The following is a 71,939-nucleotide window of genomic DNA, read 5'->3' on the forward strand; positions in this document are numbered from 1 at the left end:
TAAGAGAGGACCAAAGAAATCACAAGAGGAAAATAGGTCAATGTAAGAATTTTAAAGATAGCAATTTTGAAAATCAGAAGTTTATGAGAACCATCTCACTTGTCCTCAGTGAGATGAGAAAACCAGTAAGTCAATATTAATTGGCATTGCCATTTTCTCCAAGACGATTGAGATTGTCCTAATTTTTGATATAAAACTAGTAGTAGGAGATAATTTTTTCTAATGACTTTTCCCAGTGAAGTAGTTAAAAAGATGAAAAGAAACCCTGGGTACAGTCCAGATCAGTGATGACAGTTCCTGCAGCTGGGGAGGTGAAGGATGGTAAATAGGACTTTCACATCTATGTTTTCTCCCTTCCTTCCTTATAGTGAGCACACATTAATTTTTTTTTTTTTTTTTGGAGACGGAGCCTTGCTCTGTCGCCAGGCTGGAGTGTAATAGCGCAATCTCAGCTCATGCAACCTCCAACACCCTGGTTCAAGTGATTCTCCTGCCTCAGCCTCCCGAGTAGCTGGGACTACAGGCGTGCACTACCACGCCCAGCTAATTTTTGTATTTTTAGTAGAGACGGGATTTGACCACATTGGCCAGGATGGTCTTGATCTCCTGACCTCGTGATCTGCCCGCCTCGGCCTCCCAAAGTGCTGGCATTACAGGCGTGAGTCACTGTGGCCGGCCACATTAATTTTACAATGTTAAAAAAATAAAAATTAGGCCGGGCATGGTGGTTCACACCTGTAATCCCAGCACTCTGGGAGGCCGAGGCGGGCGGATCACCTGAGGTCAGGAGTTCGAGACCAGCCTGGCCAATATGGTGAAACCCCATCTCTACTAAAAATACAAAAAATTAGCCAGGCACGGTGGTGGGCACCTATAATCCCAGCTACTCGGGAGGCTAAGGCAGGAGAATTGCTTGAACCAGGGAGGCAAGATCGTGCCATTGCATTCCAGCCTGGGCAACAAGAGCAAAACTCTGCCTCAAAATAAATAAATAAATAAATATTAAAAATTAAAAACTAGAAAAGGAAAAAAATTTAATTATTCCCGTATAGAGATACTTGCATTTTTATCTTCTCTTCTTAATTTAGTTGATTTTCTTTTTTTTCTAAGGGTTGGGGTTTTATTACGTTGCCTCGTCTGGACTCCAACTCCTGGGCTCCAGGGATCCTCCCTCAGCCTACCAAGTAGTAAGGACTATGGGTATATGTCACTGAGCCCGGATCATCTAACACTGTATTATGAAAGATGTCAAACATAATGAAAATTTGAAAGCTATTTACAATGAACACAGGTCAATGAAACACCTATATCTTTTGAATTTTTTACCTTTAATTGCTATGTGTGGAATTGATGGTGCCTTCTAGGTGTGCAGTATGCTGATGAAATAAATGAATTTAAGGTGAGGATCTAATTTTATTTTTTAAATTGATAAATCTGATGGTTATGCCAAATTATCTTAAACAGCCACTGATTGATTTCAGTAGTTTGCTCAAATACGAAAGGGTCTAATTATACTATGAATCTGTGATTCAGTTGATTGGCAAGCTTTAATGAAATAATGAGTATATTTGTTTACTTATTTTAGAGACAGCGTCTCGCTCTGTCACCCAGGCTGGAGTGCAGTAGCATGTTCTCGGCTCACTGCAACCTCTGCCTCCTGGGTTTAAGCAATTCTCATGCCTCAGCCTCCCAAGTAGCTGGGATTACAGGCATGTGCCACCAAGCCCTGCTAATTTTTGTACTTTCATAGAGATGGGGTTTCACTATGTTGGCCAGGCTGGTCTTGAATCCCTGACCTCAAGTGATCCACCCCACTCGGCCTCCCAAAGTGCTGGGATTACAAGCATGAGCCACTGTGCCCAGCCTGAAATAATAAGTACGCTGATAATTTGCAAACAAATTTCAAAACTTGTTCTACAGTCTCTAGAGTACTCTCTGGGCTTCTAGAGCAAACTGGATTTTTGGAAACATCCCAAAGCCACATTCAGATCCATGTCTGAAAATACTAAATGATCTAGTTGTCAAAAACCAAAATGGTGGCTGGGCATAGTAGCTCAAGTCTGTAATTCCAGCACTTTGAGAGGCTGAGGTGGGAGAATCGCTTGAGACCAGGAGTTGAAGATCAGCTTGGACAACATAGTAGACCTCATCTCTATTTAAAACAAACAAACAAACACTCAAAATGGTTAGAAGTTAATGAGGATTACTTTCACGGGTATTCCAAAAATATATACACTGGCATCATTGAGAGTCTGCAAGTATTCCTAGTGTCATCCCACAAGAACGCACCTTCTGTCCTAGTCACTGCTCATATGCCATTTTGTTTCACAGGAATAGTATATAAAAATTTAATATATTAGAAAATTGACATCAGAAATCAGAAACAGAAGGGAGATTTACTAAATACACAGTGATGGGGCTGCTGACCATCTAAAATAACTTAAATCCTTAATTTTCATTGGTGTATCTCAAATTTCAAGCATGCCATCTCTTTTCACAGGGAGAAAAAAGCCCATAACACTTGAAGGTTAACTTAATATATACTTATTTTAATATTTTTTATATTTTTATCAACATAAAATAGGTAAATATAGTTCACATACAATAATAAATGCTAAAACATTTACAAATTAAAATAAACACAAAACCAATAAAATGGAAATTAACCATCATTAACATAACAAATAATGCTGTTTTGCTCAAATAAAAATGTTTTGCTCAAACGAAGTAGATCACAAGTATTTGGTTTAATAGCAAAAAGCTGTAGTTTCAGATCCCATTCTGTAAACTGAGTAGTTTTACTTTAATAATAATGTTGAGAATGCTTGTTCACATAAGTATCTTATTCAAACTGGTATTGATCAATTCAAGCCTTTCTTTCCTCTTTCAAGGTAATTAGAACATAATATTTTTCTTTCTTTTGAGACTGACTCTCGCTCTGTTGCTCAGGCTGGAGTGCAGTGGTGCAATCTCAGCTCACTGCAACCTCTGCCTCCTGGGTTCAAGCGATTCTCCTGCCTCAGCCTCCTGAGTAGCTGGGACTACAGGTGTGTGCCACCACACCTGGCTAATTTTTGTATTTTTAGTAAAGACGAGGTTTTGCCACGTTGGCCAGGCTGGTCTTGAACTTCTGACCTCAATTGATCTACCCGCCTGAGCCTCCCAAAGTTCTTGGATTATAGGCGTGAGCCATTGCGCCCGGCCAAGAACAGAATATTAACCAAACCCATCAAATGGCAGTCATTAAATGCCAATTTTTAAATAGTGTAAATTGATAGATTTTGAAGATTAACAATTACCTATTGTTAATCTTCATTGCCTAATGAAGTCATTGCCAAATGACGATTGAATCTAATTAGTTTTAGATTTAGAATGGAAACATTCTTTGCTATTTATTTGCTATCATACTTATTGCTAAGGAACTGCTGCAAGTTACTCTGTAGAGGAGACTTACAACACAATAGTACTGACTATTGCAGGACAGATGTTTTCTGAGTAATGTAAGATTCTGATCATCATGCCAAAAAACAAATCAGGTATATTATGTGTACAACAACAGCACACCATCATTTTTCTCATTTTCATATAATCTGCGTTCTGTAGCATCAATAGCTTTATTTTTTTTCAGATCAGATTTTAATTTTGAGTACTTAACACTATTGTTGATGTGCATTTCACTTTCTTCATGTTTACTAAGAATATGTGATAAATGTTGCCAATCTTTGCACCCATTTTCATTTTTCAGTTGATTTTTTCCTTCCCCAAAGAGTTTGCAATATAGACAAAACACAGAATCTTTTGAGGTTGAATAAAGTAACCAGGATCTAGTGGTTTTTTCACCATTTGGAAGAATCCGTGTATAATAAGTTTCTGAAAACTTCCTCCCTGTATTATCTTTTGGAAAGTTAAAATTTCTTACTTGAGGCGGAACATTTTCAACAAGAGTGTCCCGTTGTTTAATATTCAAAATTCGGGGCCACGTACCTGGATCTGCGGAAAGCACAACTGGTACAATGGAGTCTTCAAAATTTTTCTCTTCCAGTTGCTCTTGAAATGTATCAGCTATGGTTGACGTGGAAGGAGGAGGTAAATTCACACTCTCTTGGATCAGTAATGTATCCGTGCCACATTCTACTGAAAGCTGTAGCTGTGAAGTCTTTTCCTTTTTTTCTGGGATTCCCTCTATTTTTTTCATAAGTGTATTTGACGATCCATATAATTGTTTCTCATTTTCTTCTCTAAAAGCATTCCTTTTTCTATTTTCTGATGCTGTTAATTTTTTTGATTTTGTTTCCATCATCTGAGGACAAAGAGGATTATAATTTTATTTTAGGTTAAACTTTTAAAAATTAATGTATATTCAAATGCTCAATAAGCACATGCTCATCATTAGGCATCAAAGAAATGCCAATCAAAAAGAAGACGACGGTCGGGTGTGGTGGTTCATGCCTGTAATCCCAGCACTTTGGGAGGCCAAGGTGGATGGATCATTTGAGGTCAGGAGTTCGAGAACAAGTCTGGCCAACATGGTGAAACCCTGTCTCTACTAAAAATACAAAAATTAGCCGGGCCATAGTGGCATGCGCCTGTAATCCCAGCTCCTCTGGAGGCTGAGGCAGGAGAATCGCTTGAACCCAGGAGGCGGAGGTTGAGCTGAGCTGAGATCGCGCCACTGCACTCCAGTCTGGGCGAAAGAGTGAGACCCTGTCCCAAAAGAAGAAGAAGAAGAAAAAAAAAAAAAAAGGGACAAGTCCCAAAAGAAGAAGAAGAAAAAAAAAAAAGGTGACAACATACCACTTCATATCCAAGAGGATGACTATAATAGAGAATGAGGCTGGGTGTGGTGACACATGCCTATAATCCCAGCACTTTGGGAGGCCAAGGCGGGTGGATCAGTTGAGGTCAGGGGTTTGAAACCAGCGTGGCAAATATGGCAAAACCCCGTCTCTGCTAAAAAATACAAAATTTAGCTGGGTGTGGTGGGGCAGGTACTGGTAATCCCAGCTACTCTGGAGATTGAGACACAAGAGACCTCACTTGAACCCTGGAGTCGGAGGTGGCAGTGAGCTGAGATCATGCCACTGTACTCCAGCCTGGGCAACAGAGCAAGACTCCATGCTTAAAAAAAAAAAAAAAAAAAAAAAAAAAGAGAACAAAAGTCTTGGCAAAGATGAGGAGAAACTGGAACCTCTCTAAGATCCTGGTGGGAAATGTAAAGTGGTGTAGCCACTTTTGAAAACTGTCTGGCTCAAAAAAACAAAAAACAAGAAACAAAAAAATAAATTAGATGGGTGTGGTGGCAGGCGCCTGTAATTCAAACTACTCGGGAGGCTGAGGCAGGAGAATTGCTTGAACCTGGGAGGCGCCAGCTGAGATCATGCTACTGCACACCAGCCCAGGCAACAGTGCGAGACTCCATCTCAAAAAACAAAAAACAAAAAAATGAAAACTGGAAGTTTGTCAAAATTTAAACAGTTACCCTATGACCCAGCAATTCCACTCCAAGGTATATACCCAAAAGAAATAAAAATATATGGACACACAGGCCAGGCATGGTGGCTCACGCCTGTAATCTCAGCACTTTGGGAGGACGAGGTGGGGGGATCACGAGGTCAGGAGTTCGAGACCGGCCTAACCAAGATGGTGAAAACCTGATTCTACTAAAAATACAAAAATTAGCTGGGCATGGTGGCGGGCACCTGTAATCCCAGCTACTCGGGAGGCTGAGGCAGAACACTGCTTGAACACGGGAGACAGAGGTTGCAGTGAGCCAAGATCTCGCCACTGCACTCCAGCCTGGGCGACAGGAGTGAGACTCCGTCTCGTTAAAAAAACAAAACAAAACTGTGTCCACACAAAAACTTAGACCCAAATGTTCATGGTAATATTACTCATAATAGCCAAAAAGTAGAAACAACTCAAAATGTCCCATCACAGATGAAAGGATAAAAATACAGTATTATCCATGCAATGGATAAAAACAAATGAAATACTGATGTATGCTACAACATGGGAAAAAATTGAAAATAATATGACACATGAATAAACTAGTTGCGAAGTACTTGTGTGATTCTATTTATGTGAAATGTTACAGAAGAGGCAAATTTATAGGCAGAAGACAGACTAACAGTTGCCTAGAACTTTGGAGGAGTTGGAGTTGAAAGGGGAACTGTTAATAGATAGGGGGTTTATTTTGGGGATGATGAAAATGTTCTAAGAATGGTGAATTTTAGGGTATGTTAATTACATCTCAATAAAGTGGTTATAAAAATTAATGTGAAAGTCACTAAAATTTAACAGCAATTAACTTTAATGGTGAAATTTCCATAAATAATTCCTTCAATACATGGGCCCAAACACACACAAATATGAAGAGAGAGCTCTAATTCAGGTATACATAATACTTTGTTCATCAATTATTAATGACAAGTGATTACTTTTTAAATAGGTCATAAATACTTAGGGATTTAAAGTGAGAACTAAGCATACTATTTTAATCCACTAATACAAGGAACGTTTTTAAAATTTGATTTTAATTGAAACAATGTGCTTAAAAAGCAGCTCCTTGCTCAAAAACAGACCATTTAGATGTTGCTAGATTAACACTGTAAATTCAAAGTAGTATGTATGTTTATTAACATTGTTAGATGAGGTCACCATATCTGTCAGAAATTTAATTTTTATTTTGTTTTTGAACATTTTACTACCATTTACTGAAATATGTTGTAATAAAGACACATTACCTATTTTGGTGTCAATAAAATTATAATAAAAAAACTAAAAAGATTTAACATAATAGGTATAAAATGTGGGCTAGGCACGGTGGCTCACGCCTGTAATCCTAGCACTTTGGGAGGCTGAGGTGGGCGGATCACGAGGTCAGGAGATCGAGACCATGGTGAAACCCCGTCTCTACTAAAAATACAGAAAGTTAGCCAGGCGTAGTGGCGGGCGCCTGTAGTCCCAGCTACTCGGGAGGCTGAGGCAGGAGAATGGCATGAACCTGGGAGGCGGAGATTGCAGTGAGCCGAGATTGCGCCACTGCACTCCAGCCTGGGCAACAGAGCGAGACTCCGTCTCAAAAAAAAAAAAAAATAAAGATGTATAAAATGTGAATGGCATCCTATTAGCTATACACAACACAACTTGAGTACCATATGCAATACAGTGAAAGAAAATAAAAATGGACTTGTTCTGTTTCATTCTGAAAGTAATGTGGCAGCTTTAAAGTAAAAAATGCAGAGGTGTGGGCCAGGTGCGGTGGCTCACGCCTGTAATCCCAGGACTTTGAGAGGCCAAGGCGGGTGGATCACCTGAGGTCAGGAGTTCAAGACCAGCCTGGCCAACATGGTGAAACCCTGTTTCTACTAAAAATACAAAAATTAGCCAGGCGTGGTGGCACGCACCTGTAATCCCAGCTACTCAGGAGGCTGAGGCAGGAGAATCGCTTGAACCTGGGAGGTGGAGGTTGCAGTGAGCTGAGATCGTGCCATTGCACTCCAGCCTGGGAGACAGAGTGAGACTCTGTCTCCAATCAATCAATCAATGCAGAGATGTGATATGATCCAATAAATAAATGCAGAGATGTGACATGATCAAATTTGTACTTTGGAAAGATTGCTCTAATTGTATTATGAATTCCCAACCTTATGTAAGGAAGGAAGAGGCACAGAGATCAGTCAAGAAACTATAGTAGTAATTCTGGCAAAAGATGATGTTAGCTATGTCTAGGATTATAGCAGTAGAGATAGGAGTTGAGAAGTGCTCAGGAAGTAGAATTTGGATTAGTTGGTAATTGATTGGCTCTAGGGGCTAAGGAAGAAAGAAGAGTAAACAATGACCCTAAATTTCTGAATGGGCATTTGGGTGGATGGTGGCTTCATTTACTGATATGGGAAACAAAGGAAACCAGGTTTGGAGGTTCAGTTTTCAACACAATGAGTTTGAGTTTCAATGATGGATGGCATATAAGGCGGTGGTCCCCTAAGAGTATAATGCAGCTGAAAAATTCCTATCACCTAGCTGAGTGTGGTGGCACATGCCTGCAGTCCCAGCTACTCAGGAGGCTAAGGTGGGAGGATCACTTGAGCTGGAAGTTGCAGTGAGCAGAGCTCAAGCCACTGCACAGCAGCCTGGGTGACAGAGGGAGAGACCCTGTCTCAAACAAACAAAACAAAACAAAACAAAAAACCAGATACATTTAGTATAAAACACCAACTAGTCATGCCAGGTTAATTAAAACAAATAGGAGTCCCCTACCACCTCTACCCATTTCCCCTTTACCAGAAGCTAACCACTTACAACCTTTTAAAATAAAAATAAAACAATTTTTTAAATATATACCATTAAAAAATATATATATATTTTGAGATAGTCTCGCTCTGTCATTCAGGCTGGAGTGCAGTGATGAAATCATGGTTCACTCACTCGCAGCCGTGACCTCCCAGGCTCAAGTGATCCTCCGAGCTCAGCCTCCCAAGTAGCTGGGGCCACAGGGGCATGCCACGCCAGCTAATTTTTAAGTTTTTTTTGTAGAGACAGGGGTCTCACCATGTTGCTGAGGTTGGTCTTGAACTCCTGGGCTCAAGCAATCCTCTTGCCTCAGCTTCCCAAAGTGCTGGGATTACAGACATAAGCCATTATGCCTGGCAAACAATTTTTTTGAGACAAGGCCTTGCCTTGTTGCCCAGGAGGAGTACAGTGGCTATTCACAGGTATGATCCTAGTGCACTGTAGCCTCAAACGCCTGGGCTCAAGTGACCCTCTCGCCTCAGTCTTTCTAGTAGCTAGTATTGTAGGTGCACACCACCATGCCCAGCACTTACATAACTTTTCTAGCTGATTCTTCGGTTATTTCTAAATCTCAAAGTTACTTGTTTGTATCACTATTTACTGACTTTTTTTTCCTCCCAGCTTTAGGTATCATCAATTGACTTCTCAATGAGGAAGATGAAAATTTTGCTTTCCTTCCTCTTACCATGCTCACCATACACACTCAACACCCATCCACTTATCTTTAGTTGCAGGATTTCTTGGACAAGATGATTATTTGTTGTGAGGAACTGTACTGTGCACTGCAGATGTTTAGCAGCACCTCTGGACTCTATCCACTAGAGTGTGGATAGAGTGACCTCTATCCTCAGGTGTGAGTCACAAATGTTTCTAGACATTGCCAAATGTCCCCATGGGGACAAAAATCATCCCTGATTGAGAAGCACTGGCTTAGATCAAGATTCTGTCTTTACATTTTATGACGTGTATGTTATTCAGCAATAAGCTACTAGGTGCAAGATTTCAGTTTTTTTCTTATGTGTTGGCCTTTTCAGAAGGCTGTCACTTATCACTTGAAAATACTCATGTGTTTGGGGTGGAGTGGGGAAGCACATTTATAAAATGTAAAACATTCTGATTATACAGAAATATCATGCCTATATTTGGCAACTATTAATTAATTTATTATTTTTTGAGACAGGGTCTTACTCCGTTGCTCAGGTTGAAGTGCAGTGACGTGATCTCGGCTCACTGCAACCTCTGCCTCCTGGGCTCAAGTGATCCTCCCACCTCAGCTTTCCAAGTACCTGGGACTACTGGTATGAACCACCATGCCTGGCTAACATATAATTTTTGAGACAGTCTCACACTGTCACCCAGGCTGGAGTGCAGTGGCGCCATCTTGGCTCACTGCAACCTCCGCCTCCCAGGTTCAAGCGATTCTCCTGCCTCAGCCGCCCAAGCAGCTGGGACTACAGGTATGTGTCACCACACCTGGCTAATTTTTTGTAGAGACAGGGGCTCACCATGTTGCCCAGGCTGGTCTCAAACTCCTGAGCTCAAGCGATCCACTCGCCTCAGCCTCCACAGGCATGAGACACCTCGCCCGGCCTTTGCCAACTGTTTATGAGTTACTTTTTCTTTTTTTTTTTTTTTTGAGACAGAGTCTTGCACTGTCCCCCAGGCTGGAGTGCAGTGGCGTGATCTCGGCTCACTGCAAGCTCTGCCTCCTGAGTTCTCGCCATTCTCCTGTCTCAGCCTCCAGGGTAGTTGGGACTACAGGTGCCTGCCACCACGCCCGGCTAATTTTTTGTATTTTTAGTAGAGACGGGGTTTCACCATGTTAGCCAGGATGGTCTTGATCTCCTGACCCGCCTTGGCCTTCCAAAGTGCTGGGATTACAGGCGTGAGCCACCACGCCCAGCCTATTTTTTTTTTTTTTTGAGACAGGGTCTTGCTCTGTCACCCAGGCTGGAGTGCAATGTCATAATCACAGCTCACTGCAGTCTTGACCTCCCAAGCTCAGGCCATCCTTTCACCTCAGGCTCCCAAACAGCTGGGACTACAGCCATGTGTCACCATGCCTGCTAATTTTTAATTTTTTGTAGAGATGGGGTCTCACTATGTTGCCCAGGCTGCTCTCCAACTCCTGGGCTCAAGCAATCCGCTTGCCTCTGCCTCCCAAAGTACTGGGGTTACAGGTGTGAGCCACTGTGCCCCACTGAGTTACTCTGTATTACTGAAATACACATGGTAGAATGAGCACTTTATTCTAGGGATCAGAATAGCAAGCAAGTTATTTAAGAAAATCTAGGCCAGGCATGGTAGCTCACACCTGTATTCCCAACACTTTGGGAGCCGAGGCAGGCAGATTACCTGAAGTCAGGAGTTCAAGACCAGTCTGGCCAACATGGTGAAACCCCGTCCATCTCTACCAAAAATACAAAAATTAGCAGGGCATGGTGATGCGCACCTGTAATCCCAGCTACTTGGGAGGCTGAGGCAGGAGAATCGCTTGAAGCGGGAGGTGGAGGTTGTAGTGAACTGAGATCGTCCAGCCTGGGTGACAGAGCAAGACTCTGTCTCAAAAAAAAAAACAAAAAAAAACCATATGTATAGGTGTATGTCTGCCTAGTTTGACTATGCATATTTCTTCTTTTGTTTTTGAGATGGAGTCTTGCTCTGTCACCCAGGCTGGAGTACAGTGGCGTGATCTCGGCTCACTGCAACCTCCGCCTCCCAGGTTCAAGCGATTCTCTTGCCTCAGCCTCCTGAGTAGCTGGGATTACAGGTGTTCACCACCACGGCCTGGCTAACTTTTTGTATTTTTTTGTAGAAACGGAGTTTCACCATGTTGGCCAGGCTGGTCTCGAACTTCTGACCTCAGGTGATCTGCCTCCCTTGGCCTCCTAAAGTGCTGGGATTACAGGCGTGAGGCACCCTGCCTGGCTTATTTCTTCATTTTTACCTCCTCTTTTGGTGCCTATTTAGTAGTAAAAAATTTATAATCTATGTGTAATTCTTACGCTTTTTGGAGGATAAGCATTATGGTATTTCTCTGAAGCTTATGAGCTCACAACCTTTAACTTAGCAAGAACTCAGACACAGGTAAATCATCCTTTTTTTGTTGTTGTTGTTGAGACAGAGTCTTGCTCTGTTGCCCAGGCTGGAGTGCAGTGGCATGATCTCGGCCCACTGCAACCTCCACCTCCCAGGTTCAAGTGATTCTCTTTCCTCAGCCTCCCGAGTAGGTGGGATTACAGGCACACAACACCATGCCTGGCTAATTTTTGCCTTTTTAGTAGAGACAGGGTTTCACTATGTTGGCCAGGCTGGTCTCGAACTCCTGAACTCAAGTGATCCGCCCGCCTTGGCCTCCCAATGTGCATGGATTACAGACATGAGCCACCACACTCAGCCTAAATCATCCATTTAAGAAATAAAAAAGGCTTGGAAAATATTAAGACTTAATATAGTTTTTATTTCCAAATTAGAAGGTCAGTAGGTTACTTTTGTCATGTAACTGTCTTTGAAAAGACAATTTAACAATATTAAGTCTTTTTAAATTTTGTTTTGTTAGAGATAGTCTCATTCTGTTGCCCAGGGCGGAGTGTAATGGTGCAATCATAGCTCACTCACCTCAGTCTCCTGAGGAGCTAGAACTACGAGTGTACAACCACCATATCTGGCTAATTAAAAAAATTGTTTTGTAGAGATGGGGTCTTACTATGTTGCCCACGTTGGTCTCCAACTCCTGGACTAGTGCCATCCTCCCATCTTGGCCTCCCAAAGTGCTAGGATTACAGGCATGTACCACCGTGCCTGGACCTTTCTATTTGTTAATGTTCATTGTGTTCTTCTATAAACCAAAAGCTTTCTTAAATATTAGGTGCAATATATGTAAAGAAAAAATAATTTAACATAAATAAGGTTTTCTTGCAAAAATACACAGAAAAGTCAACTATGGGTATCCACTGTTTCTCCTGTTCGATAAAAGCCTAGCAATTCAGGGTTACTTTCCCTTGAAGCTAACCAATTAAATTCTCATCCAGTGAAATGGGGGTTAAGAATATTTCCAGTTTTACATTATGATCTATCTTAATTTTTGTGTATGCAATGAAAAGGGGTCAAGGCTCATTTATTTCCACACAAACAAAAAATTATTTCAGCATAATTTGTTAAAAAATCTTGTTTTTCTCATCAGAATAATTTGGTACCTTCTTGAAAAATCTACTATGTGGTTCTATTTCTGGACTATCTTCTATTTCACTGATCTCTGTTAGCCCATTTGTTTATACACCAAACCATACTGCCTTGATTACTGCAGCATTTTAATGTCTTAAAATCAGGAAGTTGATAATTCTTTAACCCACATCTAACACCATATACAAAATTAATTCAAAATGAATCACAGGCCTAAAAAATAAAAGCTAAAACTGAAAAGATTCTAGAAGGAAATGTAGGAAAATATCTTTGTAATTTTGGTGGGCAAAGATTCCTTAAATACACAAAAACTATTAATCACAAGAGAAGCAAATAATAAATAGGACTTATAAAAATTAAAATCTTGTACTTTTCAAAAGTAACATTAGGAAAACAAAACAAAACATTAAGAAAATGAAAAGACAAATCAGTCTGAAAGAAAATCTTCCGGCCAGGAACAATGGCTCATGCCTATAATCCCAGTACTTTGGGAAGCTGAGGTGGGAGTACTGCTTGAACCCAGGAGTTCGAGACCAGCCTGGGCAACATATTGAGACCCATCTGTATTTCCTTTTTCTTTTTTTTGAGACAGAGCATTGCTCTTGTTGCCCAGGCTGGAGCGCAATGGCGCAATCTCCGCTCACTGTAACCTCCACCTCCCAGGTTCAAGCGATTCTCCTGCTTCAGCCTCCGGAGTAGCTGGGATTACAGGTGCCAGCCACCATGCCCGGCTTATTTTTTTGTATTTAGTAGAGACGGGGTTTCGCCACGTTGGTCAGGCTGGTCTCCAACTCCTGACCTTAGGTGATCCATCCGCCTTGGCCTCCCAAAGTGCTGGGATTACAGGCGTGAGCCACCACGTCCAGCCTATTTTTTCTTTTTTAAAAAAAAAGAAGAAAAAAAATTTTTTTCCAAATACATTTATTTTATAAAATACATGTATCCAGAATAATACCAAGGACTCCTACAACTCAGTAACAAAAAGAATTCAATAAAAAATGGGCTGAAGACCTGATAGACAAAACAGACACTACCACATTTTAATTTTTTTTTTTTTTTGTAGAGACAGGGTCTGGCTATGTTGACCAGGCTGGTCTTGAACTCCTGGCCTCAGCTGATTCTCCCACCTGGGCCTCCCAAAGTGCAGGGATTACAGGCATGAAGCACCTCACCTGGCTCCAAATTTTGGTCAGAATGTAGAGCGACTAGAATTATCAAGTGCTTAGTGGGAGTGCTAAATGGTACAGAACAAAAATTAGTCTTTTAAATTCATCCAGGAGTAACCTTTTTCTTTTGAGACAGAGTCTTGCTCTGTCACCCAGGCTGGAATGCAGTGGCATGATCTCGGGTTTGCAACCTCTGCCTACCAGGTTCAAGTGATTCCTGGTAGCTGGGATTACAGCTTCCCAAGTAGCTGGGATTACAGGCACACACCAACTCGCCTGGCTAATTTTTGTATTTTTAGTAGACAGGGGGTTTTGTCATGTTGCCCAGGCTGGTTTCAAAATCCTGGCCCCAAGTGATCTGCCTGCCTTGGCCAAAGTGCTGGGATTACAAGTGTGAGCCACTGTGCCTGATCATTTTCTTTCTTTTTTTTTTCTGAGACAGGCTTTTGCTCTGTTGCCTAGTTGGAGTGCAGTGGTACAATCATAGTTCACTGTAGCCTCAATCTCCCAGGTTCAAGCAATACTTACGCCTCAGCTTCCAAAGTAGCTGAGACTACAGGCACATGCCATCATGCCTGCGGCTAATTCTAAAAAATTTTTAGTAGAGATTACGTCTCACTATGCTGCCCAGGATGGTCTCAAGCTCCTGAGCTCAAGCAATCCTCCCACCTCAGCCTCCCAAAATGATGGAATTACACAAGTGAGTCACTGCACCCAGCCCAAAGTAAACTTTTAAAACAAGCTTACGACAATCTTAGACTTGAATATTTGAGATGGGACAAACCAATGACAGAATGGCAAAATGGAATTAAATGAGATTCTAAGATAAATCCGGTTCATGTAAGCTGTAAGGGTGAAGCTACTATATATTTGATCATTTAAAGCTCATGAAAAAGAATTACCTGTTTATATTCGTTAATACAACTTTGGCAGCAAAATCTCTTCTGCTGACCTCCAATCACCAGGATGTTGTTTCCAGTACTCTTACTAGGCATGTACTCTCCACAGTGCTCACAGCAGTTCATTATTAGACCATTGGCCAATCTGTACTTATTAAAGCAATGGTTACTGCACAGTTTATGTGTTACATTATTTACGCTGACTTCATGGCGAATCTAAAAGAAAAACCAGAATTCATTAACTAAGATATATGAACCAGATTAGCATAGCAAGCAATGAGATAACTAGTTTCTGCAACAGAAGCAAAGAATCCCTAGTCATATCTCAGAGGAAGATATACCCAGGGAAAAGATTTTTTTTTTTTTGTCTGAGATAGTCTCACTCTGTCACTCAGGCTGGAGTGCAGTGGCACAATCTCGGCTCACTGCAACCTCTGCCTCCCATGTTCAAGCGATTCTCCTGCCTCAGCCTCCCAAGTAGCTGGGATTACAGGCGCCCGCCACCACGCCCAGCTAATTTTTGTATTTTTAGTAGAGATGGGGTTTCACCATGTTGGCCAGGCTGGTATCGAACTCCTGACCTCAAGTGATCTGCCCGCCTTGGCCTCCCAACATGCTGGGATTACAGGCATGAGCCACCATGCCTAGCTGGGAAAAGATTTTTAAAAAGCATATTTTATTTTTTCCTTTATTTGTAAGATCACTTTGATTTCACAAAAGAGGACAAGATTCATAGGAAAGCAATAAAATCAATAATAACTTCCCTAAAGACATTTAATAACAACAGATAATGAACTTTTATTTTTTTTTTTTTTGAGACAAGTTTTTGCTATGTTGCCCTGGGCTCGAATTCCTGGTCTCAAGCAAGCCCTCTACTCATGCCTCCTGAGTAGCCCAGATTACAGGCTTGCAGCACCACACCTGACTTTGGTTTAGAAGATTTTGACATGACCCGCTTAAAAGAAATGGGTCAACAATCCTTTTTTTTTTCTTTTGATAGTGTCTCTTGCTTTATCACCCTGGCAGGAAAGCGGTGGTACAATCATAGCTCACTCCACCTCAAACTCCTGGACTCCAGTGATTGTCCTGTCTCAGCCCCCTAAGCAGTTGGGATTATATGTGTGAGTCACTCATCAACAAGGATCAACAATTTTTAGATGTTATTGTAAGTAAAGTTCACTGCCCTAGAACATTTGTGGAGGGAGCTAAGGGAATCAATATTATCTGTATTCAGGATCGTGTCTGTATAACCAGAAGCAGGGTAGTTCTCACTGTGGTAACTGAGATAAAATCATGTCCTTGATATGCATGACTCAGGGGTAACCAACACCAAATTTAGTTACCAAAGACTTTTATAAAGTGAGGACTGCCTGCATGCATGTTTCTTCTCTTCTAGGAAATGGGAAGACTGCAATATCACTGAATGTTAAGCAAACAGCATACATTCACTCCACTTGTTCCATGTGTTCTTGTACCGGGATCTGCTGCTTTCTAATTTTAACTTTTAGATTCAGGGAATACATGTGCAGGTTTGTTAGATGGGTATGTTTTTTTTTTCTTTCTTTTTTTTGAGAGAGTCTTGCTCTATCACCCAGGCTGGAGTACAGTGGCGCGATCTCAGCTCACTGCAGCCTCCGCCTCCCTGGTTCAAGCGATTCCCCTGCCTCAGCCTCCCAAGTAGCTTGCGTCACCACACCCAGCTAATTTTTGTATTTTTAGTAGAGATTGGGTTTCGCCCTGTTGGCCAGGTTGGTCTCGAACTCCTGACTTCAAGATATCCACCTGCCTCGGCCTCCCAAAGTGCTGGGATTACAGATGTGAGCCACCACGTCCGGCCCCAAGGGGTAGTTTTCCAGCCCTTGACCCCCAACTCTTGAGACTACATTTTTATTTAATGTCATCAGTAAGAACAAAATCCACCATAAAACAATTGCCTTGTTTATGAGCACAACAATTCCATAGAAACAGATGTGTACTTTCCATGCTATGCAAATGGAATTTTATTTATAAAATATCCCATAAGATAGTTCTAACATATCCTTATTCTTCCTTTCAGCTTCATGTTATACATCCAGAACATGTGCATTATGTAGATGAAAGAGTACATAATAGCACTTAAAACTTAAAATTATCACTGTTAGCCTAAACAACAACTTAGGTATAAAAATCCAGACCTCTGCTAATTTACTACAAATTGTACATCTTGACTTATTAAAAACTCCTTTTTTAAGATTCCAGTTGTTTTCACAGGGAGACAAACAAGATGTACTATAAAATTCTTGGAAGGATTTGCTTGATTCTACTGGAAGAATGACATTAGCCTTCTTTGTAGATGCATCTCTGAAACAGAAGGGATAGACACATAATTTAAGAACACTGAATTTTAATACAAGTCAAATATATTAATAATAATTGCCATTTTTCATTTTCTTATGATTTAATACTAGAAATCAAGTATAACTTTTAGATGCAGCAAATCCACTTTTGGCTTTATTGCCAAGAGTTCTTAAATGATATAGAAAGAGAAACGTCAGAGATAAAAATCTTTCGTAGCACAAAAACCTTGCCACAAGTTTTTAAGATTTTTAGATGCATTCAAAAATGCTGGTAATAGGCTGGGCACAGTAGCTCACACCTGTAATTCCAGCACTTTGGGAGGCTGAAGTGGGCAGATCACTTGAGGTCAGGAGTTCGAGACCAGCCTGGCCAAAATGATGAACCCCTGTCTCTACTAAAAATACAAAAAATTAGCTGGGCGTGGTGGCACGCACCTGTAATCCCAGCTACTCGGGAGGCTGAGGCAGGAGAATCGCTTGAACCTGGGAGGTGGAAGTTGCAGTGAGTGGAAATCGTGCCACTGCACTCCACCCTGGGCAACAGAGTGAGACTCCGTCTCAAAAACAAACCAACAAACCAAAATGCTGGTAATAAATTCATAGAACTAAGGTGTTAAGATGGGGGAGCAGGGGAGGCAAATGTAGTAGCAGGGAGAGGGGCAATTGATTTCCAAACCTATGTTCCATTTTCCTGCCGAGAGTAAATACAGCACATACGAGTCCACAGCTTGGATATATTCTAGGAGCTCAAGCTCAATAAACTTGAAGACACTCCTGCAACAATTCTACCCATAAATCTATCCAGCTCTGCAGTTATATTGAGTACTTATTTATACCATTAGTATTCAACTATGTGGAGAAATGTTGAAAGGTACTGCTTACTTTTTACATATTATGCTTCGTGTGTTTTGAGTACGTTTATGAGAGAAGGAAGAGAGGCAGGTGGTAGAGCAAAAGAGGTGAGCTGATCCTTTTCGTTGATAAGCTGTCTGTCCCTTCTGTAAAGGCTTTTTGCAATTTGCACAAGTGATTTTAGCTGGTTTAGTAAGTTGTTGTTGGGCTGTAGGCTGGAAATTCTGCTTACGAAGTAAGGCCACTGGTGATAAAGAATCCACCCCTGGCTGTTTCTGATTACTGGGAAATGAAGCTGACTGGGAGATCCAAGAATCTTAAAAATGAAACAAGAAAAAAATCATGGAACAAATCAAAATGTACATCAGAAAAATAACTTGCATTTTCATTTAAGAGTTTAAGAGACAAGTGGGGCAGGCGTATAAACATGTGGTTAAGGCCAAACACTCTTGATGCACAATCCCAGGGGGACTATCCACTTTGTATCTCAAGTGAATGATACTCCACTGTGCCAACAATAATAATAAAGTAAATGTTGGCGTCTGGAATTGTGTAATGTGGTAGCCATCGGCTCTTAAGTCAGACTCCAGGTTCAAAGATCTCCTCAGTGTAATATTACACAAATATACTAATTGATGATACCTAACTCATCAGAGTGCTATGAAGAACACATGACATAAAAGTAATGCCTGGCACACAGGCACACTCAAAAAATATTAGCCACTTTTTTTTTTTTTTGAGACAGAATCTCGCTCTTTCTCCCAGACTGGAGTGCAATGGCACAATCTCGGTTCACTGCTACCTCTGCCCCCCAGGTTCAAGCGATTTTCCTGCCTCAGCCTCCCGAGTAGCTGGGATTACCCAGCTAAATTTTTTTTTCTATTTTTAGTAGAGAGGGTGTTTCACTATGTTGGTCAGGCTGGTCACGGACTCCTGGCCTCAAGTAATCCACCTGCCTCAGCCTCCCAAAGTGCTGGCATTACAGGCGTGAGCCACCACTCCCAGCCTAATCACATCTTTCTGTCTACTCATACCACTAAACAATCAATCCATCTCTATGTATTTCAAGTAAATTGTAGATATTAGTACACTTACTTTCAAAATACTTTAGATGCAGTAGTTTAATATAAATCTATTATTATTTCCCAGCCTTCTAAAATATTACTTATCAGGCATTAATATAGATTGTGGATACTCAGGAAAGACTCAGCTTTCCTAACCTTACATAGCAGCTGCAGTATCATAAATTACTGTTAGCTTCAAAAGGTACAGTATTACTTATAGGTGAGATCCTTCTCAAACTTTATTGTGCATATTAAATCACTTGGGAATCTTGTTTAAACGGAGATTCTAAATTAGTAGGTCTGAGAAGAAATCTGATACTCTGCATTTCTAACCAACTCTCAGATGATGGTGAAGCTTTGAGAAACAAGGTTCTATAATAAAGAATTATTTTGTAATCTATCTTCAAAAACAGCTTTTGGACAGGTGAGGTGGCTCATGCCTATAATCCCAGCACTTTGGGAGGCTAAGGTGGGAGGATCACTTGAGGCCAGAGGTTTAAGACTCAGCCGAGGCAGGGTGCAATGGCTCATGCCTGTAATTCCAGCACTTTGGGACGCTGGAAGCCAGTGAGTTTGAAACCAGCCTAGGTAACAAGGCAAAACCCCATCTCTACAAAAAAATAAAATTAGCTGGGTGTGGTGGCGATCGCTTGCAGTCCCAGCTTCTCACTCTGTTGCCCAGTCTGAAGTGCAGTGGCATGATCACAGCTTACTGCAGCCTTGAACTCCTGGGCTCAAGCGATCCTCCCATCTCAGCTTCTTGAGTAGCTGGGACAACAGGCACATGCCATTATACCTGGCTAATTTTTTTATTTTTTGTAGAGGCAAGGTCTCACTATGTTGCCCAGGCTGATCTTGAACTCCTGGACTCAAGCGATCTTCCTGTCTCGCTCTCCCAAAGTGCTAAAATTATAGGCATGAACCACCACACCTGGCCACTTTTTTTTTTAATTTTTTGAGACGGAGTCTCGCTCTGTCGCCCAGGCTGGAGTGCAGTGGTGCGATCTCGGCTCACTGCAAGCTCCACCTCCTGGGTTCACGCCATTCTCCTGCCTCAAGCCTCCCGAGTAGCTGGGACTACAAGCACCCGCCACCATGCCCGGCTAATTTTTTGTATTTTTAGTAGAGACAGGGTTTCACCGTATTAGCCAGGATGGTCTTGATCTCCTGACCTCATGATCCACCCGCCTTGGCCCCCCAAAGTGCTGGGATTACAGACCTGAGCCACCGCGCCCGGCCCACCTGGCCACTTTTTACTTTTTTTTTTTTTTTTTGAGACAGAGTCTTGCACTGCCGCCCAGGCTGGAGTGTAGTGGCACGCTCACTGCAACCTCCGCTTCCCAGGTTCAAGGGATTCTCCTTGCCTCAGCCTCCCAAGTAGCTGGGATTACAGGAGCACGCCACCACACCTGGCTAATTTTTGTATTTTTAGTAGAGATGGGGTTTCACCATGTTGGTCAGGCTGGTCTTGAACTCCTGACCTCGTGATCTGCCCGCCTCAGCCTCCAAAGTGCTGGGATTACAGGCGTGAGCCACTCGGCCTGGCCTATTTTTATATGAAAAATTACAACAATCTGTGAGGCTCTGGATGATGTTAGTATTTTAATTCATAGGTTGGAAGGGGGTTTTTATCAGTACTCCTCTTTGCAGGTCCTCAGTGTCTACTGAAAACTCCATTTAGCTTCTCTGCAGCCTTTTCTGGAATTGAACACATAGGGAAAAACAGCCCCAATTCTTCTCTCAGATCTTGGAACCTTAGTTTTTCCATTTGTTATCTGTAGCTCTTGATGTCTGATACTTTATATATTTTGTCATTTTTTCCCTAATTATTCTCAGCAAGAGGGATAGGACTTACCTAGGTATCAGAAATGAAACTCCCTAGAGTCAGTATCATGGTCAGAAATGTTTATAATGCAACAAAAATACAAAAGATGTAAGAGCAAATTCTAAATTTAGATATTTTCTCTCATGAGCTTTTTTTTTTTTTTGTACTGTTTATACAAAAGTATGTGGGAACTGGAGAACTTTCACTGAAACACAGTGTACCCTAAAAGTTAAAGAAAGAATTAAATGGTCCTTTCTAACAAATATAATCCTTTTTTTTTTTTTCTTTTTTGAGACAGAGTCTTGCTCTCCTGCCCAGGCTGGAGTGCAGGGGCGTGATCTCAGCTCACTGCAAGCTCTGCCTCCTGGGTTCGCGCCATTCTCCTGCGTCAGCCTCCTGAGTAGCTGGGACTACAGGCGCCTGCCACCACACCCGGCTAATTTTTGTATTTTTAGTAGAGATGGGGTTTCACCATGTTAGCCAGGATGGTCTCGATCTCCTGACCTCGTGATCTGCTCACCTCGGCCTTCCAAAATGCTGGGATTACAGGCATGAGCCACCGCGCCTGGCCAATCCTATTTTCATAAAACGGAATGCAGTTTTACGTGTACTTTATGAAGAGCCAGTTGTATTGGTTTTCCTTTTGGTGCTGCCAGCTTCCACCAACCCACCTACCCCATGGGCTGGCCAGACCCTTTCCCGCAGGGGGCTGTCAAGAGCCAGTTTTATATGATGAAATTTAAACCCATAAGACCTAAATTTAAATGCAATTCAACTCCAGAAATCCTTGCCCGTTTTTTTTCTCTTGTACTACAAAACCTTCAATTTATCTACATGGGAAATACACAGCAACTAAAGTAACACATTCTGGAGGAACTTTGACTTCAAACAACAACATAATAATATAATCAATGTCATCTTATTCTTAAAGCTTCCTGGTAAAACCTAATTTGTTGTACTAATGCTGACAGCAAGTAAAAAGAAAATTTATGGTTAATACTAAAAATGGACTTCTTTTATCTATGCTATTTCAAGTTAAAGAGTAAAAATAGCAACGACTACAAAAAGACTATCCTTTTGACAGATGACTTAAGCTTTTTTTTTTTTTTTTTTAAATTAAAAAAAAAAAGGTTTTTTGGCCGGGCGCAGTGGCTCACACCTGTAATCCCAACACTTTGGGAGGCCGAGGCAGGCAGATCACCTGAGGTCAGGAGTTCGAGGCCAGCCTGGCCAACATGGCGAAACCCCATCTCTACTAAAAGTACAAAAATTAGCTGGGCATGGTGGCAGGCGCCTGTAATCCCAGCTACTCGGGAGGCTGAGGCAGCAGAATCGCTTGAATCTGGGAGGCAGAGGTTGCAGTGAGCCAACATCGTGCCACTGCACTCCGGCCTGGGAGACAAGAGCCAAACTCCATCCCAAAAAAAAAAAAAAAAAAGTTTTTTTACATGGACATGGAGTTTCGCTATGTTGCCCAGTCTGGTCTCAAATTTCTGGGATCAGGCAATCCTCCTGCATCGGCCTCCCAAAGTGCTGCAATTACAGGCGTGAGCCACTGCATCCAGCAGATTTAACAGTTTTTTTTTTCTTTTTTGAGATAGAGTCTCACTCCGTCACCCAGGCTGGAGTGCGATCTTGGCTCACTGCAACCTCCACCTCCCAGGTTGAAGTGATTCTCGTGCCTCAGTCTCCCAAGTAGCTGGGATTACAGGCATGCGCCACCATGCCCAGCTAATTTTTGTATTTTTAGCAGACGGGGTAGAGGTAGAGCAGAGGTAGAGGTTGCAGTGAGCTGAGATTGCGCCACTGCACTCCAGCAAAAAAAAAAAAAAAAAAAAAAAGAATATATAGCAAGGCTTCTAGTTTCCATGAAAGAGCTTTTATTTACATAAGATGGAATTCATGCTTATATAAACATGAATGACATCTAAAACAAGCAATAAATATCTAAAATGTAAGAAAGTATTATAAAACAAATAAAGAGTGAAAGAAATAAACAGGCATGGTGTGGTGGCTCATGCCTATAATCCCAGCACTTGGGAGGCCAAAGCAGGTGGATGGCTTGAGCTCACAAGTTCGAGACCAGTCTGGGCAACATGGAGAAACCCTGTCTCTACAAAAAATACAAAAGTTAGCTGGGCATAGTGGCACACGCCTGTAATCCCAGCTACTAGGGAGGCTGAGGTGGGAGAATGGCTTGAACCTGGGAGGCGGAGGTTGCAGTGAGCTGAGATTTTGCGCTATTGTACTCCATCCTCGGTGACAGAGTGAGACTGTCTCAAAAAAAAAAAAAAAAGGGGGCCAGGTGCGGTGGCTCATGCCTGTAATCCCAGCACTTTGGGAGGCCGAGGCAGGTGGATTACAAGGTCAGGGATCGAGACCATCCTGGCTATAACATGGTGAAACTCTGTCTCTTCCAAAAAATACTTAAAAAATTAGCTGGATGTGGTGGCAGGCGCCTGTAGTCCCAGCTACTCGGGAGGCTGAGGCAGGAGAATGGCATGAACCCGGGAGGCAGAGCTTTCAGTGAGCCGAGATCGCCCCACTGCACTCCAGCCTGGGCGACAGAGTGAGAATCCATCTCAAAAAAAAAAAAAAAAAAAATTAGCTAGGTGTGGTGGTATGCATACCTGTAATCCTAGCTACTTGGGAGGCTGAGGTGGGTGGATGGCTTGAGCTCGGGAGGTGGAGGTTGCAGTGAGCAGAGAATGTGCCACTGCACTCCAGCCTGAGCGAAAGAGCCAGACCTTGTTTCAAAAAATAAATAAATAAAAGTAGACTCAAAAGGATGATTTTCAATGGACATTATTTCAAAGTCTTTGACACCTTCATTGCTTTTAACACAACCTAGAGATTGCAAGAGTTCTATGTTGTCTCAGGTTTAACTATTAATAAGACATGTACATAGTAATAAATGGGTGACAGATGTGAATTTGAGAAAATTCATTAAAAATTTCAAATATATTTGTCAATGGTCAATGACATGCAAATTATGATGATACCACCTTTCAGTTTAGCAAGCTTTAAATAATAACACCTACTGTTAAGGAGTGTTTACAGTACAGAAAAAGAACTCTTTTTTTTTTTTTGAGATGGAGTTTCGCTCTTGTTGCCAGGCTGGAGTGCAGTGGCGCAATATCGGCTCACTGCAATCTCTGCCTCCGGGGTTCAAGCGACTCTCCTGCTTCAGTCTCCTGAGCAGCTGGGATTACAGGTGGCCGTCACCACGCCAAGCAAATTTTTTATATTTTTAGCAGAGACGGGGTTTCATCATGTTGGCTAGGCTGGTCTGAAACTCCTGACCTCAAGTGATCCACCCACTTCGGCCTCCCAAAGTGCTGGGATTATAGGCGTCAGCCATCGCACCCCGCTGAAACTCTTATGCTGCAAGAAAAGTAACACAATTTGGTGGTGGGGGAATTTTGTATTAACCATCACATGCTTTAAAAATACGTTGACATCTTGAATGCAAATCTACTTCTAAAAACTTTTTAAGAAAATAAGGGTGCCAAACTTAGAGATGTTTATGAGAAACAGTTTGTAATTGCAAACAGTAGAAACTACCCCAAATAACAAACTACTAAATGACATATAAACATTAACAGATAATTATATTTAATATGATCTAATAATATAATGATATGTCCAATGCTTCCTTGAGGTCAATAACAAAATAAGGTTTTATAGTCTACTTGTATTCAGCCTTGTATTAGAAAAAGAAACAAAAGGGAATGTGTGAAGTCAAACTATTTCCATAGTAATACCAAGATTTATTGCTTTTTGTACTATGTGGCATTTGCATTAATGATGGAAATGCAAAACCTCTGGCAATGGAACTAAACCGTACTAGCAGTTTTCACTAGTATGCATTTGGTCACCTTCACTTACGAATGTTATCCTAACACCAACTGGTATATATGGAAAACAATTCTGATGCTAATGTACTCAGAGTTAGCATCAGACCCCACAGGTTTAAAGGCCTGGTTCTCAGCAAGACTGCCCTCACTTCAGATACCAGCTGCACTTCTAATCAACTGGCCACAAATCTGGGAGGGGTTCCCAAGGTTGGATAATTTGTTAGAAAGACTCACAGAACTCAGGAAAAGCTCTATATTTACATTTAGTTGTTTGTTGTTTTTTTAAACAAAGGATACAAATCAGAAACAGCCAAATGAAGAAGCTCATAAGGCAAGGTCTGGGAGGGTCCCAAATGCAGAATTTTTGGGCCAGCTTTCAGTGGAAGCAGTAGCATCACCTGCCTGGCACACTGATGTGTTCACCAACCAAAAGGCTGCACTGAGCTTCAAAATCTAGAGTAGTTTTATTTGGGTTTCATTACGTAGGCATGACTCATTGGCCATATGACTGAACTCAGCTCCAGATCCCCTCCTCTCCCAGACTTTGGGCTGGCTCAAAGACCCAAGTTTCAATCCTATAGTTCATCTTTCTGGTGTCTAGACTCCACTGTGAGTCATCTCATCTCTTAGCGTAAATTCAGGTATGATCCAAGGAGCTTATGAATATAGCAAAGATACTTGGAAATTTTAAGGATTTAGAGTCTCTCTTCCAGGAACCAGGGACAAAAATAATTTTTACTACAGATGTCTTTGGTGAAACAGTAAAAGTTATTAATAATTTCATTAAAGTTTAGCCTTTGACATCTTAATTTTCTGTATGACAAACTGGGTAGTATGCATAAAGTATTTGTTTCATACCAAAGTACAAAGGTTATCTTATTGAAAAGCAGAAAAGCGCTTGCACAGTTGCTGGACTATAAGCTGAACTAGCCATTTTTCATGGAATACCATTTTTACTTGAAAAAAATAACAAACTATGACTATTGGAGACATTTTCTTAAAAATAACTCAAAAGAGTTCATCACTTCAAGAAAACAGAGTATTTGTTGCTGATGAGAAAATACGAGCTTTCAAGTGAAAAATCAGAATTTTTGAAAACTTGGGGCACATGTTCTCAGGACCTCCTGAGGGCTGTGTCACTGGCCAAAAAAAAAAAAAGGCGAATTTTTGGAAGCCTGTATCCACCACCATGAACTTGACAGCTTCCTAAAGTGTCAACATTTAGGATCTGAGTGAACCAATATTTTCCAAATAACCAATGCACAATGTTATTAATACAAAGGTTAAAAATCCATTCAAAATCAACAGATTTTAAACTAATAGACCAGTCTGTACCAAATACAGTCCCCGTTTTTTTTTTAAAGAAAAAAAAAAAACCAGCAGGGTATTATGGCATGCACCTGTAGTCTCAGCTACTTAGGAGGCTGAGGTGGGAGGATAACCTGAGCCCAGAAGTTTGAGGCTGCAGTGAGCTATGATCATGCCACTGCACTCTAGTCTGGGAAACAGAGTGGGATGCTGACACATAAAAAAATTAAAAATAAACAGCATGAAAAAAAATTTTTTGAGACAGTCTTGCTCTGCTGCCCAGGCTGGAGTGCAATGGCATGATCTCAACTCACTGCAACCTAGGCCTCCCAGGTTCAAGTGATTCTTGTGTCTCAGCCTCCCCAGTAGCTAGGACTACAGGCATGCACAACCAACCACGCCCAGCTAATTTTTTGCATTTTTAATAGAGATGGGGTTTTGTCATGTTGGCCAGGCTGGTCTCGAACTCTCAGCCTCAAGTGATCCGCCTGCCTTGGCCTCAAAAAGTGCTGGGATTACAGGCATGAGCCACTGCGCCTGGTGATGAAAACTTAATTATATGGTTACAAATCCCACATTGTAACAACCTTGAAAACTACTAATTGTCAAGTTTTGGTGCTGCATCAAAAGAAAACTATCCACATCTAAAAAGACGTGGAAAATAGTCCTCCCTTCTCCAACCACCTATCTATGTGAGGCCAGATTTTCTTCTTATACTTCAAGCAAAACAAAATACTACAACAGACTCAATACAGAAATACATATGAGAAGCTAGATATACCTACCTGTCTTCTATTAAGCCAGATTTTAAAGAGATTTGCAAAAATGTACGACAATGTTACTTTTCATTAAATTTCTTTGAAAATAGTTATTTTTCATTACAAATGTTATTTAGGTTATATAATGGGTAATTACTGTGAAAAGAATAGTTTTAATTTTTCTTTTTTTTTTTTTTTTTCTGTGAGATGGAGTCTCACTCTGTCGCCCATGCTGGAGTGCAGTGGCGTGATCTTGGCTCACTGCAACCTCCCGGGTTCAGGTCATTCTCCTGCCTCAGCCTCCCAAGTAGCTGGGACTACAGGCACCTGCCACCACGCCCAGCTAATTTTTTTTTTTTTTGTATTTTTAGTAGAGACAGGTTTCACTGTGTTAGCCAGAATGGTCTCGATCTCCTGACCGCGTGATCCGCCCACCTCGGCCTCCCAAGGTGCTGGGATTACAGGCGTGAGCCACTGCGCCCTGACTCGTTTTAATTTTTCTTAAGATTTTATCTTATTTTTTGAGACAAAAAAACTTCTGTCGCCCAGGCTGGAGTGCAGTGGCATGATCTCAGCTCACTGCAACCTCAGCATCCTGAGATCAAGCAATTCTCATGCCTCAGCCTCCCAAGCAGCTGTGACTGCAGGCGCATGCCACCATACCCAGCTAATTTTTTTTGTTGTTTTTTTGTATTTTTGGAAGAGACAGGGTTTCACCATGTTGGCCAGGCTGGTCTTGAACTCCTGACCTCAGGTGATCCGACAGCCTTGGCCTCTGAAAATGCTAGGATTACAGGTGAGAGCCACCACACCCAGGTAAGTATTATTTTTTGAGACCGGGTCTCACTCTATTACCCAGGTTGGAGTGCAGTGTTGTGATCATAGCTCACTGTAGCCTCAAACTCCTCGGCTCAAGTGATCCTCCTGCCTCAGCCTACGAAAAGTGCTGCAATTACAGATGTGAGCTGCTACGTCCATCCATTATTATTATTTTTTAAAGACATTAGGTCTTGCTATGTTGCCCAGACTGGACTCAAAACTCCTGGGCTCAGGTGACCCTCCCACCTCAGCCTCTTTGTTTTTTTTTGAGACAAGTCTCACTCTGTTGCCCAGGCTGGAGTGCAGTGGAGTGATCTGGGCTCACTGCAACCTCTGCCTCTCAGGTTCAAGTGATTTTCCTGCCTCAGCCTCCTGAGTAACTGGGGCTACAGGTACATGCCACCATGCCTGGCTACTTTTTAATTTTTTTTAGTAGAGATGGGGTTTCACCACGTTGGCCAGGCTGGTCTCAAAATCCTGACTTCAAGTGATCCACCTGCCTTGGCCTCCCAAAGTGCTGGGATTACAGGTGTAAGCCACCATGCCCAGCCCCACCTCAGCCTCTTGAATAGCTGGGACTACAGGTGCACGCCACTATACCTGGCTAAAGCTTTAATTTTTAATATATCTAATAATAGAAATAAAAGAAACCTTTGGGGTCTTCATTTTAAGCGTGAATCTGAGACCAAAAAAATTGAGAATAAGTACCCTATGGAAAAAATAAAAAATGTAAACATACGTATTTATTGTAGCTTCAAAACAATGAAAAAGCATGTAAATGATGAAAAAAATACATAGGGGAATGAGTACTTCAGACAAATATTTTGTGGTTACTAAAACTTATATATACATATTTTTAGAGACAGAGTCCCACTCTGTTGCCTAGGCTGGAGTGCAGCGGTAGGATTAAAGCGCAATGTGACCCCAAACTCCAGGTCTCAACTGACCCATCACAGCTTCCTTAAGTGCTGAGTTTACAGGTGCACATCATGGCGCCTGGCTAATTTTTTTTTACTTTTTATAGAGATGAGGTCTTCGCTACGTTACTGAGGCTGGGTTCAAACTCCTGGCCTCAAGTGATCCTTCTTCCTTGGCCTCACAAAGCGATGACATTACAGGGGTGTGCCACTGCATCCAGCCTATATTTTTATGATGACATAAAATATTAGCATTTAGATTAAGTAAATCAGCAGGATACAAAACAATATAAAAAGTGCTCTAAATTACATTCTTAAAAACCAAAGATTGAAAGCAAACAAACCAAATTCTTCACAGTGGTCACATTATTTCTAGTTACTGGGGTAAGGAGACATATTTTCTGATTTCTATGATTTTTTTCTAAATATTCTATAATAATCACATAGTATTTCGTAATCAGAAGATAAAATTAATTTTAAAAATAAGGAAAAAAGTTGGCCGGGCGCGGTGGCTCAGGCCTGTAATCCCAGCACTTTGGGAGGCTGAGGCGGGTGAATCACTTGAGGTCAGGAGTTTGAGACCAGCCTGGCCAACATAGTGAAACCCCATCTCTACTAAGAATACAAAAAATTAGCTAGGCGTGATGGCACACGCCTGCAATCCCAGCTACTCGGAAGGCTGAGGCCCGAGGATCACTTGAACCCAGGAGGCAGAGGTTGCAGTGAGCCGAGATCATGCCACTGCATTCCAGCCTGGGTGACAGAGACTCTGTCTCAAAAAAAAAAAAAGGGAAAAAGCACTATTTTCCTGAAGGCAACAACATGATTAGGTTCTCAGGTTCTCGTTACTTTTCAGTACTTTCCTAAAACTCAACAGGCTATAAACACTAAAATGGTCAAAAAAACAATACCAACTCTCCTCCAAACCCCTCACAAGTCACATAAAAGCAACAAAAAGGCATTGCTATTTAAAAAATCACTTGTTATATTTTAATTATATCAGAATAGGACTATCCATATAAGTTCTAAAAATACAGTTCCTTGATTTAAAGGCAAGAAAGTTTTCCAACTTTCAGAATTAAGCGACTAATAAAACGCCGATTTAAAAACTAAAATCAGGCCAGGCGCAGTGGCTCATACCTGTAATCCCAGCACTTGGGGAGGCTGAGGTGGGCAGATCACCTGAGGTTAGGAGTTTGAGACCAGCCTGGCCAACATGGAGAAACCCTGTCTCTACTAAAAAGACAAAATTAGCCAGGGGTGGAGACGGGCGCGCCTGTAATCCCAGCTACCTGGGACGCTGAGGCAGGAGAATCAGTTGAACCCGGGAGGCAGGGGCTGCAGTGAGCCGAGATGACGCCATTGCACTCCAGCCTGGGCAAAAAGAGCGAAACTCTGTCTCAAATAAATAAATACATAAATAAAAACTAAAATCAGGGATAAAAACAGCCTAAAATTAAAAGCTTAAGCAAAAATTGAAATTTTAAATAATTATAAATAAAATAAAATCCAATCATTATATATTACTTTGTTCTTTCATTACACTGTATCTTTATCCTTTGATTTTTATATAAAGAAAGTAAAGAATGCTAAAGAAGGTAAAGTATTTCAATTAAAATATTTTAGATGTAAATCTTACTGGATAAAATAGATTAAAATCTCAAAATTTCAGAGACCAAGTAGACCGTACAGTTTTACTAAGTAAAATATTCTGTCTTAATGTGAAAGTCAAAGGCCGGGAGTGGTGGCTCACGCCTGTAATTCCAGCACTTTGGGAAGCCAAGACAGGTAGATCACTTGAGGTTAGGAGTTCGAGATCAGCTTGGTCAACATGGTGAAACCCTGTCTCTACTAAAAACACAAAAACTAGCCGAGTGTGGTAGCAGGCGCCTGTAATCCCATCTACTCAGGAGGCTCAGGCAGGAAAAAAAAAATCGCTTGAACCTGGGAGGCGGAGGTTGCAATGAGCTGAGATTGCGCCATTGTACTCCAGCCAGCCTGGGTGAGAAGAGCGAAACTCGGTCTCCAAAAACAAACAAACAAACAAGCAAACAAAAAAAACAAAGCCACAGAATGTGAATAAAATAGATATGAGCACTAAAAAGAACAGCCAAAGGCTTATTTACTTGAGGTAGAAATAGTATCACTTACTGCTTACCAGGACTATGATGAGTTGCAAATTCTCCATTCTGAAATAAGTCTCCTGCCACATTCATTCTACCAGGGTTAAAAGGTCTTACTCCAGTCTTGGTCTGTGGAGTTAAAGATGGGGTGTACGTTTGTATATTAACACCAAAATTACTTGACTGAAGTCCTTTAGCGACATCTCCCAAGTTGGTATTCTATAGTGATGTTTTATATGTAATCATTATGTTCACATCTTGCCCAGCATTCACAGAGCTTATACCTGTTTCTAAGGTTGTAACATTAGTAATAACGTATTTCAGAGTCAATTCTGTAGTGATACCACTATTACCCATTCCTGCATTTACCTTACTTCTTGAAAGACTGGAAGTGGAGAAATCCAAATCGTTGGTTTTGTTTTTAGTTCCAGGAAGTCCCCATTCGATAAAACAGGAAGACTTTTTCTCTGCTCCTCCATTTGTTTCTATGTCCTCTTCATCATCAATAACAATTGTCTCACTTATATTTCCTTTCTGAGATGCCAAATCTCTTGAAGGAGGAATTACAGAATAATTTCCTTGAGGCTTTTCATTTTTTGATGATGCAAATATGAAGTTTCTTTGATCAGCTATTGCTGGAGCAGAAACTGAAGGAGGTTGTATAGATTCAATAAACACAACATCATCATCATCATCATCTTCCACTGGTGAGTTCCTAGATCTACTGACTAAAGGACAAGCTGGATGACCAAATGAATCCCCTATGTCCATGAGACTAGTTGCCATGGCAATATTCCCTAATAAAGCAGGAGTCTGTTCAGTAAATTCTAATCCTCCCACTGAACATTTATCCATGCCAATGAACCTGTAGAGACAGAAAAGAAAAAAAAAGTTCTAGTATGTTATGGTTTTTGCATTTTACTACAATAAAATAGCACAAGCAAATTTTTCAAATTATTTTTTGCGATACCTGATATCCGTTTTGTTTTTCCTCTACTGTTAACTAATGTTTACTTCAGAGTTTGATGGAAATTAATTATATAATTTTCGTAGTCCTTTAAAAAATTCTAATCAATTTATAGTACTCACTTTAGTCACTCTTCATAGTGAAAAAATTCCTGCCTTCCTTTGAATTAGAAAATAGTAACAAAATAATTAAATTAAATACCAAATAACTTAGGGTCCTAATATAATCACTTATATTCCATATGCTTTTACCTACTACAGCATTTATGATATGGCCCTATTTCCCAAGTGTCTCCTGCCATTGTTTTCTTTCCAAAATCACTTCCTCCAAAATAATTATGGAATTATCTTTATGCATCTTTTTTGTCCTTGTACAGAAAGCATTAAGTCCATTTATGCCAGATATTATGCAATGGGCTTTTTACAGAAAATAAAATTATCAAAATTCCATGATAGTAACTATAATGTACTCTTATAGTTCAAGAAACTGAGGCCTAGGGAAGCTAACTAAATTGTTCCAGATAACACTGGGAGTAAGACTTAAACTCAGGGCTCTAAAAATTCGTTTTCTTTTGAGAGAGGGTCTCGCTCTGTTGTCCAGGCTGGAGTGCAGTTGTGCTATCCTGGCTCACTGCAGCCTTAAACGCCTGGGTTCAAGCAATCCTCCCACCTCAGCCTCCCAAGTAGGTAGGACTACAGGCTCTTGTCATCACAGACCAGCTAATGTTCCATAAAGTTCTTGGAGAGAGGAGGTCTCACTACATTGCCCAGGCTCATCTCAAACTCCTGGCCTCAAGCAATCCTCCTGCCTTGGCTCCCCAAAGTGCTGGGATTACAGGCATGAGCCACGGTACTTGGCCTAGCCCCAAATTCTTAACTTGTTAACACTCAACATTTTGTATACTTACTATGCACTAAGCTATGATGACGGAAATAATCTAGCAGAGACAATAGTTGAAAAATCTGGAAGTGAATAACTGATGAAACATGGGTGGCTCTTAAGCAGATGAGAGATAAGGACATGTGCACAGGTAGTAATGAAATAGATCACGTATAAGAATCACCTCTATCTCAACTGAAAGAAGGCAAAAGGAAGTATAATTGGAATGTTATGTAGGTATGCAGAAACAATACATGGGATTATACATGCTGGCCTCAATTTTCAATTTTTTTTTTCTTTTAGTAGATGTGAGGTCTCACTATGTTGCCCAGGCTGGTCTCGAACCCCTGAGCTCAAGTGATTCTCCCACCTGGACCTTTCAAAGTGCTGGAATTACAGGAATGAGCCACCACAACAGGCGTGGCCTCAGTTTTTTTTTCTTTTTTGTCCTGTCTCACTCTGTCACCCAGGTACAGTGGCGCCATTTCAGCTCACTGCAACCCCCACCTCCCAGGCTCAAGTGATCCCCCCGCTTTAGCTTCCTGAGTAGCATGCCTGGCTACTATTTTTTGTATTTTTGCTAGCGACAGGGTTTCGCCATGTTGCCCAGGGTGGTCCCGAACTTCTGAGCTCAGATGATCCGCCCGCCTCAGCCTCCCAAAGTGCTGGGATTATAGGTGTGAGCTACCAGGCCTGGCCTCTGGCCTCAATTTTCTGAGTAGAAACTTGAGAGTGAAAGGGGTGGGAATTTTACAGGTGTTGAATGATTAAGAAAACACACTTCATAAGGCAGTCATCACTCCATTTTATTTTAAACATCTCATATTGAAACATGCTTTTTTATTGGAGACAGAGTCTCACTCTATCGCCAGGCCGGAGTGCAGTGGTGCAACCTCAGCTCACTGCAACCTCCGCCTCCCGGGTTCCAGTGATTCTTCTGCCTCAGCCTCCCAAGTAGCTGGGACTACAGGCATGCGCCACCACGCCCAGCTAATTTTTGTATTTTTACTAGATATGGGGTTTCACCATGTTGGCCAGCATGGTCTTGATCTCTTGACCTCGTGATCCGCCCACCTCGGCCTCCCAAAGTGCTGGGATAAGAGGTGTAAGCCACTGCGCCCGGCCAAAATATGCTAACATTTTTACTCTAAAAATTTCCCTGCCAGGCGTGGTGGCTCACACCTGTAATCCCAGTACTTTGAGAGGCTGAGGTGGGCAGATCACTTGAGGTCAGGAGTTTGAGATGAGCCTGGTCAACGTGGTGAAACCCCATCTCTACTAAAAATACAAAAATTAGTCAGTCGTGGTGGCAGGCGCCTGTAATCCCAGCTACTCAGGAGTCTGAGGCAAGAGAATCGCTTGAACCCGGGAGGCAGAGGAGGTTACAGTGAGCCGAGATTGTGCCACTGCACTCTAGCCTGGGCAACACAACAAGACTTCGTCTCAAAAAAAAAAAAAAACCTCAATGTAATCTATAACCCATATAGTCATGAAATAGGTAACATTTATTCTTAATATGCATTATGCTATTATATATATTAACTCAGTTAATGATTACTTAAGTGAGGAAGGAACTATTACTTTTCCCATTTTGCCAGTTAGGAAATTAAGAGCCAGGAGATAAGTAAGCTGCCTAACTCACCATTGCTGAAAAAGGTAGTCAGGATTCAAATCCAAGAAATCTGACTCTAAAACCTATTTCTTAGCCAGTATATTATATGCAATGCATGTGAAAAACAATTGTTAAAAATTACTTATCTTTTATTAAGATGAGCCAATTCATTACAATAACAAAATTAACATTTACATAAGGCTGTTTCAAAGATAAATAACAAATTTAAGGAACCAGTTTAAAATAAGGTTTGTAAAAGAAATGAAAAAGATTGGGGGCCAGGAATGTTGGCTCATGCCTGCTAATCCTAGCACTTTTGGGGGCCAAGTGGGAGAATTGCTTCAGCCCAGGAGTTTGAGACCAGCCTGGGCAACATGGTGAGATTCCATCTCTACTAAAAATTTTTAAAAATAATGATAAAAAAGGAAAATAATTTCTGGAAAAGAGTTATAACTGACTCCACAGTATCTTCTTTTTTTTTTTTAAGATGGAGTCTCGCTCTGTCGCCCAGGCTGGAGTGCAGTGGCACAATCTAGGCTCACTGCAAGCTCCGCCTCCCAGGTTCACGCCATTCTCCTTCCTCAGCCTCCCAAGTAGCTGGGACTACAGGTGCCTGTCACCACACCTGGCTAATTTTTTGTATTTTTAGTAGAGACGGGGTTTCACCGTGTTAGCCAGGATGGTCTCAATCTCCTGACTTTGTGATCCGCCCGCCTGGGCCTCTCAAAGTGCTGGGATTACAGGCATGAGCCACCGCGCCCGGCCCACAGTATCTTCTTGTGTCTGCTAGGTTCTATTTTACTTTTCTCACAGAAAAAAATACACAGCATAGTCTTTATACTCAGTTCACTGCAGTCATCTACCTTTAAAAAAAGATTAAGTATTCACCTATGTTTAAATCCCAGATTATAAATAAGTTAAAACACTACTAAAGGCCAGGTGCAGTGGCTCATGCCTGTAATCCCAGCACTTTGGGAGGCCAAGGTGGGTGGATCATGAGGTCAGGAGATTGAGACCATCCTGGCTAACACGGTGAAAACCCATCTCTACTAAAAAAATACAAAAAAAAATTAGCCGGGCATGGTGGCAGGCACCTGTAGTCCCAGCTACTCAGGAGGCTGAGGCAGGAGAATGGTGTGAACCCGGGAGGCGGAGCTTGCAATGAGCAGAGATGGTGCCACTGCACACTCCAGCCTGGGAGACAGAGTGAGATTCCATCTCAAAAACAAAAAAAAAAAACAAAAAACAAACAAACAACAACAACAAAACTACTAAAAGCCATTGTGTTTATAACTTAACCATGAAAAACTTTAATTCTAAAAACACAAGACCATAAAATTTTGAATATTTCTAAAATATTGTCTAAAAACAGAGAAAAAGATGCTGTATAGCCAATTAGCTATGTGGCAGTGGGCAAATTATGTCACCTGAGTTTTAGTTTCCTAAACTGTGAACAGGGATAACATATAGCTTTAAGCTTTTTAATGAGGTGAGTGGACATGCAAATCCCTGGCATATGGCCTGGTCCATATCAGAGAGTGAAAAAACATCAAATTATGACCGGCCAGGTGGCTCATGTCTGTAATCCCAGCACTTTGGGAGGCCAAGGCAGGTGGATCACCTGAGGTTGGGAGTTCGAGACCAGCCTGACCAACATGGAGAAACCCCACCTCTACTAAAAATACAAAATTAGCCAAGCGTGGTGATGCATGCCCGTAATCCCAGCTACTCAGGAGGCTGAGACAGGAGAATCACCTGAACCCGGGAGGCAGAGGTTGAGGTGACCTGAGATCACGCCATTAAACTCCAGCCTGGGCAACAAGGGCAAAACTCTGTCTCAGAAGAAAAAAAAAAAAAAAATTGAGTCACGTGTGGTGGCATGCACCTGGAGTCCCAGCCACTCAGGTGACTGAGGCAAGAGAATCGCTTGAACCCGGGAGGTAGAAGTTGCAGTGAGTTGAGATCATGCCACTGCACTCCAACCTGGGTAACAAAATGAGACTCTGTCTCGAAAACACAAATAGCAAGAGAATTACTGCAGGAACTAGGTACAAAATTACTACCTAAATTGGGCCTGGTGCCTCACACCTATAATCCTAACACTTAGGGAGGCCAAGGCAGGAGGATCACTTGAGGCCAGGAGTTCAAGACCAACTTGGGCAACAAACTGAGAACTCATCTCTACAAAAAAATAAAGGCCAGGTACAGTGGCTCATGCCTATAATCTGAGCACTTTGGGAGGCTGAATAAGATGGGAGGATAGCTTGAGCCCAGGAGTTCAAGACCAGCCTGGGCAATGCAGAGAGAACCCTCTCTACAAAAATTTAAAAAGTCCAACGTGGTGGCATACGCCTGCAGTCGCCGCTACTTGGGAGGCTGAGGTGGAAGGATGGCTTGAGCCCAGGGGGTCAAAGTTGCAGTGAGCCATGATCACACCAGTGCACTCCAGCCTGGGCAACAGAGCAAGACCCTGTCTCAAAAATAAAAAATAAATATAATAAAATAAAATAATTAGCTGGGCATGGTGGTGCACGCCTGTAATCCCCAGCTACTTGGGAGACTGAGGCAGGAGAATCACTTGAGCCCAGGAGTTCAGGGCTGCAGTGAGCTATGACCACACCACAGCACTAAAGTCTGGGCAACAGAGTTAGACCTGTCTCTAAAAATTTAAAAAAAAAAAAACAAAAACAAAAACAAAAAAAAAAAAAACAAAGACAAAAAACAAACAGAAAAAACAACTCTGCCTAGAAATCACTAGCCCAGCAGGGATTAAGACAGTAAACTGGGCCAGGTGCAGTATAATGCCCCTGTAATCCCAGCGCTTTGGGAGGCCTAGGCAGGTGGATCGCTTGAGTCCAGGAGTTCAAGACCAGCCTAGGCAACATGGCGAAACCTTGTCTCTACAAAAAATACAAAAATTAGCCAGGCATAGTGGCACATGGTTGTGGTCCCAGCTACTTGGGAAACTGAGGCAGGCAGATTGTTTGAGCCTGGGAGATAGAGGCTGCAGTGAGCCGAGATGGGCCACTGCACTCCAGCCTGGGTGGCAGACTGAGAGAAGCTGTTTCAAAAAAAAAAAAAAAAAAAAAAGATGGCCGATTGATCACATACAACTAACTTCGTTCCCTTCCAAAACTCCCCTAAACAGGACTACCACAAGGAAAGGAAGAATAAGAAACTAAAGCAATATGATTTTATAAGCCAAAGAACAGATGGATGAATGGTTAACTGCCAGCCTGAGATAGCCAGAGTCTAAAACAGTGAATAAAAAGCCAAGAAACATTCTGATTACCACTGTAGGCTCAGAAATCTGTAGCACCACATATCCCTGGAACAGAATGGGCAGATGCTAAGAAAAGAGGTTGAGAGATATCTTCCCTCCCATCAAGTTGATGGTGACAGGCCTTTCCCCATCCCAGCACAGATTCTAAAAATTTTTTCTTTGATAAGATAGAACATAAGATCTAAGTCTTGGGTTCACCAAGCACTGGGGAATGTTTCAATACCATGAAATATCCCCTCTCCATTGCTTGAACCCAGGAGGCAGAGGTTGCAGTGAGCCGAGATCACGCAATTGCATTCCAGCCTGGGCAACAAGAGCAAAACTCCATCTCAAAAAAAAAAAAGAAATGTCCCCTCTCCTACTTGATTCCCAGAGAGCTGGCATCCAGACTTCTATTTTCCAGGCAGCAAACTCTTTTCTGGAGGCTTTCTTTCTGAGCAAGACTCTTCCCTGCAGAACTAAGAATCAGCAAAAAAGGAAAGTCCTAAAAATATTAACCTATGGGGTTCCCCATCAATTGGCCAGAAGATCACCCGCAAGCTTCAAGTTGGAAACCCCACTCTCACTCTTCCAATTTGCTTTTTAGTTCCCGTTTTTTTTTGTTTGTTTGTTTGTTTGTTTTTGAGACGGAGTCTCACTCTGTCACCCAGGCTGGAGTGCAGTGGCACGATCTTGGCTCACTGCAAGCTCCACCTCCCAGGTTCACGCCATTCTCCTGCCTCAGCCTCCTGAGTAGCTGGGACTACAGGCACCTGCCACCATGCCCAGCTAATTTTTTTTTTTTGTATTTTTTGTAAAGACGGGGTTTCACCGTGTTAGCCAGGATGGTATCAATCTCCTGATCTCATGATCTGCCCACCTCGGCCTCCCAAAGTGCTGGGATTACAGGTGTGAGCTACTGTGCCCGGCCTTTAGTTCCCAATTCTTAATCATAAATAAAACAGTCACGAATTATGCAATATATATAACACCTACTATGTACCCATAAAAATTTTTAAAAAACTAATTACACAGGCCGGGTGTGGTAGTGGGTGCCTGTCATCCCAGCACTTTGGGAGGCCAAGGCGGGCGGATCACTTAGGTCAGGAGTTTGAGACCAGCCTGGCCAACATGGTCAGTCCCTTGTCTCTACTAGAAATACAACAATTAGCCAACGTGGTGGCATGTACCTGTAGTCCCAGCTTCTCAGGAGGCTGAGGCACAAGAATCGCTTAAGCCCAGGAGGCGGAGGTTGCAGTGAGCCTAGATCACGCCATTGCATTCCAGCCTGGGTGACAGGGCAAGACTGTCTCAAAAAAAAAAGGAAAAAAAAGAATTATAGATGGAGTCTCACTCTGTCGCCCAGGCTGGAGTGCAGTGGTGTGATCTCGGCTCACTGCAACCTCCACCTCCTGGGTTCAAGTGATTCTCCTGGCTCAGCCTCCTGAGTAGTTGGAATGACAGGCACCCACCAGCACACCAGTTTAATTTTTTTTTTTTTTTTGAGACAGAGTTTTGCTCTTGTTGCCCAGACTGGAGTGCAATGGCACAATCTCGGCTCACCATAACCTCTGCCTCCCAAGTAGCTGGGATTACAGGCATTTGCCACCAGGCCCGGCTAATTTTGTGTGTGTGTGTGTGTGTGTGTGTATATATATATATATATTTTTTTTTTTGTAGTGACAGGGTTTCTCCATGTTGGTCAGGCTGGTCTTGAACTCTCGACCTCAGGTGATCTGCCTGCCTTGGCCTCCCAAAGTACTGAGATTCCAGGTGTGAGCCACCATGCCCAGCCCATTTTTGTATTTTTAGTAGAGACGGGGTTTCACCATGTTGACCAGGCTAGTCTCGAACTTCTGACCTCAGGTGATCCACCCACCTCGGCCTCCCAAAGTGCTGGGATTACAGGCGTGAGCCACCATGCCCAGCCAACACTTCTAATATAAAAAGAACTGCTGAAAATTAAAAGCTTAGTGGCAAAAAGGAAAAATTCAGCAATAAGAATTGAAAGATAAAGCTGAGAAAAATCTCAAGAAATAAAGGAAAAAATAAAGAGGATAAGGATTATATCTCAGGTGGGGGGGGGAGAATTGTATCTCCCACTAACTATATGCATGTATATGCGCACGTGTGTGTGTGTGTGTGTGTGTGTGTGTGTGTGTGTCTCAAACCTTATGGACCAGGCTTTTTTTTTTTTCTTAAGACAGGGTATGGCTCTGTCACCCAGCCTGGAATGCTATGGCACAAACACAGTTCACTGCAGACTCAACCCCCTGGGCTCAAACAATCCTCCCAGCTTGGCCTCTCAGAGTGCTGGGATTACAGGAGTGAGTCACAGTGCCCAGAGCCACTTTACCCATTTTTTTTTGAGACAGACTCTCTCTTTGTTGCCCAGGCTGGAGTATAGTGGTGTGATCACTGCTCACTGCAGCTTCAACCTCCTGAACTCAAGCGATCCTCCCACCTCAGCTTTCTGAGTAGCTGGGACTACAGGCATGTGCCACCACGCTCAGCTAATTTTTGTATTTTTTGTAGAGACAGAGTTTTGCCATGTTGTCCACACTCGAACTCCTGGGCTCAAGCTCTCAAGCTATCTACCCACCTCAGCCTCCCAAAGTGGTTGGATGACAGGCATGAGCCACTGGGCCCAGCCACTTTACCTACCTACCACATCCTGCCACAGTCCTAAGTTTAACTAATTAAAGAGATATGCTGTGAAATGTAAGAAAATAAGAGCAAGTAAGTTAGTAGAAAGCAACTAGGGTAAAAGGAAGGCAGGAATACTACTATGGGAGATAAACTAATCACAAGTTTGTTTTTGACGAGCAATGGAAAACTGTTTGATCAGGGTTGAAAGGACAAAATTGGCAACAACTGAATCCCAGATAATAAAAATAGAAGTAAAGCTTGTTAAAGAAAAAAAATCATTTTGTCACTCCTAATGAAATTATTCACACAAGGATTGGTGTTAAAAGCATTAAGTGAATAGGTGACAGAGAAAGGGCATTTGTACTGTACCAAAATGAACACATAGATCACTGTCTAGTAGCAAAAAAAAAAAAAAACCCGAAAAAACAAAACCAAACATTAACTTCCTAACAGAGAGAGATCAGGCCACTCAGATTCGGTGGTCAATCTTAGAATTAGGAATAGTTTGACAACTAGTTTATGTTATCTTCTCGTGTGATGCTAGCTGGAGGACTGTCAGGGTACATAAATAACAGTCTTCCTCAAATACAAGGCAAATATCAACGTCAAAACAACAAATTATTCAGTAGTGTTTCTTTTTAATCCAACAGTAAAAAAGTTTTTCCAATCTATTGGAAAAGAAAAAATTGTTAAATTCAAGGCACTTAAAAGAGAGCTAACTTTAAATCTTGTTCTGGAACTTGAGAGAGTTCCACTGGTATAAATGTCAGCACTCCCCGTGCCTTCCCAGGGACTACCATGGCTTGGCTCTGGGGACAGGGGGACCCAAGCAATTAGCTTGAAGGCCAAGGCCTTCAAGATAACACAAAGGCAAATCCCTCAGGAAGAACACCCTACTACTGCACTAATTATATTAGACAGCAAAGCGGGGTAAAAAAAAAACAACTCACAATGGAGATATTTCCTTCTTAATTTCTGCCAAAGCCTCACGACATAGGCTTGAAGGTGATTCCTGGTCCTAGAATGAGAATTGAAAACCAATTTCGGTACAACCAACCTGGATGCACAACCAACTCAACACCGTGAGTTGGCAATGGGGTAAGAGGCCAAGGAGTTCCTGGGCTCTGCTACCCTCCCCCACCCTAATGTTACCGAGAAACTAAGTTGAGAAAAAGAACTATAGGAACCGCAACGACGAGACAAAGCTAAAAGTGCTTCGTCCAACTGCAGTACTGGTGATGCAGTGGGCTCGGGGATCCGAGGCCTGCTCCCAGGACGGGAGAGGGAAGAGTAAACGTCGTCTCAACGCCAGCAAGGGATTTGTATTCCCTCCTAAATTTGCCCACCCAGCGTCATCTCTGTCACTCCAAGCACCATTTCAGAGGTAACGGGCGATGGGCGTCACCTCTGGGCCCACAGTTACCTCAAGAAGTTGCCCTGGGGCCCCAGCAGTCAACGACAGGGCCCCAGATCCGCCATTAAACTCGCCCAGATAAGCAGCAAAGAGTAAAAGCAGCGCAGCGCCGGGGAAAAGATGAGCGAAGGAGGGGACCCAGCGGGGCAGAGGCAGAAGCCCTCGCCCGAAAAACCTGGGGACCTCGGCTCCGGCGGCAGGGTGGCAGCACGGTCCTGAGAGTGAAGGCCCGGCCGGGGCGCCCCTCCCTCGCCCAACCCCCCCCCCCCCCACCCCCAGTATGCCGGCAAGAGAGAAAGAAAAATGCCCCGCGACCTCCCCGGGCGGCCGGCACCCCGCCCCGCCACCCCGCCGCCCCGCCGGCCCCGCGACCTCCGCCGCTGGCGACCGCCTCACCCAACCCTCCCTACCTCGCTCGCACTCTCCCAGCGCCTCGGGCCGGACGCAAAAGCGCCGGTGACAAGAGGGCAGCCCCGAGCTGCCCTCGAGGCCCCGAAGCGGCAACGGCGACGGCGGCCGCGCCGCGGGGTATTAATCCGGGGTCGGTGGGAGCCTCCGGAGGCTGCTCTCACCCATCTCCGCCTCCCCACTCACCTCGGCCTCCGCCTCCTCCTCCGGAGGCTGCGCTGCTCCCAGCCACCCCCTCTCAGCGGCCCTGGACTGGAAAGACAGCGGGGATAAGCGTCACCCGGTTCTGGCTGCGGCTCCGCGGAACGAACAGGCCCACCCCGCTTCGGCGACAAGCACAACTCCGCTAGGTCCAGTCCCGGCTTTTTACGCTGGTGAGGAGGCGGAGAAGCAGGCGGCGGCGCGGCAGAGCCCGAGGAGGCCCCAGCCTCCGTGCGCTCGTTGGCTGGCGGGGGAGACGGGCCTGGGCGCCTCGGGCACGCCCATTGGCTCCGACGGCCGTCCTTCAGGGCGCCCCCTCGGTGGGGTGGTCCGAAGAGCTGTCCGTCAGGTGCGGGCCACACCCGCGGCCCTGCAGTTCCACTCCCGCCTGCCAGCTCTCAACTCCCGGTCGGGTTGTCTCCCCGCTGGTCTCCCGCCCCCAGGTACCGGGTCCGCCAGGGTCAGGAGCCCGAGATTCGCCGCCCGTCGTAGCGGCCCGCTTCGGCCCCTCGGGGCCCGGGGCTCTCCGGGACCTACACAGCCCGGGATACTCCGGCGGGGCCGCCTGCCCTCGCCCGAGCCCGGGGGCCCAGGCTGCGGCAGCGGCTCCCAACGCCTCTGCTCGAGGAGAGCGACGGCCTGGACGCCCCAGCGCCCTCCCTGTCCAGTTCCTTGAAGGCCCCCAAGAGGGTCGAGGCCGGGGAGGTGCTGGAGCGGGGCCAAGTGAGCTTTCGGGGCCGCGGTTGAACTGGAGTCTTGAGTGCGCTGCGGTCAGTGGAGGCCCTTCCACCCTCGCCGCGCCCCGTGGGAAATAGTCCCCCACCTCCCGCCATGGCTGCAGCAGGAGGAGACGACGTCCTCCATTTTGTCGGGACAACTGTGGGAACTTGGGACCCCTCAAAACCAAACCCCGTGGGGCCAGGACTTGTCCCAGAAGCCCCGACTGGGCTCTGCCATTCGGCCAAGGGAACAGCCCCAGCTGCCGGCGTCTGCGTCCGCGGAGCAGTACTGGTCGGGCGCGACGGTGGAGACACCCAGACGCAGCTCCCCGCCTCCATCAACCAAGATGGGGGGAGCTGGGCTCCCGCCGGTTGGAGGGGCTGAGGCCTGCCCTGGGGCGTCCCTGGGCGCCGCCGTCCTGTGCTAGCATCCCGGGGCGCTGGCCCTGCTTAGGCCTCTTTACTGCCTGCCACCGTCTCCTGGTCCGGAATGGTTGATGGAGACTCCATGGAGGCTCCCTCCACAGCCCGCTCCATCGCGGGGCGCACCCGCTGCGGCTCCTGGGGGGAGCAGAGTCAGGGACAGATGGCGCCCGGTGAGGGCGGGCCCCACAGGCCACCTCCACGAGGGGTCTTCTCTTTTGTTCCTCGTCTACACCTACGTCTTCGGCGGATGTCATGGTGCTGAGCCATTTCCCGGACTCCACGTAAAGATGGAAGCGATTCCGCTTTCGTCTCGCCCTGGCGGTTCTTAGTGGGATTACAATTGAGGATGTTAGTTTGGATGAAAGTTGGTGAAATACTTACCTTATGTCTGGAAATACAGATAATGTGATTTTTAAAAAACACATTGAGCCCCGTTTTACTTCTGTGGTATGGTAAAGGCACAGGTTTATTCAATGAAAATCAGACATTAACCATCTAATGCAGGGGTGGCCAATCTTTTGGCTTCCCGGGGCCACATTGGAAGAATTGGCTTGGGCCACACATAAAATACGCTAACAGTAACAATAGCTGATGAGCTAAAACAAACGAAAAAACCAAAACGCCAAAAAAATCTCATAACGTTTTAAGAAAATTTACAAATATGTGTTGGGCTGCATTCAAAGCCGTCCTGGGCCGCATGCAACCCCCAAGGGCTGCAGGTTGGACAGCTTTATCTAAGACAAAAGCATGTTCACGGATTGATGAGAGTTCTGTGTAAGCCTTTGCATATTGCATAGTGCTGTATGTCATGGATATGCCTAATATCACCTACATTTTTTAGGTCCTCCGTTACTCTTTGGAAATAAGTGAATTACATGTAATGTCATCATTTTAATGACTGCTGTAAATTACAAGCACTGACTACCCTGAGTTCGTGGAGAAGGGCTCCATAGAGAAAATTTGAAGGTCTGACAGAAACTTTAAATGGTAAGCTCAGTAGCCACTTGTCATCTATTTTCTGATTATCTTTTTCACAATTTTTTGGCATTGATACTGTTCAAAGATTAAAATTGGGTAACATTTCTTTTTCCTGATAGTGGCAGGAATGACAGGTTCATGTCCCAATGAAAACGCTCACCTCAGTATGCTGCCATGATTTCGAGGGTTGTCGAAAATTTAGGAAAAAAAGTCTTCATTGTTCAACAAGATAGTGTCATTTATTGTAAATCTTTTGATAATTCAGGACTCCCGGCTAATACAAAGTCACAGCATTATGACCAAGTCTACGCAAAGGGGCCAGATAGCCTGCCTTTGAATCGTAACTTTATTACTAGTAGCTGTGTGATCATCTTAACAGATAAGTTACTTAAACTCTCTCAGCCTCACTTTTATCATTTTAAAAATGTAACAAATACTTAAGATTTTTTTTTTTTTGAGAATTAAATGAATTGGCCAGGCACAATGGCCCACGCCTATAATCCCAGCTATTTGGGAGGCTGAGGCAGGAGAATCACTTGAACCCAGGAGGTGGAGGTTGCAGTGAGCCGAGACTGCATCACTGCACTCCAGTCTGGGCAACACAGCAAGACTGTATCTCAAAAAAAGAAAAACAAAAAACAAGCAAAAAAAGAATTAAATAAATTATCACACATATGACACTTAGAATTGCACCTGGCACATTAATTAATAAAAGCTTGTAAATTTTGCCTGTCATTGTTAATTCCCAATCAGCACAGTGGTACACTAAAAAAAAAATTCTGGCCCGGCGCGGTGGCTCACGCTCACGCTTGTAATCCCAGCACTTTGGAAGGCCGAGATGGGCAGATCACCTGAGGTCGGGAGTTTGAGACCAGCTTGACCAACATGGCGAAACCCCGTCCCTACTAAAAGTACAAAAGTAGCCGGGCGTGGTGGCGCATGCCTGTAATTCCAGATACTCGGGAGGCTGAGGCAGGAGAATCACTTGTACCTGGGAGGTGGGGTTGCGGTGAGCCGAGATTGCACCATTGCACCCCAGACTGGGCAACAAGGGCGAAACTCCGTCTCAAAAACTAACTAAATAAATAGGAAAAAATTCTTCCAGCCTGGGTAACATAGTGGGACCCAGTCTCTACAAAAAATTTTAAAAATTAGCCGGAAGTGCATGCCTGTAGTCCCAGCTACTCAGGAGGCCGAGGTGGGAGGATCACTTGAGCCCACGAGGTCAAAGCTGCAGTGAGCCATGATTGTGCCACTGCACTCCAGCATCTGGGTGCAGAGTGAGACCCTGTCTCAAAAACAAACAAAAAAAATTGTTTATAATAATTTAATGACTTATTAAAGTAACAGCACTTTCTTACTATTGTAATATGAAAATATTTAATTCTTGGAGTTAAGATGTAAAATAAACCATAGAGGAAATGTAATTGGAACCAAAATTTATTTATTCTTTGAAAGTGGCTTAGTACAGCCAGGCGCGGTGGCTCACGCCTGTAATCCCAGCACTTTGGGAAGCTGAGGCGGGTGGATCACCTGAGGTCGGGAGTTCGAGACCAGCCTGACCAACATGGAGAAACCCCGTCTCTGCTAAAAATACAAAAATTAGCCAGGCGTGGTGGCACATGCCTGTAATCCCAGCTACTTGGGAGGCTGAGGCAGGAGAATTGCTTGAACTTGGGAGGCGGAGGTTGCCGTGAGCCGAGATCGCGCCATCGCACTCCAGCCTGGGCGACAAGAGCAAAACTCCATCTCAAAAAAAAAAAAAAGTGTTGTCGTACAATATTCTTAAATTGTCATCCCAAGTAATTCATAGGGATATTAGAAACATAGATCAAAAACAACTAGGGTGGGGAAGAGAGAAAAGAGACTGAGGGAATTAATGCTTATCTTGGACAAACCAGTGAAAAGCTATTTTAAGCAATAAATAATGAAAATTTATTAGAAGAGAAGGAACAGAATCTAAGATTGAAAAAGCATGAGATGACTAGTTGCTATATTTTTAAAAAGATCTCTAGAATCAGTAGGATGCTTTTTTTTTTCTTTGAGATGGAGTCTTGCTCTGTTGCCCAGGCTGGAGTGCAGTGGCGCAGTCTTGGATCACTGCAACCTCCGCCTCCCGGGTTCGAATGATTCTCCTGCCTCAGACTCTGGAGTAGCTGGCATTACAGGCATGCGCCACCACGTTCAGCTAATTTTTGTATTTTTAGTAGAGATGTGGTTTCACCATGTTGGCCAGGTTGGTCTCGAACTCCTGACCTCAAGTGATCTGCCCATCTCAGCCTCCCAGAGTGCTGGGATTACAGGCGTAAGCCACTGCACCCAGCCTGAAACCAGTTTTATCTAAGACTGCTGAGATGGCTTGCTGCAACTTTAGGATTAATTTTGGCCACCGCCGTTGCTCACCATTTGGAGCTTGCCAGCTCCCCAGAACCTTACTAGTGCCAGAGAGCTTTCTCAACAAGCAATAGGTAACATTTCTCTTTTTCATAAAGACCCCAACCTTCTTTTTGTTCCTCAGACATGAAGAAAACCACCTGATCTGTGTATATGCCCCCAGCTGCAATTCTTTCTCCCCAAATAAAATGTTAGAGATTCATCTCTACGTTTTTATTTTTATATCAACAGTTGTTTTACAAATATCTTTCAAAGGGATCAATTATTTTACTATGATGAGCACAGTCAGAGATTAAAGCTTATGTAGTAGCTTTTGCTTTTAATCTATCCTAGGTATTCTATTGATAGTCATAATGTTTCAACTTCGGTCATTTCAACTTTGCTTCTGAGCCCTTTTGATGTGATCTGAGTCATCTTTCATATTTCCTTGCTTTCTGTTATAATGAGATGTTCCATCGTTGCCTACATTTCTTGACCCACACCTGAATCTGTGATTTTTTCAAACCATTGTTTTCTTTTAGTGGGACATAGTAGTTAAGGAGCAAAATCTAGAAGCTAGGAGTATTTATTGCTCCACGTGGTCATTGTTTATAGGCTTTTCAGGGAACAGAGCTAGGAATGAATATGTTATATTAGCATTATAACATGAATTCATACTGAACCACAGGGTTTTTTCTGAAACTCACTGATCTTACAATTGCATTTCTTTTGTCTCATGCCAAATAGTCCAGTTCTCAAAAATAGAACCAAATTATTATTATTATTATTATTTTTGAGACAGAATCTTATTCTGTTACCCAGGCTGGAGTGCAGTGGCACAATATCGGCTCACTGCAACTTCCACCTCCTGAGTTTCAGCTATTCTCAGGCCTCAGCCTCTGGAGTAGCTGGGATTACAGGCGCCTGCCACCATGCCTGGCTAATTTTTGTATTTTTAGTAGAGAGGGGGTTTCACCACATTGCCCAGGCTGGTCTTGAACTCCTGACCTCAAGTGATCCACCCTCCTCAGCCTCCCTAAGTGCTGGGATTACAGGCGTGAGCCACCGCACCAGGCCCATAAATCTTATTTGCTTTATCCTACACAGATGCCACTATCACAGAATAAAAATACATACAAATACCACCCACAATACAATTAATAAAAATAATTTAAACTTAGTTTACAGTTATTTTTTCCTTAGAGAAATTCCAACTTACTATGCACAGTAATTTGAAGTGTGTAAAGTCAGATGGTGTTTCTTGCTAGATGGTTATGCTGCCAACTGGGTACACAAGTTTTACTTGTTTCATTTTACTTTCTATTTTTATTGATTTCTTTTTTAACTTAAATTATGTTCTATAAGTATATGAAATATTAACATGGAGTATGGGAAAAAGAAATCAGTGTTAAGATATTCTGACGTTCTTATATTTTGTAAGAGAAGGGCATGTATGTAAGTAGGTATTTTAAAATCAAATATATATTAGCTATATAAGCATAGCTACTAAAAGAATAAAAAATTAGTACTGGCCGGGCGTGGTGGCTCATGCCTATAATCCTAGCACTTTGGGAGGCCGAGGCAGGTGGATCACTTGAGCCCAGGAGTTTCAGACCAGCCTGGGCAACATGGCAAAATCCTGTCTCTACAAAAAAACAACAAAATTACCTGGGCTTGGTGGTGCATGTCTGTATTCCCAGCTATTCAGGAGTGAGGGGCTGAGGATCGCTTGAGCCCGGAAGGTTGAGGCTGCAGTGGGCTGTCATTGTGCCACTGCATTCCAGCCTGGGCAACAAAGGGAGATGCTGTCTCAAAAAAAAAAAAAAAAAAAAAAAAACAAAAAAAAAAAACAATAATTAGTAGTGATGGGAAAAAGAAAACTTGAACAATCACACAGGAGGCAAGATAATAGTCTATTACTGCCTAACAAATTACCTAAAAACTTAGTGGCTTAAAATAACAAATATTATGTCTGTTATTGTAGGTCAAGAACTGGGAAGAAGCTCACCTGGGTGGCCCTGACTCAGGGTCTCTCATGAGGTTGCAGTCCACATGTAGGCCAGGGCTGCAGTCATATGAAGGCCTGACAGGGGCTGATGGATCTGCTTATAAGCCCACTCATGTGGCTATTAGCACGAGGCTTCAGCTCTTCTCTAGTTGTCTCCAAAGTGGTACACTGCCTTTTTTATTTATTTATTTTCGAGACAGGGTCTTTCTCTGTCTCCCAGGCTGGAGTGCAGCGGTGCAGTCACAGCTCACTGCAACTTCCGCCTCCTGGGCTCCAGCAATCCTCTTGCCTCAGCCTCCCAAGTAGCTGAGACTACAGGTATGTACCACCATACCCAGCTAATTTTTGTATTTTTTGTAGTTGCCCAGGCTGGTCTCAAACTCCTGAGCTCAAGCAATCCACCTGCCTTGGCTTCCCAAAGTGCTGGGATTACAGGTGTGCACCACTGCGCCTGACCATACACTGTCATTTCTCTCTCTCTCTTCTTTCCTTCCTTCCTTCCTTCCCCTCCCTTCCCTTCCCTCCCTCCCTCTTTCTCTCTCTTTCTTTCTTCCTTCTTTCCTTTCCTTCCTTCCTTCCTTTCTTCCTTTCTTTCTTTCTTTCCTTCTTTTTTGAGACAGAGTCTCGCTCTATTGCCCAGGCTGGTGTGCAGTGGCACAGTGCACAGATCACAGTAGTGCGATCTCGGCTCACTGCAGCCTCTGCCTCCCGGGTTCAAGCGATTCTTGTGCCTCAGCCTCCCTAGTAGCTGGGATTACAGGCATGAGCCACCACACCTGGCTAATTTTTGTATTTTTAGTGGAGACGGGGTTTCACCATGTTGGCCAGGCTGGTCTCCGACTCCCGACCTCAGGTGATCCACCTGCTTCGGCCTCTGAAAGTGCTGGGATTACAGGCTTGAACCACTGCGCCCGGCCTTACACTGTCATGTCTATTGAAGTCATTAGAAGCAAGTCACTAAGTGCTTCCCACAGTCAAGCAGAGGGGAATTGGGCAGTAAAAATTAAATGGAAAAGTACCAGAGAATATGTGGACATATGTTAAAACTGTCACAGGCAGAAAGGAGAAAAAAAATAAGCAAAACAAAAATAGAAAACAAAATAAAATGCTAAAAACGAATATGAATAGACATTATGCTTGCCTATTGAAAGAGAAATACTTGAAGATTGGATTTTTTAAAATGGTAGCAATGTACGGTTTATGATATGCTGCAAATTATAATAACACAGAAAGTAAAGAGATAAAAAATGTATACTAGAGAAATATTAAGCAAAAGAAAGCGAAACAACAATAATGTATAAAATAGACATTTTTGCAAAGTGCATTACTAGGCAAAAGAAAGATTACTTATTGATAAAAAAGAACAATTAGAGAATTCTAAGGGTTTTGTTTTTATTTTATTTTTATTTTTATTTTTATTTTCATTGATAGAGCATGGGGTCATGCTCTATCGCCCAGGCTGGAGTACAGTAGCCAACTCCTGGGCTCAAGCAATCTTCCCACCTCAGCCTCCTGAGTAGCTGGGACTACAAGCACGTGCCACCATGCCCAGCTCAGTTTAGAAACTGTATGCACCTTACATATGGAATCATTCATAACTATATGGTGAAACTGAAAAATCCATGATTATGCTACACTTTCATAAAGTCACGCAGAAAAAAATCTCTTTAGCACATATATGGCTCTAATTTAAACTAAATGTAAAAAATTGATCTGCACCCAATAATGAGGAAATGACTAATTTTTCAATATGTGAAACATTTACACAAACTGAATACTAACTGGATCATAAGGGATTTCTCAACAAATATTAAAGAATGGATCATGTACACATGGCATTCCCTGACTGCAATGCACAAAGGAAAGTTAATAATAAAAAATCAGAGAGTAATATTTGGAGAAATTTTAAAATGCACATGTGTAGAAAATTTTAAGCAGACTCATGTATTTATTATTATTATTATTTTATTTTTATTTTTTGAGATGGTCTTACTCTGTTACCCTGGCTGGGGTGCAATGGTATAATCACAGCTCATTGCATCCTTGACCTCCTGGGTTCAGGTGATCCTCCCACCTCAGCCTCTAGAGTAGCTGGGATTACAGGTGTAAGCCACCATGTCTGGCTGTTTTTTTTTTTTTTTTTTAAATAAAAACGAGGTTTTGCCATGTTGCCCAGGCTGGCTGTGAACTCCTGAACTCAAGTGATCCACAGTGCCCATCCTCTGATTTGTTTATTAATTTTAAAAGTGGACTCCATGGCTAGGCACGGTGGCTCATGCCTGTAATCCCAGCACTTGGGAAGCTGAGGCGGGCAGATCAGTTGAGGCCAGGAGTTCAAGACCAGCCTGACCAACATGGTGAAACTCTGTCTCTACTGAAAATACAAAAATTAGCCAGGCATGGTGGCGGGTGCCTGTAATCCTAGGTACTTGGGAGGCTGAGGCAAGAGAATTCCTTGAACCCAGGAGGTGGAGGTTGCAGTGAGCCGAGATCAGGCCACTGCACTCCAGCCTGGGCAACAGAGTGAGACCCCATCTCAAAAATAAAAAATAAAAAAGTGGACTTCAAAACAATTCAAGGTCAAAGGAGAAATTTCAAACTTACAGAGTTGTATTTAAGACAAGACGAATAATTATGTCTACCCTTTCATTCAGATTCTCTGATTGCTAACGTTTTGTTACATCTGCTTTAAAATCCCTTTTATAGACCAGGCGCGGTTGCTCATGACTGTAATCCCAGCACTTTGGGAGGCTGAGTTGGGTAGATCACTTGAGGCCAGGAGTTTGAGACCAGCCTGGGTAATATGACGAAACACCCCGTCTACCTAAAATACAAAAATTAGCTGGGCATGGTGGTGCATGCCTGGAATCCCAGTTATTTGGGAGGCTGAGGCACAAGAACCACTTGAACCCAGGAGGCCAGAGGTTGCAGTGAGCCGAGATCACGCCACTGCACTCCAGCCTGGGTGACAGAGTGAGACTCTACCTCAAAAAATAAATAAATAAGTAAAATCCCTTTTATAGGCACATACTTAATTTTGGAGATAGTTTCAGGCATAATGTCTCTTTATCTTTAAATCCTCAGCATGTATTAAAGAATAAGAGCATTGCAGCCATAATGACAGAGCAAGTATCACTCATACTGATAGAATAATATTATCTAGTATTCAGATTGTATCAATGGTCCCAATATTTTCCATTGTGGACGATCCTCCTCCCCTGACCAGGATCTGGTCCAGGAACAGGTGTTGCATTTACTTGCCATGTCTCTTAGGTCTCCTTCAATCTGGAATGGCCCCTCGGCCTTTCCCTCTCTCATGACACTGACAGTTTTGAAGAGCCCAGGCCAGTGGTTTCCAGACAGAGTCAATTTTATTTATTTATTTATTTATTTATTTATTTATTTACTGAGGCAGAGTCTTGCTCTGTTGCCCAGGCTGGAGTGCAGTGGTGTGATCTTGGCTCACTGCAACCTCCGCCTCCCAGGTTCAAGCGATTCTCCTGCCTCAGCCTCCTGAATAGCTGTGATTACAGGCACGTGTCACCACGCCCAGCTAATTTTTGTATTTTTAGTAGAGACGGGGTTTTGCCATGTTGGTCAGGCTAGTCTCGAACTCCTGACCTTGTGATCCACCCACCTTGGCCTCCCAAAGTGTTGGGATTACAGGCGTGAGCCACCACGCCCAGCCCAGAGTCGATTTTAAACATGTTCCTCTGGTGATGCTGTTGTTCTCTCCAGTTTGAGAACCACCACGTCAGAGGCGTCTTCCTGTCTGAACCATTCTTTCCTGTTGCTCTCAGGAAGGCAGAAAGGTACAGCTGGGCTCACCCCATACTCATCTGGGCCTCCCACACCCAACCCCATGCCTGGCACCCAGTAGATACTCAATAAAAACTTGACTTGGTTGTTATGTAGACCAGGTTTCCAGCCCATCTGTGCCACAGAGTGCGTTGGGCAAGGACTTCACCTTTCCAGGATCACTTCTCCCATCTGTGAATCTTGGTTTTTGGGTGGAGAGTGGGTGGGACTAGGTGATCTTTAAAGGCTCTTGCAGCTTTGGTTGTTGCCTCTCAAAAGGACCTCTTTCCTCCCACTCCAGGAGCTGGATTAACTGTCTTACGTCTCCCAAGTCAGTGCCTCATTCATCAAATACTTATGAATCACCTATGAGGCGGAACCTGGGACTTGATTTTCTTTATTTCTTTTTCTTTTTCTTTTTGAGACAGAGTCTTGCTCTGTCGCCAAGGCTGGAGTGCAGTAGCGTGATCACAGCTAACTGCAACCTCAAACTCCTGAACTCAAGGGATCCTCCCACCTCAGTCTTCTAAGTGGCTGGGACTTCAGGTGTGCACCACCACACCCAGCTAATATTTATTTATGTATTTATTTATTTTTAGAGATGGAGGGTCTCGCTCTGTTGCCCAGGCTGGTCTCTAACTCCTGGGCTCAGGAGATCCTCCCACTTCAGCTTTTCAAGTAGCTGGGATTAGAGATGTGATCCACATTGCCCGGCTCATTCCAATCTTCACTTCCATGGTCACATTGCTTTCTCCTCTTCTGGATGTCAAATCTCTCTTGGCATCCCTCTTGTAGGAATATATGTGATTGCTTTTAGAGCACATGCTGATTATTCCACACTTTCCCTAACTCATAATCCTTAATTTAATCATATTTGCCAATGTTTGCCATGTAAGAAAACATATACAGATTTTAGGGATTAGGACCTGATAGCTTTGGGGTCCATTATTAAGCCTACTACAGCTAGTGAGAGCTATTAAAGTTGGCTCCAAATAAACATATGAAAAAATACTCATCATCACTAATAATCAGAGAAACACAACTTAACATCATAATGAGATACCAGTCAGAATGACTATTATTAAAAAGTCAAAATATAACAGATGTGGGTGAGGCTATGGAAAAAAGGGAACACTCATACACTGTTGGTGGGAATGTAAATTAGTTCAGCCCCTGTGGAAAGTAGTTTGGAGATTTCTCAAAGAACTAAAAATAGAATTGCCACCTGAGCCAGCAGTCCCATTACTGGGTATATACCCAAAGGAAAATAAATTGTTCTACCAAAAAGACATCTGCACTAGTATGCTCATCACAGCAAAGTTATCAGCCTAGGTGCCCTCTACTAGCAGATTGGATAGAGACAATCTGGGATCCTTTTGAAGTTCATGAGTGTGAGAACTGGGTGTTCACCCGCATGTGTGAGATGTGCCACCTGCAAACCTTGTTATGACATCAGCACATTACTGAAAAAAAAAATCTGGTACATATGCACCATGGAATATTATGCAGCCATAAAAAATAATGACACTATTGCTGGGCGCAGCGGCTCACACCTGTAATCCCAGCACTTTGGGAGGCCGAGGCAGGCAGATCACGAGGTCAAGAGATGGAGACCATCCTGGCCAACATGGTGAAACCCTGTCTCTACTAAAAATACAAAAATTAGCTGGGTGTGGAGGTGCGCGCCTGTAGTGCCAGCTATTCTGGAAGCTGAGGCAGGAGAATCGCTTGAACCCGGGAGGCGGAGCTTGCAGTGAGCCAAGATCACGCCACTGCACTCCAGCTTGGCGACAGAGCAAGACTCCATCGCAAAAAAAAAAAAAAAAAAAAAAAAAAATTATGTTATTGTTTCCTTTGCAGCAACATGGAAGCAGCTGGAGGCCATTATCCTAGGTGAATTAACACCAAAACAGAAAACCAAATACTGCGTGTTCTCACTTATGAGAGCTAAACATTGAGTACACATGGATATAAAGATAGGAACAATAGACTCTGGGGACTCTAAAAAGCGGGGAGGAAAAGAGGGGAAAAGGGTTGAAAAACTACCTATTGAGTACTATGTTCACTATTTGGGTGACGTGAAGGTTCAATAGAAGCTCAAAACTTCAGCATCACACAAAATATCCTAAATGAAACAAACCTAAACATGTACCCACTGAATCTGAAATTAAAAATAAATAAATAAAATTGGCTCCAGTGTCCTTTGTTCTTAAATTTTTTTTTTTTTTTTTTTTTTTTTTGAGTCGGAGTCTTGCTCTTGTCACCCAGGCTGGAGTGCAATGGTGCGATCTTGGCTCACTGCAATCTCCGCCTCCCGGGTTCACGCCATTCTCCTGCCTCAGCCTCCCGAGTAGCTGGGATTACAGGCACCCACCACCATGCCCCACTAATTTTTGTATTTTTAGTGGAGACGAGGTTTCACCATGTTGGCCAGGCTGGTCTCGAACTCCTGACCTCCGGTAATCCACCCGCCTTTGGCCTCCCAAAGTGCTGGGATTACATGCGTGAGCCACTACACCTGGCTCTTTTACTTTTTTGAGATGGAGTCTCCCTCTGTCACCCAGGTTGGAATGCAGTGGCACGATCTCGGCTCACTGCAACCTCCGCCTCCCAGGTTCAAGTGATTCTCCTGCCTCAACCTCCTGAGTAGCTGCGACTACAGGCACGTGCCACTACACTGGCTAAGTTTTTATATTTTTGGTAGAGACGGGGTTTCACCATTTTGGTCAGGCTGGTCCCAGACTCCTGACCTCAAGTGATCTGCCTGCCCTGACCTCCCAAAGTGCTAGGATTACAGGCGTGAGCCACCTTCTGGCCTAAAATGTTTCAAAAAGTGTGATAAAATACATATAAAATTTACCCTATTAACTATTTTTAAGTGTACAGTTCGATGGTACTAACTTCATTCATATTGTTGTGTAACCATCACCATCACCCATTTTCAGAACTTTCTTATCTTGCAAAAAGTGAAGCTCTGTACCTATTAGACAATAACTCCCCATTTCCCCTGACAACCAGCATTCTACTTTCTGTATGTATGAATTTGACTGCTCAAGGTACCTTATGTGTCTTAGTCTATTTTGTGTTGCTAAACAGAATACCTGAGACTGGATAATCTCTTTTAAAAAGAACTTTATTGGCCGGGCGGTGGCTCACGCCTGTAATCCCAGCACTTTGGGAGGCCGAGGCGGGCGGATCACGAGGTCAGGAGCTCGAGACCATGGTGAAACCCCGTCTCTACTAAAAATACAAAAAATTAGCTGGGCGCAGTGGCGGGCGCCTGTAATCCCAGCTACTCAGGAGGCTGAGTCAGGAGAATGGCGTGAACCCGGGAGGCGGAGCTTGAGGTAAGCCGAGATTGTGCCACTGCACTCCAGCCTGGGCGACAGAGCGAGACTCCGTCTCAAAAAAAAAAACAAAACAAAAAAAAACAAGTTTATTTAGCTTATGGTTCTGCAAGCTGAGAAGTTGAAGGGGCATGGTGCCGGCATCTGCTTCACTTCTGGTGAGAACCTCATGCTGCACTCATGGCAGAAAGTGGAAAGGGAGTAGGCATGTGTAAAGACATCACAAAGAAAGAGAGAAAGCAAGAGAGAGAAAAACCCAATGAAGCCAGACTCCTTTTACCTACCTACTCTCATGGGAACCAACCCATTCCTGTGAGAGTAAGAACCTGCCTCCTTGGAAAGGCATTCAGCTATTCATGAGGGATCCATCCCCATGACCCAAATACTTCCCACTAGGCTCTGTCTTTCAACATTACTACATTGGGGAACAGATTTCAACATGAGTTTTGGTGGAGACAATATCCAAACCATACATAGCATTATGTAAGTGGAATATTATGTATTTTTCATTTTGTGACTGCCTTATTTCACTTAGTGTAATATCCTTAAGGTTCATCCATGTGGCAGCATATGTCCAAATTTCCTTCCTTTTTAAGACTAAACAATATTCCACTGTATGTATGTACCACATCTTGCTTATCTACTCCTGCCGATGGACACTAAGGTTGCTTCCACATTTTAGCTACTGTGAATGATGCTGCTATAAATGTGGGTATACAAAGATATCTTGAAGACCCTGTTTTCATTTTTTTGACTATATACACCGAAGTGAAATCAGTGGATTATATAGTAATTACATTTTAAATTTTTGGCTGTTTTCCACAGCATCTGTACCATTTTACATTCCCACCAACAGTGCACAAGGGTTCCAATTTCTTCACATTCTTGCCAACACTGATTACTTTTTGATTACTTTTTTTTTTTTGAGATGGAGTCTTGCTCTGTTGCCCAGGCTGGAGTGCAATGGCATGATCTCAGCTCACTGCAACCTCAGCCTCCTGGGTTCAATCGATTCTCCTGCGTCAGCTGCCCGAGTAGCTGGGACTACAGGTGTGCACCACCACACCCAGCTAATTTTTGTATTTTTAGTAGATACAGGGTTTCACCATGTTGGCCAGGCTGGTCTCGAACTCCTGACCTCAAGTGATCTGCCTGCCTCAGCCTCCCAAGGTACTGGGATTACAGGCGCAAGCCACTACACCTGGCCGGTAGTAGCTTTTTGATAGTAGTTATTCTAATTGATGTAAGGTGGTATCCAATTGTGGTTTTGATTTGCATTTCTCTGATTATTAGAGATGTCGAGCATCTTTTCATGTGCTTATTGGCATTCATGTATCTTGTTTGGAGAAATGTCTATTCAATTCCTTTGCCCATTTTTTTTTTTTTTTTTTTTTGAGATGGAGTTTCGCTCTTGTCACTCAGGCTGGAGTACAGTGGCACCATCTCGGCTCACTGCAACCTCTGCCTCCCGGGTTCAAGTGATTCTCCTGCCTCAGCCTCCCAAGTAGCTGGGATTACAGGCACTCACCACCATGCCCGGCTAATTTTTATATTTTTAGTAGAGATGGGGTTTCACCATGTTGGCCAGGCTGGTCTTGAACTCCTGACATCAGGTGATCCACCTACCTCGGACTCCCAAAGTGCAGGCATGAGGCACTGTGCCCAGCCCTTTGCCCATTTTTGAATCAGGTTATTTGTTTCTTTGCTGTTGAATTTTAGGAGTTACATATATAGACTGGAAATCAATCTCTTATCAGATATGTGTTTTACAAATATTTTATCCTATTCTGTGGGTTGCCTTTTTACTCTGCTGACAGCATCTTTCCATGCAAAAAATTTTTTAATTTTTGCAAAGTCCAATTTGTCAATTTTTTCTCCTGTTGACTGTACCTTTACTGTCAGATCTAAGAGATCATTACCAAATCCAATGTAATGAACGTTTTCTTTTGTTTTCTTCTAAGAGTTTTATAGCTTAGCACTTACATTTAAGTCTTTGATTCATTTTGAGTTAATTTTTGTGTGTATTATAAGGTAAGAGTCCCAACTTCATTCTTTTGCATGTGAATATCCAATTTTCCCAGGATCATTCGTTGAAAAGACTGTCCTTTCCTCTTTGAATGGTATAGTACTCTTGTTGAAAATCATTTGAGGGTGGGCATGGTGGCTCATGCTTGTAATCCCAACACTTTTGGAGGCTGAGGTGGGCAAATTGCTTGAACTCAGGAATTTGAGGCTAGCGTGGGCAACATGGCAAAACCATTTTGTATTTTTCTACAAAAAATACAGAATTTAAGAAAAAAGAAAATAATTTGACCATAGCCACAAACGTTTACTTGTGGGCTATTCTGTTCCATTGATCTATGTGTCTGTTATGTCAGTACCATACTTCTTTGATTATTGTAGCTCTATAGTAAGTTTGAAAGCAGGAAGCGAGTCTTTCCATTTTGTTCCTTTTAAAGATTGTTTTGGCTATTCAGGATCCCTTGAGATTTCATATAAATTTTAGGGTGGGCTTTTCTATTTCTACAAAAGACGTAATTGGGATTTTGAGAGACATTGCATAAAATCTGCAGATTCCTTTGGGTAGTATTGATATTGTGATGGCCAACTTTTTGTGCCACTTTGACTGGGCTGAAGGATGCCCAGATAGCTGGTAAAACATTATTTCCAGATGGGTCTGTGAGGGTCTTTCCAGAAGAGATTAGCATTTGAGTCAGGAGATTGAGTAAAGATTATCGGCCCTCACTAATGTGCGTAAGCATTCTGCAATCTGTTGGGGGACTTAATAGAACAAAATGATTAAGGAAAGGCATATTTCCTCTCTTTCTTTTCCCTCCTGGGTCTGGGACAACCATCATCTCCTGCCCTTAGAAATTGGAGCTCTTGGTCTTGGGCCTTTAGACTCTAGGACCAGCAGGGTACCCTCTCCACCACCTCCAGTTCACAGGACTTCCTACCATGACTGAATTACACCATCAGCTTTCCTAGTTCCCCAGCTTTCAGACAGCATATTGTGGGACTTCTTGGCCCCCATAAGCAGGTGAGCTAATTCCTATAATAAAGACACTCATATATCCATGTATATCCTATTGGCTCTATTTCTCTGGCTAATACGGACATTTTGCAATATTAAGTCTTTCAGTTCATGAACACGGAATGTCTTTCCATTCGTGTTTTATTTCTTTCAGCAAGGTTTTTGTAGTTTTGATTGTACAAATATTCCACCTTCTTCGTTAATTTAATTCCTATATATTTATTCTTTTTGATTTTCTTGTAACTGAATTTTTTTTTTTTTTTTTTTTTTTTTTTGAGATGGAGTCTCACTCTGTCACCCAGGCAGAAGTGCAGTGCTGCGATCTCGGCTCACCACAACCTCCGCCTCCTGGGTTCAAGCAATTCTTCTGCCTCAGCCTCCCAAGTAGCTGGGATTACAGGTGCATGCCACCATGCCCGGCTAATTTTTTGTATTTTAATAGAGATGGGGTTTCACCATGTTGCCCAGGCTGGTCTTGAACTCCTGAGCTCAGGCGATCCACCCGCTTTGGACTCCCAAAGTCCTGGGATTACAGGTATGAGCCCCGCACCCAGCTGTTGGAATTGTTTTCTTAATTTTCTTTTTCGATTGTTCACTGTTAGTGTGTAGAAATGCAACTGACTTTTGCATGTTGACTTTTCGTCCGGCTTCTTTGCTGAATTTACTTATTAATTCTAACAGTTTTTCAAGGAATCTTAAAGTTTTTTTGTTTTTGTTTTTGTTTAGTTTTTTGTTTTTTTTTGAGACAGTCTCGCTTCATTACCCAGGCTGGAGTGCAATGGCATGATCTCCGCTCACTGCAACGTCCGCCTCCCAGGTTCAAGCAATTCTCCTGCCTCAGCCTCCCTAGTAGCTGGGATTACAGGCACGTGCCACCACGCCCAGCTAATTTTTGTATTTTTAGTAGAGAGGGCATTTCACCATGTTGGTCAGGCTGGTCTCGAACTCCTGACCTCGTGATCTGCCCTCCTCAGCCTCCCAAAGTGCTGGGATTAAAGGCGTGAGCCACTGTGCCTGGCCAGGAATCTTAAAGTTTTGTACGTATAAATTGTCATCTATGGAAAACGATAATTTATTTGTATCTTTACAACTTGAATGCCCTTTATTACTTTTTCTTGCTTAATTGCTCTGGCAAATTGGGGAAAAAAAAGTATCTTCAACAAATGGGGGAGGGGGCCTGGTGCGGTGGCTCACATCTGTAATCCCAGCACTCTGGGAGGCTGAGGTGGGAGGATCACTTGAGGTCAGGAGTTTGAGAACAGCCTAGCCTACATGGCAAAACCCCATCTCTATCAAAAATAAAAAAATTAGCTGGGTGTGGTGGCATGCGCCTGTAATCCCAGCTACTCAGGAGACTGAGGTGGCAGAATTCCTTGAACCCAGGAGGCAGAGGTTGCAGTGAGCTGAGATGTTGCCACTGCACTCCAGCCTGGGCAACAGAGTGAGACTCAGTCTCAATAAAAAATAAAGAATAAAAAATAAAAACAAATGAGAGTAGGACAATGAATATCCAAGTAGAAAAAAATGAAATTTGGTCAGGCGCTGTGGCTCATGCCTGTAACCCCAGCACTTTGATGGCCGAGGCAGGTGGATCACTTAGAGATCAGGAGTTCAAGACCACACTGGCCACCACGGTGAAACTCCGTCTCTATTCTAAATAAAAAATCAGCTGGGTGTGGTTGCACACCTGTAATCCCAGCTACTTGGGAGGCCGAGGCAAGAGAATCGCTTGAACTTGGGAGGCAGCAGCTGCAGTGAGCCAAGATTGCACCACTGCACCCCAGCCTGGGCAAGAGTGAGACTCTATATCCAAAAAAAAAAAAAAAGTTGTATATTTTTACAAAAATTATATATACAAAAATGAACTCAAAGTCGATTAAGGACTTAGATATAAGAGCTAAAATCAATTATTAGATGAAAACACATAAGCAAATCTTCATGACCTTGGATGTGCCTATGTTTTCTTAGATACAAAAGCTCAGCAGTGAAATAATAAATCAGACTTCATCAATATTAAAAACTTTTGTGCATCCCAGGGAATTACTAAGAAAGTGAAAAGACAACCTTCATAATGGGAGAACATATTTGCAAATAATGTATCTGATAAAGTTTAGTATCCAGAATGTATAAAGAACTCTTACAACTCAATGACAAAAAGGCAAACAATACAATTAAAAATGGATTAAGGACTTGAATAGACATGTCTCCAAAACATGGCCAACTAGCACATGAAAAGATGTTCAACTTCATTAGTCATTAGAAAAATGAGTATTAAAACCACAATTGGCTGGGCGTGGTAGCTCACACCTGTAATCCTAGCATTTTGGGAGACTAAGCTGGGTGGATCACTTGAGCCCAGGAGTTTGACACCAGCCTGGGCAACAAGGTGAGACCCAGTCTCTACCAAAAATACAAAAATTAGCAGGGCATGGTGTCATGCGCCTGTCATCCCAACAACTCAGGAGCCTGAGGTGGGAGGATCACCTGAGCCCAGTAGGTCAAAACTGTAGTGAGCTGTGATTGTACCACTGCATTCCAGCCTAAGCGACAGGGTAAGACCCTGTCTCAAAAACAAAAACAAAAGAACACGAAAACCACAATGACGTGCCACTTCACATCCAAATTGCCAGTGGGAATATAAAATGGATCAGCTACTGTGGAAAACTAATGGTTCTTCAAAAGATAAACATTAACTATCATTTGACCCAGCAATTCATTCCTGGGTTTCTGCTCAAAATAATTGAAAACAGATGTTCAAATAAATACTTATACATCAATTTTTATACAGTACTATTCACAGTAGACAAAAGATGGAAACAACCTGCATATCCATTAATGGACGAAAGGATAAACAAAATGTGGTCTATACATACAATGGAATATTATTGTTAAAAAGTAATGAAGTATTTATGCATGCTACAACATGAATGAACCTCAAAAATATGGTGAGCGAAAGAAGCCAGACACAATAGATCTTATACTGCCTGGCTTCATTTATAGAAAGTATCTCAAATAAGTAAACCTATAGAGACAGGAACCAGATAGGTGGTTTCCAGGGGCTGGAAAAGTGAAGAATGGGTATTGACTATTTAATGGGTACTGGATTTTCTTTTGGGATGATGAAAATGTTTTATAACTTGATAAAGGTGGTGGTTGCACAAAATTGTGAATATACTAAATGTCACTGAATTGTACAACTTTGAAACGTCTAATTTTATATGAATTTCACCTTAATTTTTTTAAAAAAGAATGAAGCACATCTTTGACGCGAAAACCGGGATATCTGACAGAGAATTAGACAACGTGTAAAATAAAAGGCTGAGCTTAGCACACTCATAGTTGTGAGATGATTATTTGATTGCCCCGGTAGTGAATTTTGGGCATTCTTAACAAATTCTAAGCCCAGGCTATGTTTATTTAGTTTGGGTTAAAGCCAACTTTAAAAATCTTTCCTTTTTGTCTTTTCAATTTCTGAGTGCTTTACTATGTGCTGAAGCAGCATATTAGGCCCTATGAATTAAACATGTGTAAGACAGACTTACTTCAAGATGTTTGTAATACTCTCATGGTTTTTTTTTTTTTGAGCTGAATCTTAATTCTGTTGCCCAGGCTGGAGCGCAGGGGCACGATCTCGGCTCACAGCAACCCCCACCTTCCGAGTTTAAGTAACTCTCCTGCCTCCGCCTCCCGAGTAGCTGGGATTACAAGGGCCCACCCCCACATCTGGCTAATTTCTGTATTTTTAGTACAGACGGGGTTTCACCATGTTGCGCAGAATGGTCTCAAACTCTTCACCTCCAAGTGATCCGCCCGACTCGACCTCCAAAAGCGCTGGGATCACAGGCATGAGCCCCTGGGCGTGGCCTATATATAAAATTCTTTAAAAGTTAAGTTTCTGCAGGGTAAACTGGCACAAGCCTGTAATCCTAGCACCTTGGGAGGCTGAGGCAGGATTGCTTGAGCTTATGAGTTTGACACCAGCCAGGGAACCATACCGAGATCCCCACCTCTGAAAAAAATTTAAAAATTAGCCAAGCACAGTAGGGTCGTGTCCAGTATTTATTCTTTCTGGTGGGTTCTTGGTCTCGCTGACGCCAGTGGCGGGGTGCTGTGGCTGCCGCTTATCCCCCAGCACTTTGAAAGGCCCTGGCAGACAGAGCACGACGTCAGTATGAGGTCGAGACGACCCGGGCTAACACAGTATAACCCCCATCTATGACTAACGATACAAAAAAATAAGCCAGGCGTGGCGGCTGGCGGCCGCGGTCCCAGCTACTCGGGAGGCTGAGGCAGGAAAATAGCGTGAACCCAAAAGGCTTGCAGTGAGCCAAGATCGCGCCACTGCACTCCAGCCCGAGCAACAAAAAAAAACCTGTATCAAAAATAAAAAAAAAAAGCCATGGTCCTCACGGTATTACAGCTACTAAAGGTGACACGTCCTGAGTTAGTTTGTTCCTTCCGGTGTACCATAGTTCTTAAAAAGTAGCACATCCGAAGTTTGTTCCTTGCGGCGGGTTCCTGGTCCAGAAAAAAAGGCACAGACTCCCGCGATGTTACAGCTCTGCAACATGATGCTGACGCCCCCACCTCCCCCCGCCAAAAACAAACCCAAAATTTTCAACAAACCAAACAACAAACTTCCCGCCGATAAAAGAAAACCTGAGCACAGCACGGTTGTTGGCGCCGGTGGCCGGCTTTTATTCCCTTATTTGGCCCGGCCCATGTCCTGCCGATTGGTCCATTTTACAGAGTGCTGATTGGCCCATTTTACAGAGTGCTGATTGGTACATTTTACAGAGTGCTGATTGGTCCATTTTTACAGAATGCTGATTGGTACATTTATAATCCTTTAGCTAGACTCAGAGTGCTGATTGGTGCATTTACAATCCTCTAGCTAGACGGAAAAGTCCTCCAAGTCCCCACCCGACCCAGAGGGCCCAGCTGGCTTCACCTGTCAGTGTGTATCTGTAGTCCCAGAAACTCAGAAGGCTGAGGTGGGAGAATCGCTGCAGCCCAGGAGGTTGAGGCTGTAGTGAGCCATGATTGTGCCACTGCGTTCCATCCTGGGCCACGGAGTGAGACCCTGTCTTAAAAAAATGTTTAAAGAAACAAGTCTTTATTTGATGCCTGAAAAGTGCTTAAGCAGTGTTGCTTGTTTGGGTTTCTTAAGCTAGGATAAGAGGATCCATGCCATAGGATTGTGCACTGTCCCATCTTTCTTTACTGAAGATTGGTTCTAGTGTGCATTATTTTTCTCTCCATTACTGAGATAAGGAACTTAGCTGCTTAATTGCCATTCAGGATTACAACAGTGTTTACAGAAAGTGGGCTTTGAGTACTGTTTTATTTATTTGTCTTAAAAATATGTATTTTAGGCTGGGTGCAGTGGCTCACGCCTATAATCCCAGCACTTTGGGAGGCCGAGGCGGGTGGATCAATTGAGGTCAGGAGTTCGAAAGAGTCCTGGTCAACATGGTGAAACCCCTCTCTACTAAAAATACAAAATTTACAAAATTTAGCTGGACATGTTTTCGCTTGCTTTAATCCCAGCTACTCAGGAGGCTGAGGCAGGAGAATCGCTTGAACTCGGGAGGCAGAGGTTGCAGTGAGAAGAGATAGCAATACTGCACTCCAGCCTGGGCAACAAGAGTGAAACTTTGTCTCAAAAAAAAATATATATATATGTATATACACATATATATGTATATATATATACACATATATATGTATATATATATATACACATATATATGTATGTATATATATAGAGAGAGTTTAGATTAAAAATACTGGCCTGGTATTTTTAATCTATAGGAATCTCTAGGTTCTATATCCATCTTTTATCTACCTTTGCAAAAGAAGCTGCATAATTTATGACCCTGTTCAAAAACTGCTAATATCTTCTTTTTTCTTTTCTTTCTTTTTTTTTTTTTTTTTTTTTTTGAGACAGAGTTTCACTCTTGTTGCCCAGGCTGGAGTGCGATGGGGCAATCTCGGCTCATCGCAACTTCCGCCTCCTGGGTTCAAGCGATTCTCCTGCCTCAGCCTCCCAAGTAGCTGGGATTACAGGCATACACCACCACACCTGGCCAGGTTTGTATTTTTAGTAGAGATGGGGTTTCTCCATGTTGGTCAGGCTGGTCTCAAACTCCCGACCTCAGGTGATCTGCCTGCCTCGGCCTCCCAAAGTGCTGGGTTTACAGGTGTGAGCCACTGCGCCCAGCGAAAACGATTAATATTTTCAAAATAGTGACAGCAGAGCATTAAACATAGTACAGGTCTTCTAAGCGTGGAGCCCTGTACCACTGCCCTGTCATACACCCATGAAGCCAGCCTTGTTTTTCACGATTTATTGAAGAAGCTGGACAATTTGTCTATAGAATTTCACTCAGGTTTTTTTTGTTGTTGTTGTTTTGTTTTGTTTGTTTTTGAGACAGGGTCTCATTCTGTCACCCAGGCTGGAGTTGCCCAGGTGAGATCTCAGCTCACTGCAACCTCTCCCTCCCAGGTTCAAGTGATTCTCTTGCCTCAGCCTCTTGAGTAGCTGGGATTACAGACATTCACCACCATGCCCGGTTAATTTTTTTTTAATTTTTTATTTTTAGTAGAGACGGGGTTTCACTGTGTTGACCATGGCTGGTCTCGGACTCTTGGCCTCATGTGATGTGCCCGCCTTCGCCTCCCAAAGTGATGGGATTACAGACGTGAGCCACCATGCCTGGCCAAAATTTCACTCAGTTTTAATTTTGCTGACTGCATTCCCCTGGTGTAAATTAACATTTTCCTCTGTCCTCTGAATTTCCTGCAAATTGGTAATTGCATCTAGAGGTTTAATCATATTACGATGTAATTTAGGGGGAAGACTACTTAAAGAGTGGTGGCTTGTTTTTTCATTAAGTGGCATATAACATCAGATTGTCTTTCTTTTCTCATTATTAGTAGCCATTGCTAATGCTTAGATTCTTTATTCATTAGAGGCTGCAAAATGGTAATATTCAAATTATATCATAGCTGGGAGTGGTGGCTCACGTATGTAATCCCAGCATTTTGGGAGGCTGAGGCGGGTGGATCACCGGAGGTCAGGAGTTCCAGACCAGCCTGGCCAACATGGTGAAACCTCGTCTCTATTAAAAACATAAAAATTAGCTGGGCATGGTGGCGGGTGCCTGTAATCCCAGCTACATGGGAGGCTGAGGCAGGAGAATCATTCGAACCCAGGAAGCGGAGGTTGCAGTGAGCCGAGATAGTGCCACTGCACTCCAGCCTGGGAGACAGAATGAGACTTGGTATAAAAAAAAATAATAATACAATATAATATATATATCATTATTTTCTTCATTTATTTGTTGGAATACTTATTTAATAAGAAACCTCGTGATTTTTGATCTGGTTACTCAGTGGTAGAGTTGTTAGGAAAGGCAAGATAAATACACACATTTTTCTCTTTATTTAAGTTATTGAAATGAAGAGATTATTTTCTTGTTTTCACCAAAGGTGACCAATTCTTTTTGCAAGCAACATCATTTATTAGCTCGTTGTTTTAAACATATCTGATGTGTTTTAGTCTAATGCAATTATTTTCTTTATTTCTTGCTCGAACTGCCTCATCTTTATTTAGTGGGAAACTCTTCAATTGGCCTTCAAGTGATTTTTTTTTTTTTTTTTTGAGATGGAGTCTCACTTTGTCACCCAGGCTGGAGTGCAGCGTTGTGATCTCTAGCTCACTGCAACCTCCGCCTTCCGGGTTCAAGCGATTCTCCTGCCTCAGCCTCCCGAGTAGCTGGGACTACAGGTGTGCCACCGTGCTTGGCTAATTGTTGTCTTTTATGTAGAGACGGCATTTCTCCATGTTTGCCAGCTTGGTCCCAAACTCCTGGGCTCAAGTGATCCTCCTACCTTGACCTCCCAAAGTGCTGGGATTACAGGCATGCTCCATTGCGCCTGGCTAAATTATAGTTTTGGTTTTGTTTTTTTTTTTGAGACAGTGTCTCACTCTGTCGCCCAAGCTGGAGTGCAGTGATGTGATCACAACTCACCGCAGTCTCGACCTCCTGGGCTCATGCAGTTCTCCCATGTCAGCCCCCGAGTAGCTAGGACTACAGGTATGCACCACCGTGGCGGGCTAATTTTTAAAATTTCTGATAGAGACTGGGTCTTGCCATGTTGCCCAGGCTGGTCTCAAACTCCTAGGCTCAAATGATCCTCCTGCCTTGGCATCCCAAAGTGCTGGCAATACAGGCATGAGCCACCTTGCTCAGCTGTCCTTTTATTTTATATAGGAAACTGATCTGTTTTTTTATTTTATTTTTCCTTTTAAAAAATATTAACTTTGTATGAGATTTAATGTGGATCCTCTTCATTTATTTATTTGTTTATTTATTTATTTTTGGGACAGAGTTTGCCTCTTTTTCCCCACGCTGCAGTGTAATGGTGTGATTTCAGCTCATTGCAACCTCTGTCTCCTGATTTCAAGAGATTCTCCTGCCTTGGCCTCCTGAGTCGCTGGGATTACAGGCGCATGCCACCACACTCAGCTAATTTTGTATTTTTAGTAGAGATGGGGTTTCAGCATTTTGGCGAGGCTGGTCTCAAGCTCCTGACCTGGAGTGATCCACCTGCCACGGCCTCCCAAAGTGCTGGGATTACAGGCGTGAGCCACTGTGCCTGGCCTATTATTTATTTTGACTTTAAATTAGGTTATCAAACTTTAAGAAGGAAGATGTAATTTAATATTGTCCTTCTAATTTTGCAGATCTATAGTGCCACCTTCTGTTGTTTTTATGAGGAGTTTAAATATAGGGCATCCTACTTTCTGAGATCTGACTGCATCTCTGTTGGCCCCTCTGTTTTACTGGAACCCTTATCTTTCCTTTGTGCCCTTTGTTCAAAAACTACTTAAATCCTCAACACTCCTGGGAAGAGATTTAGCTGGTTAGTTTTGAGAGCTTATTGGGAGATCTCTCCCAGCCTATTCATATCTTACTGGAGATACCTTGCGCCGAAACCCTTGGGGTTTCCGATATTATTTTCAAATTGGCCATCTGAGTGTCCCAGTGAGTGCCTATTGGTTGTTTTGGAATTTATTTTATTTTATTTTATTTTACTTTTAGACAGAGTTTCGTTCTTGTCGCCCAGGCTGGAGCCCAATGGCGCAATCTTGGCTCACTGCAACCTCTGCCTCCCGGGTTCAAGCGAATTCTCCTGCCTCAGCCTCCCAAGTAGCTGGGGTTACAGGCTCCCGCCACCACACCTAGCTAATTTTTGTATTTTTAGTAGAGACAGGGTTTCACCATGTTGGCCAGGCTGGTCTCAAACTCCTGACCCCAGGAGATCCACCAGCCTCAGCCTCCCAAAGTGAGCCACTGTGCCCGGCCTCTTTTGGAATTTTTACATGTCTGGTGCCCTGTTTCTTCCTTCTGCTTCCTCCTGCACAGATGCTGATACCATTTATCTCTTGTGCCTTTTAGTGCTTTGGTGGTACCTGCTGGTGTTTTGGAGTTCCAGGGATTGCTGTACCATCTAGTTTGGTTGTAGATATCATTCAAGGATTTTTGTTTTTTCCATCCTAGCTGTTCTGTGTCAGTTTTGTTTTTTAACTGAAAAATAACATTTTTGAACCAATAAAGATTTTTTTTTTTGTATTCAGCTATTGAGCAGTCATTGTCATTAAGTTTCTGGCATAAAATACACTTCTCATCTTCTTATGGGATGCTGATAGCTCAAGGGTATTAGTATTTTCAATCTTGGTAGGATTGTTTTGACCTAACTAGATTGGAAATACACACAGGACTACACCTCAAACTGCCAAAACTCATAAAAGGGCATGTTAGATTAGAATATCTATTCCTTTGATTTAGATATCCCTGTTTTTGAGACTCCATCTTATAGGAATAGAAGCATTTGTATTGAGAAACGTATATCCAAAGAGTTGTTTCGTTTTGTTTTGTTTTGTTCATTTGTTTTTGAGACAGAGTCTTGCTCTGTTACCCAGGCTGTAATGCAGTGGTGTGAGCTCAGCTCATGCAGTCTCCACCTCCCAGGCTCAAGTGATCCTCCCACCTCAAGCTCTTGAGTAGCTGGGACTACTTGAGACCACCACGCCTGGCTAACTTTTTAAAAATTTTTTTGTAGAGACAGGGTCTCACTTTTTTGCCCAAGCTGGTCTGGAACTCCTGGGCTCAAGCAATCCTCCTGCCTCGGCCTCCTAAAGTGTTAGGATTAAGGGCATGAGCCATAGTTCACAGCCCAAAGATATTAAAGCAACATTGTTTGTAGTGCTTTTGTAAAAAAAAAAAAAAAAAAAACTTGGGAAAAAACCCTGTCTGTTCGTAATTGGGGAACGATTAGATTATTTGTAGAACACGTATCTCTGGGTTGATTATGTAGTTAGTAAAATGAATTAGACACTTTGGGAGGCTGAGGCGGGCAGATCACGAGGTCAGGAGATCAAGGCCATCCTGGCTAATATGGTAAAACCCCGTCTCTACTAAAAATAAAAAAAAAATTAGCCAGGCATGGTGGCAGGTGCCTGTAGTCCCAGCTACTTGGGAGGCTGAGGCAGGAGAATGTCGTGAACCCGAGAGGCGGAGCTTGCGGTGAGCCGAGATTGTGCCATTGCACTCCAGCCTGGGCGACAGAGCAAGACTCCATTTCAAAAAAAAAAAAAAAAATTCTGCTACAGCATTTTTTAGTAAATTAGGCTGAAGGTCTTCTGGTTCTCTTGGGACTATAATTTGATTTACTGTTTATAAGTGGTTAGAGCCTAGGCATTTTACTACTTTGTAAAATTGGAGATTGAATTGTAGAAAACATGATGTAAGGTGTGCATTTATGGATTGTATCTCCCCCCAAAATATTTACGTTGAAGCCCTGACACCCAATGTGACTTTATACGGGGATGGGGCCTACATAAGGAGGTAATTAAGGTTAAGTGAAGTCATAAGGGTGGTCTTCACTGTAATAGGACTAGACTAGGACTGGTGTCCTACTAAGAACAGGAAGAGATATAAGAGAGCTTTCCCTTTCTTTGCATGCACATGGAGAAGAGGCCGCGTGAGGACACAGTGAGAGTGTGACCATCTGTAAACCACGAAGAATGGCCTCACCAGATACCAACCTTGACGGCACCTTGACCTTAAACTTCCCAGCTTCCAGAGCTATGAGAAAACAAATTTCTATTATTAAAGCCACCCAGTCTGTGGTATTCTAATATGGCACCCAGAGCTAATACCGTGTGATAGTTTTGTTTTGTTTTTTTCTCTTTAGAAAAGGATATAACCCTAGCCAGGTATAGTGGTGCATGCCTGTAATCCCAGCAGTTTGAGAGGCCAAGGGAGGAGGATCACTTGAGCCCAGGAGTTTGAGACCAGCCCGGGCAACAAAGCAAGATCACCTTTACAAAAAAAAAAAAAAAAAATTAGCTAGGCTTGGTGGCATGTACCTGTACTCCTACCTACTGGAGAGGCTGAGGTGGAGGTTCACTTGAGCCCAGGAGTTTGAGGCTGTAATGAGCTGTGATTGCACCACTGTACTCCAGCCTGGGCAACAGCAAAAGATCCTCTTTCTAAAAAAAATAAATAAATCAATAATATAACCCTAAGGTTATGATTTTATTTCCCTGTAGGACACTGACTGATTTTATATTTAAAATAGCAGGTTTATTACCATATTTATTTTATCACTTTGTATAAATCCAGGTTTCTCATATCCTATTGAATCACTGTTGTCATTCTGCTGGTTTCCTCATTAAGGCAGGGTCTCGCTGTATCACTCAGGCTGGAGTGCAGTGGCATGATCATGTCTCACTGCAGCCTTGACCTCCCAGGCTCAAGCAGTCCTCCCACCTTAGCCTCCTGAATTGCTGGGACCACAGGCGTGAGCTACCACACCCAGCTAATTTTTTAATTTTTTTTTGTAGAAATGAAGTCTCCCTGTGTTTCCCAGGCAGGTCTCAAACTCCTGGGCTCAAGTGATCCTCCCACCTCGGTTTCCCAAAGTGCTGGGATTACAAGTGTGAGCCACTACTCTCAGACTTCATTAATGATTTATTTATTTTTATTTATTTATTTATTTATTTTTTGAGACGAGTCTCACTCTGTCGCCCAGGCTGGAGTGCAGTGGCGCAATCTCGGCTCACTGCAAGCTCCGCCTCCTGGGTTCACGCCATTCTCCTGCCTCAGCCTCCCAAGTAGCTGGGACTATAGGCGCCCACCGCCACGCCCAGCTAATTTTTTTTTTGTATTTTTAGTAGAGATGGGATTTCACCATGTTAGACAGGATGGTCTCCATCTCCTGACCTCGTGATCCGCCTGCCTTGGCCTTCCAAAGTGCTGGGATTACAGGCATGAGCCACTGCGCCTGTCCCACTAATGATTTAAATAAAATTTTGACATGTGTTCTGGACTGTTTGTGTGGGAATTACATTTTTACCAATTTGAGAAATAGAGGGATTTTTTGTCCTTTAAGAAATCATAGTAAAATATATTTAACATAAAAATTTTTTATTTTAACATTTTTTTTTTTTTGTCAGAATTTCGCTGTCACCCAGGCTGGGTTGCAGTGGTGTAATGTTAGCTCACTGCAACCTCCGTGTCCCAGGTTCAAGCGATTCTCCTGCCTCAGCCTCCCAAGTAGCTGGGACTACAGGCATGCGCCACCGCGCCCAGCTAATTTTTGTATTTTTAGTAGAGACGGGGTTTCACCATGTTGGCCAGGCTGGTCTCGAACTCATGACCTCATGTTCCGCCCACCTCAGCCTCCCAAAGTGCTGGGATTACAGGTGTGAGCCACCATGCCTGGCCGGGAGTTATTTTTAAATGAGAATGAAGTTTCTGTTTGGGATAATAAAAGTATTTATAGTTGTATAGTGTTTGTTTCTACATAATAATGTAGATGTAATTAATGCCACTGAACTGTACACTTAAAAATGGTTAAAATAGGGCCGCTCATGGTGGCTCATGCCTGTAATCCCAGCACTTTGGGAGGCCGAGGTGGGCCGATCATGAGGTCAGGAGCTCTTGGTAACTTCTGCCTCTGAATTTGCCTCTTCTTGATAGCTCATGTCAGTAGACTAAGAAGAAACATAAACTAATTAAAAAAGAAGAAAAGAGTGTTAGTAATTTGAAGACATATGAAAATACAAAGTTCTCTGGTAGAGTTAAATATATGGACAAACATAAAAACTTGTATTACTGTCATTTGGGTTTATAACTTTAAATTCTTTTATAACATTTAACACACAAATATAGTCCAGGCACGGTGGCTCACGCCTGTAATCCTAACACTTTGGGAGGCCAAGGCGGGTGGATCACTTGAGGTCAGGAGTTAGAAATCAGCCGGGCCAGCATAGTGAAGCCCCATCTCTACTAAAAATACAAAAACATTAGCCGGGTATGGTGGCGGGTGCCTGTAATCCCAGCTACTTGGGAGGCTGAGGCAGGAGAATTGCTTGAACCTGGGAGACGGAG

At 43.0% G+C, this 71,939-nt stretch overlaps 1 protein-coding gene and 1 non-coding gene across 16 annotated transcripts; one reads left to right on the forward strand and one right to left on the reverse strand.

The window, feature by feature from the left end:
- Positions 1-1,043: 1,043 nt before the first annotated feature.
- On the reverse strand, positions 1,044-41,973 carry ZMYM5 (zinc finger MYM-type containing 5). 15 transcript variants are annotated; one of them, XM_055360159.2, is made up of 9 exons: positions 41,776-41,973; positions 40,718-40,785; positions 30,768-31,263; positions 30,434-30,527; positions 17,758-18,043; positions 16,714-16,879; positions 14,543-14,755; positions 3,985-4,300; positions 1,044-1,231 (listed from the first exon to the last, which is right to left on the reverse strand). In XM_055360159.2, exons 3-9 carry the CDS (start codon positions 31,251-31,253, stop codon positions 1,173-1,175), a joined length of 1,620 nt encoding a protein of 539 aa, XP_055216134.1. In that variant the 5' UTR covers positions 31,254-31,263; positions 40,718-40,785; positions 41,776-41,973; the 3' UTR covers positions 1,044-1,172. The 15 variants fall into 15 exon arrangements, 14 of the variants coding, with proteins under 14 accessions (XP_055216134.1, XP_018895498.2, XP_018895499.2 ...); XM_019039953.4 differs by lacking the exon at positions 1,044-1,231 and having other exon boundaries at positions 2,529-4,300; XM_019039954.4 differs by lacking the exon at positions 1,044-1,231 and having other exon boundaries at positions 2,529-4,300; positions 41,592-41,780.
- Positions 41,974-53,462: 11,489 nt separating this feature from the next.
- LOC115930488 (small nucleolar RNA U13) lies at positions 53,463-53,561 on the forward strand. The gene has a single exon (XR_004067124.1). It is a non-coding gene; the product is annotated as a small nucleolar RNA U13 (small nucleolar RNA).
- The last annotated feature ends 18,378 nt before the right edge of the window (positions 53,562-71,939 follow it).

This window comes from Gorilla gorilla, chromosome 14 (assembly GCF_029281585.2).
Source record: "Gorilla gorilla gorilla isolate KB3781 chromosome 14, NHGRI_mGorGor1-v2.1_pri, whole genome shotgun sequence".
Taxonomy (NCBI): domain Eukaryota; kingdom Metazoa; phylum Chordata; class Mammalia; order Primates; family Hominidae; genus Gorilla; species Gorilla gorilla.

Excerpts from the sequence above, each read along its gene's own strand:
- ZMYM5 (XM_019039953.4), bottom strand. The coding sequence starts at position 31,253 with ATGGATAAATGTTCAGTGGGAGGATTAGAATTTACTGAACAGACTCCT. Across the intron at positions 30,528-30,767 it reads CCAGTCTTTCAAGAAGTAAG|ACCAAGACTGGAGTAAGACC; the intron begins GTAAATGCAGGA and ends TTAACTCCACAG. Across the intron at positions 14,756-16,713 it reads TTTGTAGTAAATTAGCAGAG|ATTCGCCATGAAGTCAGCGT; the intron begins GTCTGGATTTTT and ends TTTTTCTTTTAG.